This window comes from Zingiber officinale, chromosome 7A (assembly GCF_018446385.1).
Source record: "Zingiber officinale cultivar Zhangliang chromosome 7A, Zo_v1.1, whole genome shotgun sequence".
Lineage (NCBI taxonomy): Eukaryota > Viridiplantae > Streptophyta > Magnoliopsida > Zingiberales > Zingiberaceae > Zingiber > Zingiber officinale.
The window spans coordinates 1,720,696-1,781,643 of NC_055998.1; the positions used below are offsets into that span (position 1 = coordinate 1,720,696).

Genomic DNA, 60,948 nt, shown 5'->3' on the forward strand with positions numbered 1-60,948 from the left:
GGTTGTTTTGGTGTGATCAACAAGTTAAGTTAGGTTCTGTTGGTTTCTAACCTTGTGTCTAAGTGTGCAGGAGGTTAGGAACACAGGTAGTCGAGCGGAAGACGCAGCTAGCGAGAAGGACGGGAGGCGTCCGAGGCGCTGCGGAAGAGTACACGGCGGACGAGAAGGAAGCGGTGGTTCCGAGGGACGAAGCCGAGCGGAAGATTGCTCGGGAGCAAGAGACGTAGCGAGAAGGTCGACGACCGAGGGACGAAGACTGCGGATGAGTACTGTTGGATTGAAAGGAAACACGCGGTAATTCCGAGGGATGAGAAGCGGGAGGAAGCACGCTCGAGAAGGCCGGAAGTTGGGTTGGGTGAGCCCTTTTCCGGATCACCCAAGCGAGCGGATCGGAGCGGAAGAACCGGACCGAGGCGGATCGAACCGGAGCGGTCCCGAGGAAAAAAGTCAACTGTTGACTTTAGTCTGGGCGCCGGGGGCGCCGGAAGGCGCTCGGACTAATGATTTTGACCAGATCGAGAATTATCTCGATCTGAACGTTGGGGGATAAAATTTATCCCCCCCAGGGCGCTCGGAACCCTTCCAGGCGTCCCGACTAAGGCTATAAATATAGTCTTGGTCCAGAAACTTTCAATCAACTCAGTAATTTACATTCCAAACACTTGTGCGCTTTTGTTCTAGTTTAGCTTCTGTCTTTTGTGCTTTCACTGCTGTAAGAGGCTTCTCCGCCTGAAGGAGATTGATAGTTCGATCAACTTTCTTGGATTAACAACCACCCCGGTTGTAACCAAGTCAAATCCGGTGCCTCTTCTTTTTCTTACTTTTTATTGTTTAAGTTAATTTTTATGCAAGTGTTAGTTTAAGAGTTCGAGAAGGGTATTTACATTTTTAATTTTTCAGGGCTATTCAACCCCCCTTCTAGCCGGCCCATCGGTCCAACAATAAGTAATTTTGTCAGTCTTCATTTCTTAGTCTATGTATAGTTGTCTTGATGCATTTTTAATATCACATGCAATGTATTAATATTTCATTTAGAAAAGAGATTGCTAGAATCAATATAAAATTTCTGTTAGCTTAATGTAAAGTTTATTCTTTATATTCAAATTTAATTGCATTATTATTATCCTTTATCTTTTTTTTATCAAATACAATTACTTAAATGAGGATTAGTTTACATTGTTTAAAGTTCAGACATATTTGTATTGTAATGCTTCATAGTAGAATAAAAAACCTAACTAGTTGAGGGGATAATGACCTTGTTTTGGATATTTTTATCTTCTAATATATGTTTATATTTTGCAAGTTCTATTGACAAAATTTCCTAGCATGCCACCAACGTTCCAAGTATAGGGTGGCCTTTTCCCTCAAGATTGGCTTGGCTTGCCTCCTCGTCTCCCTTCTCATTCTCATCCAAGCACCTTATCAAGTCTTTGGCACCAAGTTTATATTGGAAAAGGTTGGTATGAAAAAATAAGCAAGTGAGAAAGAGGAGTCCAATGAAATCCTACAAGTTGAAGATTGTGATGGGACTTGGGTTGATAATAATTAAGTGCAATCCTACATGGCATGAACCACCATTAAAAGTTTCTAGTCTTTTGGCTATTGTTCATTAGTTATAAATAGAGTTTATTTGTTTATTTGTATTGGGATAAATTTTATTTGAATATGACATATGTTTCTTCTTTTGTGATTGTAATTCTTATATAATTAACATTTTGAATGATATTGTTGTGGGGAATATTCTTTCTTGATTATGATTTTTTATTATATATTTAAATTGAAATATGATACATTGGTATTAAAAGATAATAATTTAAAAGACAACAGTTTAAAATCGTTATTGTTGTCTATCACCCTCAAAGATAACGGTTAAAAACCGTTGTCGTAGCCCCAAAAATGATTGTAACTGCAGTGTTACGTTATTAAAAATACTCTAAATAACAACGGTTTAAAACCGTTGCAAAATTGTTGTCTTTTCACTCAAATACAATGGTTTAAAATCGTTGTCGTAATCCCCCACTTTTAACAACACTGCCAATTACAACGGTTTTAAAGAGCCTACGACAACGGTTTTTAACCATTGTCTTTTAATGTTTTTGTTGTAGTGATGTCTATTTTTCCTCAGGCAGCGTTGCTTCTGTTTTCTTCTTTCCGAGTGGAGGGTCTATTTTGCTCGGCCGGGACTTGGGAAGGATTGGCGTTATCCCTTCCTTGGTGCCAATCGTACTACTCAAGCGCTCTTCTTTCATCCTCTCGTCGCTCGACAGACCGTTGTCTCTGTCGCCGATCGGGAGTTGGAGACCGGCGACGGTATCCTCTAGGCGTCGGTCGGCTATCGATCGGTGTCAGATCGTAACAATCGCGCGTGTTGTCCGTCGACGACTGGTGAAAGGAGCAGAACATGGCGTTCATACCTTGCCTCTTGTCGTCTTCGGCCGACCGGAGGCCACATGCTGCACGACAAGCATTCTAGCCTCCTGGTATGGTCGTGTTCCCTCCGCTCTCGACCCTTTGGGCGGTTGGTGGCTGCTTGTAGATTGCTGCTCGGGCGCCGGCGCGGGCTCGACCGACGTTTCCTTCTTCCTTGATGCCTGGGCTTCTTCCACATTTATATATTCGTTGGCCTTCTTGAGCATGTGGTCGAAATCCCTAGGCAGCTTCTTGATGAGTGATCGGAAGAAGTCTCCCTCGACGAGCCCCTGAGTGAAGGCGTTCATCATTGTCTTGGATGAGATCGAGGGGATGTCCATGACTACTTTATTGAAACGTTGTATGTATGCTTAGAGCGCTTCCTTGGGCCCTTGCTTTAGGGTAAAGAGGCTGACGCTCGTCTTCTGATAGCGTCGGCTGTTGGCGAAATGGTGCTGGAATGCGGCTTAGAAATTTTTGAAGCTACGTATTGAGTCATCCGAGAATCTTCGAAACTAGCGCTGCACCAATCCAGTCATCTAGAGAAGGTAGTGAGGAAGACTCGACACTTCACTCCATCTATATATTGGTGTAGCGTGGCTTCGTTATCAAACCTATCCAGATAATCATTTGGATCGGTCGATCCGTTGTATGTCCCGATCGCCAGCGGGGTATAGTGTCTGGGCAGAGGGTCTTGTAAGATCTCGTTGGAGAACTGCCGGTTGATCCGTTCGGGCGACGCACTACTTCGGGGCGCCTTTCCCTTTCGTGCGCCTCGAACGGGAGCATCATCTGAGGACGATCCTTGTTCTTGATTCACCTGGACTATTTCTGAGGGGGTTTGGAACAAGGTGTCGTGGAAGGGGATCGGCGTGGGCGACGCTTCCCCCTGCGTACCGATCAGCCTTCTATTCTGCCCCCATACGGAGATTTTCTCTGCTCGATCTTCTTGCCCAGCTCGTCTCCCTGCCGCCTATGTTGCAAGCTGCGGCACTTGCCGATCTGTTAACGCCTATTGTTGTTGCTGCTTGATCATCTTTGCGGCTCGGGCTTGCACGAGCATGTCGAGCTCTTCTTGGATGAGCGTCACGGTGGTGAGTTGTCTAGAGTCTTCCATCTTCTCGGCTCGGATGCAGGCTACATTCCCATAGACGACGCTAAATATGATCCTGTCCGAAAGTTAAAGAGATGGAAAGTCGAGGCTGTGGCGCTCCCGCTGACCACCTATAGACTCAGCTCGGACCTGCAACACAAATTACGTCAGAGCCGAGCCAGGGAAGAGGTCCCCGGCGTTGGCCCTCCGACTCTCAAGTCAGTCACCGACGATGGAGTATAAGGCAAAGCAACAAGAAGACTATAGTACAAATAGTGAATATCGCATACCTCCGTCAATACTTACACCCCCCTTTATATAAAGTTCCGGTAGCACGCGTGCATGCTTCCCAAGGTGAGCACGCTTCTCAAAGTTTTCCCTGAGAAGACTTGTCAGTAAAGTGTCCCTGACACAGTACCTTAACGGGCCGAGCATATCTCTGAAGTGACAGTGGAAGCTTCTGCCGCACGATATTCTGGCTGTACATACCCGGTGTCAGCGACACCAATTCCCAAAAGGATGTTGTTGGATATCAGAGGGAGTGTACTGCTAGGCCGAGTGGGTTGGCCGCTCGACCGGTGATTCACCGCTCTGGTGCCCCTTTCGATCGGCTAGAACCTCGATACTCCTGTGCATGTCTGCTCGATCGAAGTTCACCTATCACTGTTGTTGGGGCAATTTCCCTTGGTCAAGTTTGACAAGTTGACTAAGCTTGAGTTGAGTCAAGCTTGAGTCGGGATATGAGTTTTGATGTTTGACAATATAAGGAGATTGCTGGAACAATCACTCAGTTATGAAGATGGTCAAAGGGTTGACTAGGTTGATGAGAATATAAGTCAAATAGGTCAAGGTTGACAGGAGACTTGACTGGGAAAGTCCTAACTGGAGGTTAGGCGTATGGAAGTTTTAACTGGAGGTTAGGCGTATGGAAGTCCTAACTGGATGTTAGACGTATAGAAGTCCTAACTAGAGTTTAGGCGGTGGTGGAAGTCCTAACTAGAGGTTAGGCAAATTGGAAGTCCTAACTGGAGGTTAGGAAAATTGGAAAGTCCTGGTGAGGAGCCAAGCAACGGGGAAGTCCTAGTGAGGATCTAGGCAGGAGAAAGTTCTGGTGAGGAGCCAGACAACTGAAAGTCCAAGTGTGATCTTGGCTAAGGAGAAAGTCCTGGTGAGGAGCTAGGCAAGTGGAAAGTCCAAGTGTGATCTTGACAAAGGTTGTAAGTCCAAGCATGTGGTCTTGGCAAGGTAAGTCCTAGTGTGACTTGGTAAGGAGAACTCGATAACTAGGATGAAGCCGAAGGAAGCTCTTGAAGGCAAGGCGTGAAGGATGAGGAGATATCCAAGGGACGCAAGGCTGATGAAGGAGGCTAGAAGGCTAGTTTGAGGTTGGTCGAGTGTGGTAGTATAATCCGACAACTAGGATGAGGTCGAAGGAAGCTCCTGAAGGTAAGACGTGAAGGATGGGAGATATCTGAGGGACGCAAGGCTGATGGAGGAGTTTAGAAGACTAATTCAAGGTTGGTTGGGTGTGGCCAAATGCTAGGCATGGAGACCCAACAGGTCACGGTTGACCAGGAGTTGGGTTGGAGATTTTGGACTTGAGTTTGAGTCAAGTCCAGGCTGGTCAATCGATCGGGCGATCGATTGAACCAGAGTCCAATCGATCCGTGGATCGATTGGAGTGTGCTGCGATTGTAGAAAGTCTCAATCGATCGGTCGATCGATTGAGATGTGAAATCACGAGCACAGAAGCATTCCCAATCGATCGGGCGATCGATTGGGAGCTACCAATCGATCGGTCGATCGATTGGGCAGGGGAGTTCTCGTGCGATCGCTAGAACACAGAAAGCTTCTGAATCGATCCACCGATCGATTCAGATGTTCCCAATCGATTGGTCGATCGATTGGAATTCGACCGTTGGGCAGGATGCATGTGATGGACGGCTACGATGAAGCGGTGCTGACGTGGCAATCGATTGGGGATGGATTGGATCGATTGGGAACACTATTTAAAGTCTTGGCGGAGCATTTTCTCCACAGATCTTTGCGATCTTTTCCTGCGAGCTCACAGTGATTTTTCGACGATCTTCTCCGAGCTTCTCCGCCAGTTCTTGAAGGCTCTTGGGGTGCATCCCCAAGGTTCAAGAGGCAACAACAATCAAAAAGTAAGCAAGAAGAAGGGTGTATTTCAGTTGTATTTTTGTATCTTCTTCTTGTGTGAGTGTTGTAGTGTTGTGTGTGTTTGTACGAGGCTTCTCCGCCTCTGGCTGCGACCGAGAAGGAGTTGTTTACTAGTGAAGAGTGCTCGAGTGTGTGGATCCTTGGATTAGTCACCTCTTCTTGAGGCGGATACCAAGTAAATCCGAGTATTAGCGTTGTAGTTGTTTTTTTTTTCTTTGTATTCCACTACACATCATCAAGACGAAGCAAGCACAAGTCCGCGACGAACCACTATTCACTCCCTCTAGCGGACACAAAGGTCCCAACAACTGCCACTATCGAGACATGTTGCTAGGTCAAGCGGGGTAGCCTCTCGGCCGAAGTTGAACTCTACCCGTGCCGAGCTCTACTGTCTGGCCGAGCAGGGTAGCCGCTCAGTTCGGCTTCTGTACCTCGTCTCCTCCTCCGTTCGGCGTCCAATGATCCTTTGAGCATCGGTCATTTGACTCCTCCCCATGTCGAAGGTGGTGGCGGATCGGGGTCTTCTCCCTGGGTCGGGGCATGCTTTGCCAGACCGACCGATGCTATCCGCACGTTGACCGCCATGACTTTGACCCCCATCGTGGCCACGGGGTGGGGCCCCTCATCATCATCGCATCACCAGGGTTTATAGCCACCGTTCGATTTTAGTTTTCGTCGACTCCCGTGTTTATAGCCGTTGTTCGGCTTTAGTTTTTGTCGACTCTCAACTTTATAGTCGTCGCTTGGTTTTAGTTTTTATCGACTCAAGGGTTTATAGTCGTCGCTCATCTTTTGTACTAATTGTTGGTCCAAGGTTTATAGTCACCGCTCGACTATTGATATTTACTTTACTAGAGTTTATAGCCGTCGCTCGACTGTTGATATTTACTTTACCAAGGTTTATAGCCGTTACTTGGATGTAGATATTTACTTTATCATGATTTATAACTGCCACTCGACTGTTGATATTTACTTTACTCAGGGTTATAGCCGCTGTTCGGCTATTGATATTTATTTTATCAAGGTTTATTGTCGCCGCTCGACTATTGATATTTACTTTACTCGGGTTTATAGCTGTCGTGCAACTATTGATATTTACTTTACCTAGATTTATAGCTGCCACTCGACTGTTGATATTTACTTTATCCGGGTTTATAGTCACCTCTCAGCTATTGATATTTACTTTCTTGGGTTTAAAGCCGTCTCTCAGCTTTAGCTTTCGTCGACTCTCTGATTTATAGCCGCTACTCAGCTTTTACTTTCGTCGACTTCCGGGTTTATAGCCGCCACTTAGCTTTAGCTTTCGTCGACCCCCGAGTTTATAGCTATTGCTTGACTTTAGTTTTTCTCAAATGGTGATGCTAGGTTTATAGTCGTCGCTCGACTGTTACTTTCTACGACTCTTGAATTTATAGCCATCACTTGGCTGGTGTTTTTACATCCATAATTACGCATTAGGAGTTTATAGTCGTGGCTCGACTTTTTAATTTTTGTTTCACAAGAATTTATAGTCGCTGCTTGACTTCTTGATTTTGCAACGAGGGTTTATAGTCACCGCTCGACCTTAATCATCCCTAATTAAGGATTTATAATTGTCGCTCGACTTTTAACTTGGCCGATCGACACAAGAGTCTGAAGCACTTAATTGATTTTTCATTCATTTATTCCCTGCATTACTGAAACAGATACTTTGTCAGTTTACCTCCAATCACTATATCTTCTGAGAGGCAAGAGCCTCGGTCTTGACCATCTCCACGTAACAACATCGAACGACCAATTAGTTGCCCTTGACTTTGCCAACCACGCTATCCACTGGGAACTTAATCTTCTAGTAGAAGGTGGACATTATGGCTCAGAACTCGTTTAGGGACGGTCGACCCAATATTATGTTGTAGGCAGACGACGCATCCACCATGTCTTTGTCCTCTTGGGAGGCTTCTTTCCGAGTGATATGGCTAGCTGAGTCTGGTCGATCGACAATACTTCATTGCATGTGAACCCATACAGCAAAGTCGTCATGGGCTGCAAGTCACTCTGGTTGATTTGCAGCTGATCGAATGCCTTCACCGAGCTACCTGTATCCATAAAAGTTTGGTGAATAGTATAATTAGTTATTACCACTCGGATGATTAAGGCGTCGTCGTGAGGAATTTCTACTCCCTCTAAGTTCGAGGGCCAAAACTGATCTCTAGTCCTTGGCCCTCTCCTTGTTGCATCCCACAGCATGTATCTCCAGTCGTCGAACATTCAACTTCCTCGCTCTATTGGAATCACTATCGGTTGGCTCTCCAACGATCATTCCAATGTCGCCTTACGACATTGCTTCGATTTTCCTCCTCTTGAGTTGAAGATCGGGTCCGCTCGACGGAAATCCTAGCAAGGCTCGCATTATCTCTACATTGAGGCTAGTCTTGACGTTGTTCGGCCGCTAGACTTTCTTCTTCCCGTTGTCCACATGATCTGCATTGATGATGCCGATTAGGAGAAGGTGATTAACGACGATATCCTTGAGGAGTCGGCTGGCCTGAAACTGGCCTCAAGTTGTAGTAGTCCCAGGTGTTATGCGTTGCCGAGTGATGGTATGAGTAGAACATCAGTGTCCAAGGCCTGCCTTTCGTTTTATTCGGCTGCTCTACTTCTACATGTTGCATAGTGTGGGCTTGGGCCTCTTGGTGCGGTTGAGTTACTCCCGCCTGGGGACCCTTTGGGGGTTGATGACTACTGTCGGTTGACATTTCGGGGCGGTAGTATATTCAGCAGGCACTTCCTTCTTTTGTGTAGTTTGTGTCTTTTCCATGTTAATGTATTCGTTGGTGTGCTTGAGCAAATGGTCGAAGTTTTTTTAGTGGCCTCCAGATGAGTGAGCGAAAGAATTCGCTCTCTGTAAGTTCCTGCGTGAATGCATTTACCAATAACTATGGGGGTGACCAATGAAATGTCTATGGCCACTTGGTTGAACCTCTTGATGTAGCCTCTCAATGCCTCCTCGGACCCTTGCTTCACAACGAACAAATTAACATTAGTCTTCTGGTAACAGCGGCTGCTGGCAAAATGGTGTAGAAACGTCGCCCGAAAGTCTTTGAAGCTGTGAATTGATCCGATCGGCAGACGTCTAAACCACCTCTGTTCTGATCCATAAAGAGTGGTGAGAAAGACTTGGCACTTCACTCCATCGGTGTACTGATAGAGCGTGGTTGTATTGTCAAACTTAATCAAACGGTCCTCTGGGTATGTTGTCCTATTGCACTCCTTTATCGTCAATGACGTGTAATGTCGTGGTAGTAGGTCATCCAGGATCCCCTGAGAGAATTGTTTGTTGATTCGATCGAGAGAATCATCGATCCTTGGTGCCTTTCCCTTCCGTCCGTCCCAGATAGGCGCGTCGTCGTTGGAGGATCCTTACTCTCTATCCGCTGGGCCTTGTTCCTCTAAAGGGGTGTGGAACAAAACTTGGTGAAAGGGGATCGACACATTTGGTGCATCCCTATATATGTCGGTCGGCTTGTTGTTTGCCCTCTAGACAGATATATTTTTCGCTCGATCTCTGTGGCCGACCTATTGTCCCGTTGCTAACACCGCAAGTTCATTTGCTTGGCACTCGACCATCGCCTGCTGTTGCTGCTCCACCATCTTGGTCGCCCAAGCTTGTATCAGCATGTCCAATTCTTCCTTCCTTAATGTCACAGTCGTCAGTCATCCAACGTGTTAGTGCAGGGAGCACCAGACGATCAAACCTGTGTTTTGATGATGCCAAATGGTTCAAAGTTAAGTTGTCTTGTTGTTTAACAAGTGCGACTGAGCTTGCAAGAAAGTTTTAAGTTGTCTTAGGCAAAAGTCCTAATAGATTCTAGGCAGAAAGTCCTAGCTACGGTTAGGCGATGAAGTCCTGGTCCGGGGGACTAGGCAAAGCCTTTGCAAGTTGAGGACGTTGGGTGAAATCTTAGTATCGAGGACATTATGTGAAAATCCTAGGAGTCGCAGACACCGGGTGGAAGACTAGATGGATTGAGATCGGACGTTCAGCATGAAGTCATGACGTCTCAGACGGTGAGCAAAAGTCTAGTCGGTCTGGAGGACCGGTTTGACAAAAGGTAATTTCTCCTGAGAGAAGTAGGTGAGGACACGTTCCCCATTGAGGGAACAGTAGACGTCAGTTCGATCTAGGGTTTCTAGGAAATTTGAAAAGTCAGAATCGGATAGTCTGAATACTATCAAATAATTTATTATTCATATTTTATTGTGCTAACTTTGTCTTGCAAGATATACTTTGTATTTAGACTAATATGTCTTGTAGGAAGTGAGATGCGGCAAGAAAAGTTCAGATGAACAGTGTCTGAGGTGCCTCCAGGGCTGTTGGAGGCACCTCAGCTGCTTTAGCCAAAGCTTCGTGCGGAGAGGAGCCAAGGTGCCTTCTAGGCGCCTGAAGGTGCCTTGGAACAGGGATGGAAGTGTTGGTTGCTACTCGGAAAACTTATAGGTTCCACTGTACAAAAATTTTGTACAAAGGTCTGAACCTTTTCCTAGCTACCATGTGTTCTTTTAAATTAAATTTTGGATCGCCTGCGGAACTTAACACGTTTGATCCAAAACTTAATCTATTTGTTCTTTTAGGTTTTGACTTGGATCTCCTGCGGAACTTAACACGTTCGACCCAAGTCTCCTTAAGTTATTAATTCCATTAAATATTAATTTCCATAAAAGGTTCCCAGTACTGACATGGCGAGGCACATGGCCTTCTTGGATATGGGAGCAACCACCACCGACTAGACAAAACCTTTAATAGAAAGCTAATATTTAATTTCCTAAAATAACTTTAGGTTAATCAAAGAGAACAATCAAATCACAAGGAAAAGAAAAACAAAAGAACACAACTTCGAAAAAACATATTCGAAATTCTAGAACGTAAGCCTCTTGTATTTGGTATTATTTCCATAAATAACTAGCATGATGCGGAAATAGAAATTACTAGTTATACCTTGTAGAAAAACCTCTTGATCTTCTACCGTATTCCTCTTCTAACCTCGGACGTTGTGTGGGCAACAATCTACCGAGATGAGAAACCACCAACCACCTTCTTCTCCTCCAAGCAAGGTTCGCCAGGAAGAACTTCACCAAAGAAGAAAATCAAAATACTAACCAAGCTCCAAGAGATGTTAACTTTCTCTCTTCTTCTTCTTCTTCTCCAAGTAGTATCCGCCACCACAAAACTCCAAGAGAGATGAAGTATTCGGCCACCACAAGAGGAAGAGAGGAGAGGGTAATGGCCACAACACCAAGGAAAAGGGAGAGAAAACAATAGAGGTTGTCTCATGAAGGCACCCTACCCCTTCTTTATATTCCTTGGCTAGGCAAATTAGGAAATTTAATTACAATAAAATTTCCTTAATTTTTCTTGACATGAATTAATTGAGAAAAATAAAACAAAATTTCCCAATTAACTTGAGATGGCCGGCCACATCATTGGAAACAAAAGAGGACAAGTTTTAATCAACAATTAAAACTTCCTAATTTGTTTCCGGAAATTTTAAAAATAAAATTTCTCTTTAAAATCTCTTCATGGTTGATAAAAGGAAATTTCTATAATTTTAATTTTATCAACATGTGAATAATTTTAAGAAAAATAAAATATCTCCAATCTATAAATAAAGAGATCTAATCTCTTTCTTTAATCTTTTGTAGATCTTTTACAAGAGAGATATTTTAATTTTAATTCTCTTTAAAATATATCTTCCACATAATAATAAAAATTAAAATTAAATTTCTTTTTAATTTTATTTGGCCGGCCCTACGTGCTGGGGTTCAAGCTAGGCCGGCCACCCAATTTCCGGCCCTAGCTTGGTTCCCAAGCTAGCTTGGTCGGCCCCTAATTGGTGGGTATAGAAGGTGGGTATGAGGTGGGTATAGAACTCTATAAATAAGAGGCTACGATAGGGACCGAGAGGAGGAATTGGTTTTGGTCTCCCGATAAAATTAAGCATCCGTGTCATTGAACACACAACTTAATTTTATCAATGATAATTCATTCCACTAGAGAACTATCATTGAACTACCGCACCAATCCCAATTACATTTTTGGGCTCCTTCTTATTATGAGTGTGTTAGTCTCCACGTGTTTAAGATATCGAATGTCCACTAATTAAGTGAGTTCGATAACTCATTTAATTAATATCTAAGTCAAGAGTAGTACCACTCAACCTTATCGTCATGTCGGACTAAGTCCACTGCAGGGTTTAACATGACAATCTTATGAGCTCCTCTTGGGGACATTATCAACCTAGTATCTCTAGGACACGGTTTCCTTCTATAATCAACAACACACACTATAAGTGATACCATTTCCCAACTTATCGGGTTTATTGATTCATCGAACTAAATCTCACCCATTGATAAATTAAAGAAATAAATATCAAATATATGTGCTTGTTATTATATTAGGATTAAGAGCACACACTTCCATAATAAGCGAGGTCTTTGTTCCTTTATAAAGTCAGTATAAAAGGAACGACCTCAAATGGTCCTACTCAATACACTCAGAGTGTACTAGTGTAATTATATAGTCAAGATAAACTAATACCTAATTACACTACGACCTTCAATGGTTTGTTCCTTTCCATTTTGGTCGTGAGCTACTGTTTATAATTTATAAGGTACTGATAACATCATCTTACGTATGTGACACCACATACTATGTTATCTACAATATAAATTAAATGAACAACTCAAACAAATGTAGACAATTAGACGAATGTGATTCTTTATTCATAATAAATGTTTACAAAGCTTAGGCTTTAAGTATACATTCCAACAATCTCCACTTATACTAATGACTAAGCTACCATATCTTCTACCATACATCGATTCCCATTCCTCCACATGCCGATCGAAAGCTTTCGTCGGAAGGGCCTTAGTGAAAGGATCGCCAGGTTATCGCTGATGCGATCTTGGCGATGACAACTTCTCCTCGCGATATCTCGTATCGGTGGTACTTGCGCTCTATATGTTTACTTGCCTTATGAGCTCGTGGTTCCTTCGAGTTTGCAAACTGCACCACTATTATCACAATAAATTGTGATGATTTTGGGCAAACCAGAATCACATCTAAGTCCATTAGAAGGTTCCTGAGCCATACTGCTTCTTTAGGCGCCTCAGGAGCTACGTATTCAACTTCCATGGTTGAGTCTCAAACGCATTTCGCTAAAACTCCTCCATGAAATGGCTCCACCTCCTAAAGTAAACACGTAGCTGATGTAGACTTACTGTTATCCCTATCCGATTGGAAATCCGATCATGTAACCCACAGGGAGCGGATCGTCTGCTTGGTAAACTAGCGTATAATCTCTAGTCCTTCTCGGGTACTTGATATATGCTTTCATGATCGATGTCCTTGTCCAGGGTTACTCGATATCTGCTGACCATGCCCAGAAAGCGGATATCGGTCTCGTATAAGCATTGCATACATTACGCTTCCTCTGAAGCATAAGGCGCTTTCATGTCCTCTATCTCTTTTGATGTCTTGGAGACATCTCTTTAGATAGAGCTACTCCATGTCTAAAGGTAAGAAACCTTTCTTGGAATCCTGCGTACTAAAGCGAGCAAGGATTGTATCTATATATGAAGCTTGGGATAGACACAACATTCTTTTCTTACGATCCTTATAATTTTGATCCCAAGAATGTGTGCACATTCTCCTAAGTCCTTCATATCAAATTGTTTGGACAACCGTACCCTTACGTCTGATAATACCTTGACATTGTTGCCAATTAACAAAATATCATCTACGTATAGTACAAGAAATACCACCACGTTTCCGTCACTTCTTATATACACAAGACTCATCGGACTTTGAATAAATCTATAGACTGGATTACTTCATTAAACCGGATGTTCCAAGATCTCGAAGCTTACTTCATCCATAAATGGACCGATTGAGCTTGCACACTAGATGCTCTTTGCCTTTTCAATGAACCCTTCCTGGTTGCTTCATATGAATGTTCTCTTGAGACTTCCATTAAGGAATGCTGTCTTGACATCCATTTGCCAAATCTCATAATCCATATGAGCGGATGGATAAGAGTATCCGGATAGACTTAAGCATGGCTCGGTGAAAAGTCTCCTCATAATCGATTCCTCTTTCTGAGTGTACCCTTTTTCAACAAGCCTAGCTTTGAAGGTCTCTACCTTCCTCCATCCCTCTTTTCCTTTTGTAGATCCACTTGCATCCACGGCTTTTATACCATCAGGTGGTTCTCAAGCTCCCGAACTTTATTAGAGTACATAGACTCTATTTTTGAATTCATTGCCTTTTGCCAAGATCTGCATCTATATCTTGGAGTGCTTCGTCATATGTTCGTGGATCGGGTTCATGTTTACCCGGGATCAAGTCGAAGACTCTCCCAAAATATGAATCTTTCAGGGCTTACAACCCTCCCACTACGACGAGGCACTGTCGTGGTTGTGTATCATGTGTGACACGTGTTGCGGTCTCTTGTGGTACTTCATCTTGTACTATTGGTACTAAGTAGACATGTCCTCTCTAAGTTCTTCTAAAACAACTTTCTCGGGCTTGTGATCCATTATATAGTCCTCTTCTAAAAGCGGGCATTGGTACTAACAATGACCTTGGTCTTTAGGACTATAAAATAAACCACCTTTCGTTCCTTTGGGATATCCTCAAACACGAACTTACATGCGGGATTCTAACTTATCGGATCTGGTTTGACACATGTGGACTACCTCAATCGAATATGTCTTAGGCGGGCTTTCGCCCATTCCACAATTCTATGGGAGTAGAAGAAGCTGATTTAGAAGGTACTAAATTCAGAATATCGCTGTTTCAGAGCATATCCCAAAACGAATTTAGTAATTCTGAATAACTCATCATTGATCTAACCATCTCCATAAGAGTCCTATTCCTTCGTTCTGCTACACCATTCTGTGGGGTGTTCGGTGTAGACAATTGGGATTGAATCCGACCTCGATAAGTAATTCCTAAACTCTCTAAGAGGTATTCGCCACCACGATCGGTGGTGTCTTGATACTTTTACCTAGTCGTTTTCCACATCGACCTTGTATTCTTTGAACTTATCAAAGCACTCGGACTTGCGGCGCATCAGGTAAATGTATCCATATCTTGAATAATCATCTATGAAAGAGACAAAATATTCAAAACCTCCTCTTGCCTGGACAGACATAGGACCACACAAATCAGAGTGAACCAACTCTAACACTTCTTTGGCTCTATACCCCTTGGCCTTGAACGACCTCTTGGTCATTTTACCTTCCAAGCAGGATTCACAAGTTGAAAAATTTTCCAACTCTAATGAACCCAAAAGTCCATCGGCTATAAGCCTCTGAATCCTACTTAAGTTAATATGACCAAGCCTTAGATGCCAAAGATATGCTTGGTTCATTTCCGAAGGTTCTTTTCTCTTATTAGAATTAGAGGATGAGTTATAAATTTCCATAATTTGCTTTGTGGAAGAAATTGGATTTAAAGTATACAAATTGCCAACTAATGCACCAGAACAGATAATCACTTTATTTCTTTTAATAACTACATCGTTACTAAAGGAAACTGAATATCCATCTAAAAACAGTTTAGAAACTGAAATTAAATTCTTTCTAAAACTGGGTACATAAAGACAATTTCTTAAAACCAAATTTCTATTTCTACTAAAAGATAAGTAGGCGTCTCCCACTAGTTGCCACCTTAGTAGCATTGCCCGTATGAGCGATAATTTCTCCTTCGAGATAGTCGTGGGTTTCGAACCCTGCGAGGTGCGGACATGATCGATGGCTCCGTGATCTACACACGGTCTTTGGTAGATAACCGCTAAACATGTTTCAACAACTAGAGTATGAGATATACCTTTGTTTTGGTTCCTCGAGGACGATCAGCCTTCGATGTCCACGCTTCGGATGAAGCACTTGCCCTTGACTTCTTCATTCCGACTTTAAATCCGATACTGAGATTTATTCACTTTCTTTCTTGAACCGACTTGTTTCTTCTTCTTCTTTCCTTTCGGTTTAGAAGTAGAACCATTTTCGATAGTGAATTTGAGCATTGTGACGAAATAATCCTTCTCTTGAAGTTCGTCAAGAGTTCCGCTAATGAATAAACTCTCTTATTCATATTATAGATCAGGCGTGCTCAAAACTTCTAGGTAGCGTTGGAGGATCATATCGATCTGGGTTTCCCATCAATTTCTCCTCCAAGGATCATCTCGTTCGGATAAGCCATCATCTTTAGGATATGATCCCTTACGGAGTACCCTCTTGCATGGTGGTGTCATTATCTTTCTCATGGCTTCTTGCCTAGAATGATGACGAAGAGTTCCTTGAGATTGTTCGTAATATCATAGGGTTGTTGGTAAATCTTGATCTTGATGTTGCAATACATTTGACATTGAAGCGAAAATGTAACACCGCCATCTCATCCGCTTTTACCCATTTCCTATGATATTCAATCTCCTCTTGGGTAGATTCACCATGGGTGCATCAGGACATTGCTCGATCAGTACATATTGCTTTCAGCAGTAAGAACAATGTCCGGGTTTCTTTTCCAATCTATGTAGTTTGGTCCGATAAGTCTATTCTGTTGAAGTATGATGGACGGTGGGTTGAAAGACATCCTAAGAATCACAAATAACTTTTGGTCAGAACTCTAAATTTAGAATAATATTGATTCCTCAAACAATACTATTTTAAATTAACCAACACCTCATAACACCGTGAATTTTGTATGCCACGTTAGTGTGAACGTATACAAATTCAACATTTGTAAAAGGAGGGTTTTAACCCATTAATTTTATTATCTTGTCAACCTAACTTTTTGACAAATAAAAATAATAGTTGGTATCATTTGGTCACAAAAATAATAGCAGTGACTCCGTTGGGGAGGATACTATTAGATGTGTCTAAGTGTATACCATTACTTGACACTAAGTCCATTAATAAGATTATGCCCCTTCCGTTGGGGAAGATCACACGCTCTTAATTAACTTCCTATAGTCATCCAAAAATAGAAGTCTGTTCTAGTGATCCGCAAACAAGCTCATCCGTTATGGAGGAAGGCACTCAGAGCCAACGCGCAAGCTTGTTTGCATCACTTACAAACCAATAATGGAGACCATGAGATTTATTTAAAAATCCCTCTCCCACTTAGTTATTTATAAATGAGAAATTTTAACTATGCTAGCCTACTAAACTTGTAAACTAACATTCACACACAGCACAATATAAAAGCAATAAATAGAAAAATTTAATTTTCAACTATTATGGCTTTTATCTCTAAATTGTCCTCCGTGTGTTGTCATCCCAAGCTGCTGCCATATTTGGCCACCGCCTAGGGTCTAGCTGTCGCATCCATCTTGCTCCTAGTTCCGCTGCGCCTCTGGTCCTTAGAAGGTTCCACGCTTTGCAAGATTCGATCCGCGACATAAATAGAATTTTACATTTTGATCCTATATTCCATAAAAGGAATGTACATGTATCTAGATCAAAAATAAAATCCTAATAAAACTAAATACAGCTCCTGCTGTATTTTAATACAATCATGCACACACATATAAATTGCCCTTGACATGTCCAAGGGTCCAATCACACACATAATTAACTAAAAGTCATAATAGTTGGATCCTGCATCCACAAAGTTAGCACATCCTACTATTATCCTGCCTAAATTATGTATGACATGTGCATAATTAAACTAAATACCAAATACACAGAGGCAAAACCCTAGCTCTGATACCAATTGTTGGTTGCTACTCGGAAAACCTATAGGTTCCACTGTACAAAATTTTTTTACAAAGGTCTGAACCTTTTCCTAGCTACCATGTGTTCTTTTAAATTAAATTTTGGATCGCCTGCGGAACTTAACACGTTTGATCCAAAACTTAATCTATTTGTTCTTTTAGGTTTTGACTTGGATCTCCTGCGGAACTTAACACGTTCGACCCAAGTCTCCTTAAGTTATTAATTCCATTAAATATTAATTTCCATAAAAGGTTCGACGTGGCGAGGCACATGGCCTTCTTGGATATGGGAGCAACCACCACCGACTAGACAAAACCTTTAATAGAAAGCTAATATTTAATTTCCTAAAATAACTTTAGGTTAACCAAAGAGAATAATCAAATCACAAGGAAAAGAAAAACAAAGAACACAACTCGAAAAACATATTCGAAATTCTAGAGCGTAAGCCTCTTGTATTTGGTATTATTTCCATAAATAACTAGCATGATGCGGAAATAGAAATTACTAGTTATACCTTGTAGAAAACCTCTTGATCTTCTACGTATTCCTCTTCTAACCTCGGACGTTGTGTGGGCAACGATCTCACCGAGATGAGAAACCACCAACCACCTTCTTCTCCTCGAGCAAGGTTCGGCCACAAAGGAAGAACTTCACCAAAGAAGAAAATCAAAATACTAACCAAGCTCAAGAGATGCTAACTTTCTCTCCTTCTTCTTCTTCTTCTCCAAGTAGTATCCGCCACCACAAAACTCCAAGAGAGATGAAGTATTCGCCACCACAAGAGGAAGAGAGGGAGAGGTAATGCGGGCCACAACACCAAGGAAAAGGGAGAAAACAATAGAGGTTGTGTCTTGAAGGCACCCCTACCCTTCTTTTATATTCCTTGGCCTAGGCAAATTAGGAAATTTAATTACAATAAAATTTCCTTAATTTTTCTTGACATGAATTAATTGAGAAAAATAAAACAAAATTTCCCAATTAACTTGAGATGGCCGGCCACATCATTGGAAACAAAGAGGACAAGTTTTAATCAACAATTAAAACTTCCTAATTTGTTTCCGGAAATTTAAAAATAAAATTTCTCTTTAAAATCTCTTCATGGTTGATAAAGGAAATTTCTATAATTTTAATTTTATCAACATGTGAATAATTTTAAAGAAAAATAAAACATATCTCCAATCTACAAATAAGGAAAGAGATCTAATCTCTTTCTTTAATCTTTTAGATCTTTTACAAGAGAGATATTTTAATTTTAATTCTCTTTAAAATATATCTTCCACATAATAATAAAAATTAAAATTAAATTTCTTTTTAATTTTATTTGGCCGGCCCTACTTGCTTGGGTTCAAGCTAGGGCGGCCACCCACCTAGGCCGGCCCTAGCTTGGTTCCCAAGCTAGCTTGGCCGGCCCCAATTTGGGTGGGTATAGAAGGTGGGTATAGGTGGGTATAGAACTCTATAAATAAGAGGCTACGATAGGGACCGAGAGGAGGAATTGATTTTGGTCTCCCGATAAAATTAAGCATCCCGTGTTGCGAACACACAACTTAATTTTATCAATGATAATTCATTCCACTAGAGAACTATCATTGAACTACCGCACCAATCCCAAATTACATTTTTGGGCTCCTTCTTATTATGAGTGTGTTAGTCTCCCTGTGTTTAAGATATCGAATGTCCACTAATTAAGTGAGTTACTGATAACTCATTTAATTAATATCTAAGTCCAAGAGTAGTACCACTCAACCTTATCGTCATGTCGGACTAAGTCCACCTGCAGGGTTTAACATGACAATCCTTATGAGCTCCTCTTGGGGACATTATCAACCTAGTATCTCTAGGACACAGTTTCCTTCTATAATCAACAACACACACTATAAGTGATACCATTTCCCAACTTATCGGGTTTATTGATTCATCGAACTAAATCTCACCCATTGATAAATTAAAGAAATAAATATCAAATATATGTGCTTGTTATTATATTAGGATTAAGAGCACACACTTCCATAATAACTGAGGTCTTTGTTCCTTTATAAAGTCAGTATAAAAGGAACGACCTCAAATGGTCCTACTCAATACACTCTGAGTGTACTAGTGTAATTATATAGTCAAGATAAACTAATACCTAATTACACTACGACCTTCTAATGGTTTGTTCCTTTTCCATTTTGGTCGTGAGCTACTGTTTATAATTTATAAGGTACTGATAACATCATCTTCTGTATGTGACACCACATACTATGTTATCTACAATATAAATTAAATGAACAACTACAAACAAATGTAGACAATTAGACCAAATGTGATTCTTTATTCATAATAAATGTTTACAAAGCTTAGGCTTTAAGTATACATTCCAACAGGAAGGTGCCTTTCTTGCACTTGAAGGCACCTTCAAAGGGATAACTTTCGCAGATTACGGAAGTTATCGTCTCCGATGCTACGAGGATAAGTTGCTGTAGGACCGTTAGATTCGATAGAGGGGGGGGGTGAATATCGATTCGCAAAACAAGAGTTTAAGCGCAGCGGAAAAAGATAAAGTAGACACAAATATTTTTACTTCGTTCGGAGCCTGTGACGACTCCTACTCGAAGGCCCGTGGTCCTTGACCACTTTCGTTGGGCAATCACTAGCAAGTCGAAATATGATTACAGAAAAAGTACAGGAGATGCTAGTAATAATAAAGCAATACCGACAAAAAGAAAATTAAACAAAAACCGGAAGAGCACTTTTGTCGGAGCGTTGTTGGCGTCGCACTTGAACGTCGAGTAGCAAGATCAGCAGAAGAGTTCTCAGTCAAAGTTGATTCTGAAGCTCCTGGGGCTTCTTTTATATCTTTGTTCCGGCGCTGGATCCCTTGCGCACGGAGTGTGACGTCTGCTCAAATCAAGATGCTCCACGTGGCGACGACGTGTCCGGATAAAATTCGCCTTAGGCGCTCGGATCCTTCCGGGCCGGACCTCGGCGCCGGATCCTCTCGCCGGACCACCTGTTCCGAAAGACTCCTTTTCCTGCAAAATAAGGTTAGTCCGAGGCAAATATATATCCCTGAAAAATAAATGGTTAGCACAGTTTATAATTAGATAAAGAGTATGACTTAGATTCCGTCTTTCCGGAATCTAGTCACGATCTCGACTTAGACATCCGAAATGGATCTAAGCCGGATCGACGCCTAATGTCCCCTTCCCGAACGCGTCCTCACGGTCACTCCCCTCCAGACTTACCTCACTTACCTGCCAGACGTCCGGTCAGCCCGTCTGGACTTCTCGCCAAGCGTCCGGTCAGGCCCGTCGACCTGGACTTCTCGCCACTATCCGGTCGACCCATCGACCTAGTTGACTTCCAAGTGTCCGGTCGACCCGTCGACCGTTGGACTTTCCGCCACTATCCGGTCGGACCGTCGACCTAGCTGGACTTTTCCTGCACACTTGATCAAAGTGTCAGACAACAACACAACTAACTTAACCTATTTGTCATTCATCAAAACCTGGGTTAGACCGTTAGTGCTACCCGCACCAACAATCTCCCCCTTTTTGATGGAATGACAACCTGGTTAAGTTAGTGAAAGCATATGTACGAAACAACATGCATTTGTGTGGTTTTAAAGTCAGTTTGTGTTTTCAAATTGGTTTAGCTAACTTAACCACCTAACCCTCCTCCCCCTTTGGCATTCATCATAAAAAAAAACAAGGGTAAACAATCATAGTGTAGAGTTACTGAATAACACTTAAACAATCATAGTTCAGAATTTAAGGACAAAAGTACAATTTTTCAATCCAAGAAAAGATCAAGTTGACTTGGGGGAGTATAAAGTTTTGAAAACTTGTATAAAGCAGTAGTTTTTAGCTTTTAGAAAAATTTCAAGATTTAAATTTACAAACATAAGTGTATAAGGTCTAAATTTCAAGATTTAAATATTCAAAACAAGTTTCAATTTGAAACGCGTTTTCAAACATAAGTTTTCAAAACCAAAAATTCCAAAACTAAGTTTGAAAAACCTATTTTTCCAAAACTGATTTATTTTTCACCACTAAATTTGTAAACGATTTAATTTAAAACTTAAGTTTTGACAATGATTTAAGTTTGAAAAATCTAACTTTCATAATTTTCAACACTGAGTTTTGCAAATCAAATTTCAGTTTGCAAATATTGATTTTGAATTTTACTTTTAGTTTTCAAAGGAGTTTGGGAGAACTAACTTTGATAAAAAAAAATCAAACTTTTAAAGTTCAAAAGTACTAGTTTCAAAACCATGGTTTAAAATACTTGAAAAGTTGAGTTTTCAAAAACGTTTGTGATTTAAAACAAACAATTTTGAGTTTAAAATATTTCACAATTTTAAGCAAGTTGATTTTGAAGATTGATTATTGAACTTTGATTTTCAAAATTAAGGAAAAAGATTTTGAGAAGTTTAGTTTGTAAACTTAAGTTTTGGAAAATCTAATTTCCACAATTTTCAAAACTAAGTTAAATCTAATTTTCAAAATCAATTTTCAATAAGAAGATAGTTAAATCAGTTTTATAAGAGTTAGTTTTCAAAAGTAGGTTTAAGAAATTTTTAAGAAAACATTTTTCAACCAAAATTTAAAATATTTTATATAAAGGAAAAAATTTTAATTAATTCCTCCCCCTGAACCTGACATAACTTTAACCAACTGTCTAACCAATTAGGTACTAACTAACTATCAGAAGATAGTAGCTTTCACTTGGTTAGTCAGATTAAGTTAATTACAACCAGTCAGTGTTTGACTTGACTGATGAACTTTAATCTGATTAATATCTGAATTGTATTTAACGTCCAGACTTATGTTGATGCACTGAAATTAGCATCTTAAGTCCAGACAGTTGGCCTATGCATCTCACCCCTTTCTATGTTTATCAAACACAAGCAAGGTAAACCTAAGGTGTTGGTGAGATGCTCAAGAACTAGACCTATGGGCACATGCTTTCTAAGGATTCAAAACTAGTCTAAGGCCAAAACTGTTTTCGAAAGTCTAAAAATGGAAAGTTTGAAAACAAACAAGTTTAACCTATAAGTTGGTAAAATCATTTTTGAGAGTGTTTTTGAAAGATCCTAGTCTATTAAGCACATCCCTAATTTTCGTCGTAAGTTGCTAAATTCACTTTCAGGGAGAGATTTTGTAAAAATGTCAGCTAAATTTGATTTGGACTCAATGTACTTGAGTTCAATGTCGCCTTTAGTAACATGATCCATGATGAAGTGGTGTCTAATTTCAATATGTTTGGTTCTTGAATGATGCACAGGATTCTTGGTTAAGTTAATTGAACTTATATTGTCAATTAATACTTTTACATTTGTGATATTTAAGTTGAAATCTTTTAGAGTATGCATCATCCATAATATTTGTGCAAAGCTATGTATTCTGACTCAGTTGTAGACAGAGCAACACAATGTTGCTTTCTACTAAACCAGCTAACAAGTGATGAACCTAATAATTGGCATCCACCACTTGTGCTTTTGCGGTCTAATTTGCATCCAGCATAATCTGAGTCAGAATACCCTATTAGTTCAAAATTACTTGTCCTAGGATACCAGATTCCTACATTTGTTGTTCCTTTAAGATATCTAAAAATTCTTTTAACCTGTGTCAAATGGGATTCCTTAGCACAAGTTTGGTATCTAGCACACATACTAACTGCAAATAAAATATCAGGTCGGCTTGCAGTTAGGTACAGTAGGCTACCTATTGCACTTCTATAATATTTTAAGTCAACTGGTTTTCCATTTGGGTCACTATCTAAGATTGTGTTTACAGCCATCGGTGTTTTTATTTCTTTTGTATTTTCCATTCCGAATTTTTTAAGTAATTCTTTGGTGTATTTATGTTGAGAGATATAGTTTCCTTCATTTGTCTGTTTGATTTGTAATCCTAAGAAATAGGTTAGTTTTCCCACTAAGCTCATTTCAAACTCTTTTTCCATTAGATTAATAAATTCTTCTAGAAATTCTGAATTTGTTGAGCCAAATATTATGTCATCCACGTATATTTGTGCAATAAATATGTTTGTATTTAATGATTTGACAAACAAGGTTGGGTCAATTTGACCTTGTTTGAATCCTTTAGATGTTAGGTAAGATGTTAGCCTCTCATACCACGCCCTGGGTGCTTGTTTAAGTCCATATAGGGCTTTCTTTAATTTAAAAACATAATCAGGGTGTTCTAAGCTTTCAAAACCAGGAGGCTGACCTACATAAACTTCTTCTCTGATTAGTCCATTAAGAAAGGCAGACTTAACATCCATTTGGTATAGTTTAAATCCCTTATGGGCTGCATAACTTAGTAACATTCTAATGGATTCTAATCTGGCTACTGGGGCATATGTTTCGTCATAGTCAAGTCCTTCAACTTGACTAAATCCTTTGGCAACTAGTCTAGCCTTATTTCTAGTAATTTCCCCTGTTTCACTTAGTTTGTTTCTGAATACCCATTTTGTTTCTATTATTTTCTTATTCTTAGGTGGTGGGACTAGGTCCCAGACCTCATTACGCTCAAATTGGGCTAGTTCTTCTTGCATAGCTATAATCCAATCTGGGTCTAGTAGGGATTCATCCACAGTTTTAGGTTCAATTTTTGAAATTAATGAGATTTGACTTAGGTTTCTAAAGGATGATCTGGTTTGAACTCTTAAGTCTGGGTCACCAATTATTTGATCAGTTGGATGATTTGGGTTTACCCTTATTGTTTTAGGAGGTTGATTCTCTTGATGTTGTTCCTCGTCTTCATGATTTAGAGTTTGGTTGGTTTTTGGAACAAACTCTGGGGGTTGTGTAGGTTCTATGTCTTGTTTAGTTTCTTTAAATTTTACATTAGTAGTTTCTTCAATTTTTAAGGTAACTTTATTATAGATTCTGTAGCCTCTACTGTTTAGGGAATATCCTACAAAAATTTCATTTTCAATTTTAGAGGTGAATTTTCCTAAGTGTTCTCTTGTATTTAAGATAAAAACTGGGCACCCAAATACCTTAAAGTATTTTATGTTTGGTTGTTTATTATAAAATATTTCGAAGAAAGTTTTGTTATGAGTACATAGCAGGCTGTACTAACGGCTTCTGCCCAAAAGTATTTAGGTAGGTTATACTCATTTAACATTGTTCTAGAAGCTTCAAGTAAGGTTCTATTTTTTCTTTCTACAATTCCATTTTGTTGGGGGGTTTTAGGGCATGAGAACTCATGATAGTAACCGTTTTCTAGACAAAAACTGTTAAAGTTATGATTTTTAAATTCTCCCCCATTGTCACTCCTAATTCTTTTAATTTTAATATCTTTTTCGTTTTCAATCTGTTTGCAAAAATTTGTAAGAATTTCAAAAGTTTCATCTTTATGTTTTAAGAATTTTACCCAAGTAAACCTAGAGTAATCGTCTATAATTACTAAACAGTATAAGTTTCCATTAATGGATTTGACTCCATGGGAGTCAAAAAGATCTAAATGTAGAAGTTCTAAGATTGAGTTAGTTTGTGGTTGATTTGTTTGTTTGTGGCTCGACTTAGTTTGTTTTCCTTGTTGACAAACATTACATATAGTTGAATCTAAGTTAGGTAACTTCGGTAAGCCTTTTACAAGTCCATTTAGTTTACTTATATTTCTAAAGTTGGTGTGAGACATTCTCCTATGCCATAACCAAGTTTCTTCTTTTTGTGTTAAATAACACTTAATGGAAGAAATGGTTAAGTTGATGACATAGATGTTGTCTTTTCTAAAACCTTTTAGGCTTATGGTAGGATTATCTAGATGTTTGATTGAGCATTCTGTAGATAGAAACTTGACCTTATACCTAGTATCACACAATTGACTTACACTTAGAAGATTATATTTAAAGTTTTCAACAAGTAAGACATTTGTAATTATAAAGTCTGATTTTAATTCAATATTACCTATACCAATTACCTTGAGCTTGCCGTTGTTTCCAAAGGCAACTGTTCCTAGGCTTTTGTAAGTGAGTTGAGTGAACTTGGTGTGATCTCCAGTCATATGTTTGGAGCAACCACTATCCAAAATCCACTTGGTTTCCTACAGTAAGTAGGATTTTGAAGTTAGTCTTTCGAGCATGCATTAATTTAAGTTTAAAATTAAGATTTTGAAATTAATTAAAATTAAGTTTTAAAATTAATTTAAGTTTTTAAAATTAAAATTTTGAAATTAATTTAAGTTTTTTTTTTAAATTGAAATTTTGAAATTAATTTTTAAGATTAAAATTAAAATTTTGAAATTTAATTTTTAAGTTTAGATTTAAAATTTTGAAATTTATTTTTAAGTTTAAAATTAAAATTTTAAAATTTTTTTTTGAGTTTAAAATTAAAATTTTGAAATTAATTTTTTAAGTTTAGAATTAAAATTTTTGAATTTTATTTTTAAGTTAAAAATTCAAATTTTAAGCCTTATTCATCTCACCCGATCTATATTATCAATCAGGGAATCCTATGATTTTGTGAGATGAAATTAGTTTGATTACAGAGTTTTGTTTTAACTTGTGTTAGATTCAAACTTAGCTTTGGTTTCCACAAATAGGCATTCTTCGGATAAACTTCTAAGCTTGGTGAGTCACAAGGACATCATTAGAAGTAACCAACCTTTCGAGGTTTTCCGAATAGTCCTATCCACGGAACTTAGTACTAAATCTTGGTCTAACTGGTTAGGATTCGTTTAAGGGTAGCTTCGGTCAGTTCCACTTGGCCAAATGCACCAGATCGAAACCATATCTTTCTAGACATGCGATGCCCAAGTTTCCCTAACGTACTATCATCCAAAAATTTCACCAGTACCATGATTCAAGTTAAACTTGGTCTCTAATTCTAATTGCCCTGCCGGGTTTGTTAGTTTTGGGTTACCATGTCGGGTAAGTTAGTTATGGAGGTGCCAGCTATTCTGGAGCCTCCCCCTGAATTATTGGCCATTAATTTAAGTTTTGATTTTAGGCTTGTGTCGATTCTTTTTATAGTTATAGTTAACTTGGTGATAATTTTGTTGTTTTTTAACTGGTTAGGTTTTGGATTTGATTTAGGTTTGTATTTTGGATTTTGGTTTGGTTTATTTATATAATGTATTTTTTCTTTAGGTATATAATATTGATTAAGTCCTACTTGCGTGGTTAGACACGCTTTCGGAACCCAAGCTAGATTGGTTGACTTGTATTGGGTTATTAATGATTTGAAGGTTTTATTTGAATTCGACTTATATCCTAGTCCGGTTTTATTATAACATGCTTTTTGATTATTTAGGATTAAGTCTAAATTTTTTGATCTTGTTGTGAATTTTTCTAACATCTCCTTTAAATTGTTTATTTCATTTTTTAATGATAAATTCTCCTCCTCAAGTATTAGATCTTGAGTTGGATTTGAATTTTTTAATTGTTCCTTGAGGTTTTGATTTTCCTCAAGAAGTAAGTTGTTTTCATTTTCTAATTTAGTTAATTTGCTATTTAAACAGGAAATAATTCTAAAAAAAATTTTGTTTAAATTAAAGTATACCTCATTCGGGCCTTCGGAAACGAGTACGGACTCGTGGCTTGTTTCGGGTTCAGACCCGTCTTCATCTTCCGACTCGTTATCTGTTTCGGCTTCGCGGGCCATCAGTGCGAGGTGGCTCTGATGTTTCTGCTCTTCTTCCTCCGATTCGTCCGAGGAGTCGTCCCACGTTGCTTTGAGTGCCTTCTTTTTGGTTGGTTTTGGTTTGTCGAACTTTAGTTTTGGACATTCGTTCTTGTAATGTCCCTTTTTGTTGCAGCCGTAGCAAGTCACGTTCTTTTGTTCTGAGGGAGAGCTGATCTTTTGAAGATCCTTTTTGCTGAAGCTCCTCTTTCTCCTGGTGAACATTTTTCTTACCAAGTTCACCAGGTGTTCTTCGTCTTCAGAATCTTGATCGGAGTCTTCTTCAAGTTCAGGCTTGCTTTTCTTTGAGGAACCTGCAAATAAGGCTACACCTTTCTCGGCTCCAGCATTAGTTTGTTCGTGCAATTCTAATTCACAGAAGAGCTCATCCAATTTTAATTTAGAAAGATTCTTAGAAATTTTGTAAGCATCCACTATTGATGCCCACAAACTATTACGTGGAAAGGCGTTTAATGCATACCTTATCAAGTCTCTGTTCTCCATCTGGTGGCCTATCGCATGGAGCCCGTTGAGGATGTCCTTGATCCTCGCGTGGAGTTAATTCGCTGTTTCTCCTTCCTGCATTTTTATATTAAAAATTTTATTTAAAAACAGGTCTCGTTTTGTTACCTTAGCGTCGCTTGTTCCTTCGTGCAGCTCGATCAGTTTGTCCCACAATTCTTTAGCGTTTTTGTGTGGACCGACTCTGTTTAGCTCTTCTCTTGTTAGTCCGCACTGTAGAGTGTTGATCGCTTTGTTTTCTGTTGATGCTTTTTTCTTGAGATCTGCTGTCCAGTCTTCAGGATCCACTAGATTCCCGGCGTTGTCCACTGGAATTTTGTAAGGTTTCGTAATGCTCATCCACTGGTCGAAGTCTGTCTTGAGGTAGACCTCCATGCGCCGTTGAAGAGTGGAGGTCGCACTGTGCTGAATCCTTCTTGTTGGGACATTCTGTGCACAGATAAATAACCAAGAAAAAATATCCCAAGACTTGGTCTTGGATTAGTAGTGCGGGAAGAGAAAGATAAAAAAAAACTAGATTCGTGTTGCACTAATTTAAATTGATTAGTTAAATATTAAGTTATCGAAACACCAGTTTTAAAATTAAAAAAAATTCACCCCTGTCTGATTGGTGGTTGCACCAAATCAGAGCGGTACCTGCTCTGATACCACTTGTAGGACCGTTAGATTCGATAGAGGGGGGGTGAATATCGATTCGAAAAAACAAGAGTTTAAGCGCAGCGGAAAAAGATAAAGTAGACACAAATATTTTTACTTCGTTCGGAGTCTGTGATGACTCCTACTCGAAGGCCCGTGGTCATTGACCACTTTCGTTTGGCAATCACTAGCAAGTCGAAATATGATTACAGAAAAGGTACAGGAGATGCTAGTAATAATAAAGCAATACCGACAAAAAGAAAATTAAACAAAAACCGGAAGAGCACTTTTGTCGGAGCGTTGTTGGCGTCGCACTTGAACGCCGAGCAGCAAGATCAGCAGAAGAGTTCTCAGTCAAAGTTGATCCTGAAGCTCCTGTCTGGGGCTTCTTTTATATGCTGTTCCGGGCGCCTGGATCCCTTTCGGGCGCCTGGAGTGTGACGTAACTGCTCAAATCAAGATGCTCCACGTAGCGATGAGGTGTCTGGATAAAATTCGCTTTCCGGGCGCCCGGATCCCCTCCGGGCGCCCGGACCACCTTGTTCCAGAAAGACTCCTTTTTCCTGCAAAACAAGGTTAGTCCGAGGCAAATATATATCCTGTAAAACAAATGGTTAGCACAGTTAAAGTTCAACAGATAGATAAAGAGAGTATGACTTAGATTCCGTCTTTCCGAGACCGGAATCTAGTCACGATCTCGACTTAGACATCCGAAATGGATCTAAGCCGGATCGACGCCTAATGTCCCCTTCCCGGGAACGCGTCCTCACAGTCACTCCCCTCCAGTGACTTACCTCACTTACCTGCCAGACGTCCGGTCAGCCCGTCGACCCGTCTGGACTTCTCGCCAAGCGTCCGGTCAGCCCGTCGACCCGCTTGGACTTCTCGCCAGCTATCCGGTCAGCCCGTCGACCTAGCTGGACTTTTCCTGCACACTTGATCAAAGTGTCAGACAACAACACAACTAACTTAACCTATTTGTCATTCATCAAAACCTGGGTTAGACCGTTAGTGCTACCCGCACCAACAGTTGCACCGCTGGATGAGCCTTCAAGGGGGTTGAAGGCATCTTCAATAGCCGATAAAAGGCTAGTTCGAGCAGAGGGTTGAGGACAACTCATTCTCGCAATTCTTCACTTGTGCACTGCTTTAAGGACAATCCTACGACTCTACGACGCGACTCTGACGATCGAAAGCGTGACTTTCCAGATCCTTAAGTTGTCGATATATTTTACTTAATGCATCAATATACTTGTAATTTTCGAACTAATAGTGGATTGTCCAACGAAAGCGATTGACGATCCTGGGCCTTGGAGTAGGAGTCGTCAAATGCTCCAAACCAAGTAAACCAAAAGTGTCAACATTTGTTTACTTTTTTCCTTTCTTTCTTTTCCTCTGATTTATTCTCTATTTTCCGAAAAGTGTGTAAAAGTCGCGAGTGCTATTCACTCCCTCCCCCTCTAACATGTCTCGATCCTACACAACGCCCTCCATTTTCATGTCTCGGATACATGTTATGTTCCCATAGACGGTGCCAATATGATCCTGTCAGAAAGCAGTGAAGACGGTTGGTTGGGGATGTGGCTCCACGATTGATCGTGTGAAGACTCATCTCTGCTCTGCAAAACCAAGAACGTCAGTGCCGGGCTAGGGAAGGGGTCCCCGGCGTTAACTCTCCAATGCTCAAGTTAGTCATCAGAATAGTAGAAAGACGACAAAGAACTATAACAGCAACAAGAGCGTGAATACAAATAACGCATATCTCTGTTGATGTATGGACCCCCCTTTATATAGTGCTCTTGTAGCGGACATACACGCTTCTCAATGTGGGTGCATATTTTTCTAACTGTCCTATGAAAGGACAAGTCAGAAAAGGGTCCCTAACACTTTTCCTTAACAGAGCGTGCAAATTTTTAACATGACAGTGAAAGCTTCCGCCGTACGATTTATCGGCGGATCATTTCCTGTTGTCAGCGACACTAATTCCTAGAATTATATGATGAACTAAGCAAGGGGTCCCACTATTTGGCCAAGCGGGGGAGTCGCTTGGTCAGAATTCCCCACCTGGTCGCTCAAGGTTGTTCTTCTCCATGGTCGCTCGGCTCAGTAGGTCGTTCCTCACCCGATCGGGCAGGCGATCCGATCGAACTATCCTTCATTTGGTCGTCACAGTTACGCACATCTATTCTCCTCCCTTTATTCGTCCGACTGATTGGGTGTTGTCTCTCCTCAGGCCGGATGAGTGAGCCGGTCGGACGAGACTCCGAGCGGTACCTTGTGTTGGTGCAGGAAGCATCCGACGATCGAACCTTAGTTTTGATAATGGCAAAGGATTCAAAGTTAAGTTAGTGTGTGATCTAACATGTTTGAATGAGTGTTTCAGGAAAGTCCTAGCTGCGGTTAGGCAGGTGAAAAACCCTAAGGGGTGGTGACCTTAGGTCCTAGGGGGCGGTAACCCTAGGTGGAGGAAAACCCTAAGGGGCGGTAACCTTAGGTCCTAGGGGGCGGTAACCTTAGGTGGAGAGAAACCCTAGGGGGCGGTAACCCTAGGTCCTAGGGGGGGTAACCCTAGGCGAAAAGTCCAGTCGGTCTGGAGGACCAGACTGACATCAGGTAAATCTCCTGAGTGGAGTAGGTGAGGACGCGTTCCCCGTAGAGGGAACAGTAGGCGTCGGGTCGACCTAGGATTTTCGGTTGGAAATCCGAAGTCAGACTCGGACAGTCCGAAGACTGTCAGCTCTTTTTCACTTATGAATTATCAGATTCTAACATTGTCTTGCAGGGTATGCAATTGCTCGGACTAACCTTGTTTTGCAGGAAAAGCGGCTCCTGGAAAAAGGAGGTCCAGGTGCCCGGGACCAACTTTTATCCCCTACGCGACTTCGCGACGTGGAGCAACCTGGTTGGCTGGCCACGTCACACTACAGGCGTCCGGAAAGGTCCCAGGCGCCCGGAACCTCATATAAAAGGAGGGTTGAGGTGCAGCTTTAAAAAATACACAATCTTCTAAGCATTCTCCGTGCGACAAGCTACTAACGTCTCGACTCAGAAGTGCTGCAACGACAACCCGGAGCTTCAGTTTTAGTTTTTTTTATTGTCGGTACAATATTTTTTTCTGCTTAAATTGTACTTAGCTTGTAATAGCTTTTACGAATTATAGTTGTTGCCCATCGGAAGCGATCAAGGATCGCGGGCCTTCGAGTAGGAGTCGTCATAGGCTTCGAACGAAGTAAATCCTTCGTATCCACTTTATTTACTTTCCGCTGCGTTATTTCTGAACAAGCTTTTACGATTTCGAAAAACGAAATAGCCACGAGCGCTATTCACCCCCACCCCCCCTCTAGCGCTTTTGATCCATCAATTGGTATCAGAGCGGGGTCATTTTGAATCGGTGCAACCACCATTCAAAATATTTTTTCGTGGTATTTTTTAGATTTTCGGAGTCGATTAGAATTTAGCCTCATAGCTATATTCTAATTCTTTTTCCCTCGAATCGGTTTTTCTCGGAATTGGTGCAACACCACCCGAGTTCGTGATCCATTTTTTTCTTCCGCACTACTAAGCTAGGACCAAGTCCTGGGACATTTTGTTGGTTGTTTTTCGTTTTAGGTTAATCTAAAATGGCCCTTCAAGAAGGCTACAGTACAGCCCGCCCTCCGCTATTCATCGGAGACGACTTCGGGTACTGGAAGGGTCGGATGGAGGCATATCTCCAGACTCACTTTGAAGTCTGGATGATTGTCAAAACCGGATTCCAACTACCATCTGATAGCGCCGGCAAACCACTACCATACGAGGACTGGGATGCATCTTTGATCAAGAAGGTGGAAGCTAATGCCAAGGCAATCTGCACCCTCCAGTGTGGCCTATCAAAAGAAGAACTCAACCGCGTCGGCCCCTTCAACAGTGCCAAAGAGTTGTGGGAGAAGATAATTGAACTTCACGAAGGGACATCCGACACCAAAGTAAGTAAAAGAGACCTAATTTTTAATAAATTATTTAACATCAAATTGCAGGAAGGTGAAACAGCTGCCCAACTCCATGCCCGGATTCAAGATCTGCTCAATGGTCTTCATGCAATTGGACAGAAGGTAGACAACCGGGACATCATAAGGTATTCTCTAAACGCCTTTCCAAGGAACACCTTGTGGGCATCCATGGTAGATGCCTACAAGGTCTCCAAGGACTTATCTACCATTAAACTAGATGAACTTTTTGCAGAATTCGAACTTCACGAACAGACTAATGCACGCCCGACCGAAAAAGGGTTGGCTTTGGTTGCAGGAACAGGGAGATCGTGTGAGTCAAAAATCAAGCGGAGAACCGAACCTGAGTCAGAAGAAGAACCAGATTCGGAAGACGACGATGAACTTACAACCGAGATAGTCAGCTTGGTAAAGAAGCTCTGCAAAAAGAAGGGCTTCAACAAAAAGGATGTCAGAAAGGCCATCCAGTCTAAAGAAGCCCAACCAAGCTCGAAGGTTAAATTCGAAGTGACCTGCTACAGGTGCAATCAGAAAGGTCACATCAAGGCAAACTGCCCGAACCAGAAGGATCCAAAGAAACCAAAGAGAAAGAAGGCATTGAATGCAACATGGGACGAGTCTTCCTCCGAGGAATTCGACGATGAAGAACTAGAGCAGACGAATTTTCTCGCATTGACAGCCCGGGACTACACCAACGAATCCGGAAGCAAGGATGAATCGGAAGCCGAGTCCGAGAGAAGTCACGGATCCGCATCCGTTTCCGAAGGGCCAAACCCCTCTGTAAGTCAAAATAGGTTATATTGCATAATTAATTATTTAATGCATAAAGTAGCTAAGTCCAAAATTTGAATCAAGTCGCTTCTAAAGGAGGTAACACTCCTTAAAGAGATGACTAATAACGAATCCTTGACTGATCCAGTTCAGACTGGAACCTCAACTCAAGTTCAAAAACTTGAGGAAGAGAATTCCAACATGAAAAGTCAAGTCAAGGATTTGAAGACAACCTTAGAACGATTTTCCTTGGGATCCAAGAATCTTGACATGATTCTTGGAACACAAAGGGCAATCTACAATCGAACTGGACTAGGATACAAAACAAAAAACAAATATAGGTCATACCTATCTCTCATACAAAGAACAAATAGAAAAATGGTCCAAGCATGGGTTGCCAAGTCCAACCTGATCAATCAAGTTGGACTTGGACAGTATTAGGTCCCTAAGGATCAAATATATTACCTCAATAGACCTTATCGAGGCTATGATCCATGGGGAGCTAAAACAATAAAAATTCGAAATTAATCTAAAACTCAACATTCAAAATTCGAAATTAATCTAAAAATCAAAATTAAAAATTCAAAATTAATCTAAAACTCAAAATAAAAAATTCGAAATTAATCTAAAATTCAAAATTAAAAATTCGGAATTAATCTAAAACTCAAAATTAAAAATTCGAAATTAATCAAAAACTCAAAATAAAAAATTCGAAATTAATTTAAAACTCAAAATTCAAAATTCGAAATTAATCTAAAACTCAAAATTAAAAATTCGAAATTAATTTAAAATTCAAAACTCAAAATTAAAAATTTGAAATTAATTTAAAATTTAAAATTCAAAATTCGAAATTAATTTAAAACTCAAAATTCAAAATAAATTATTAAAACTCAAAATTCAAAATTCAAAATCAATTATTCAAAATTAATTCAAAATAGAAGGAGGGTCCAGAATAGCTGGTAACTCCGAAACCTATCTACTCGAAATGGGTAAACAAGAGTAAATTACCCGACATGGGAAGTAAGGATAGATTAAAAGGGTGAGGTTTAACTTGACCTACAGTACTGGTGAAGTTTTTGGATGATAGTACGTTAGGGAAGCTTGGGCATCGCATGTCTAGGAAGATATGGCTTCAACCTGGTGCATTTGGCCAAGTGGAACTGACCGAAGCTACCCTTAAATGGATCTTAACTAGTTAGACCAAGGTTTAGTATTAAGCTCAATGGGTAGGACTATTTGGGAAACCTCGAAGGCATGGTTACTTTAATGAGCTCCTTGTGACTCACCATACCCAGAAGTTTATCCAAAGAACGCTTACTTGTTGAACCCAAAGCTAAACCCGAATCTAACATAAAGTTAAACAAAACTCTATAAATTGAACTAATTCATCTCACAAAATGATAGGATCTCCTGATTGAAAACATACATCGGGTGAGATGACTAAGCAAATTAAAATTTAAATATTCTTCCAAATTAATTAACTTAATTATTTTTCAAAATTAAGTAACTTAGAAATTTATTCTTAAAATTAAACTCTTAAAAAAAAAAAACCCGCCCAAAACAAGGGTCAAAAACTAGGGGCAGGCGCCCCCGGTATACGAACCCAGGCACCCGTAGAGGACCTGGGCGCCCCACCTAACATGACCCCGGGCGCCTAGAACAGGCCCGGGCGCCCGGACTCCCTTATAAATAGGGGGCAAGGGGCGCCCCCTACCCTTGCACCTCCAAGCCTTCCGTAAGCTTTTTAGCTTCACTGCGAAGACTTTCAAAATTAAAATTTTCCACGGTTGATACGGAGTCGCGACTCAACCGAGGTCATCAGTTCTAAAATTTCTTACAATGGCTCCTCGGTAAAATTTCTATCCCTTCTTAAATCTTATTCCAAAACTTATAATGCTTGTTTATTTTTAGTATAATATTCGTTTGAAATTTAGGAAGCGTTCTAATCTGGTGCTGGGCCCTCTACACCTAGCATTGACTCTAGGTTTCCCACCGACGAACTTAGGCTTAAGTTTGAGTCAACGATTTACATGGCCATTAGAACCAAATGTATAGATAGAGCGTTCTTTCTACGCTCTTGTGTTCCAGCCGTCGAGGCTATAAACCACTATAGGTTGCGGAACCTTGTTGAGTGTACCAGCTCGATAAACATAAGTTTGTGTGCCAAATTCTACAACAATCTAGTAAAAATAGACGACTTTACCTATACCACTAGGGCAGTTGGGACGGATATCTCACTATCCCCCACTACCATTCGTGAGTTTCTAGGTTTACGAGAGTCACCCTGCACCTTTTTGTGCTATCCTCCCAGGGAGCTACCTTTTGAAAATCCCTACTCACATATTACCCTTGATACAATCTATTCATATTTTTTTGAGGACCAGCATGATCCCACTGTGATCCAGTTTAGGGGCGTTACCCTTAGGGTGCGTTTGGTTTAAGTTATCATGTATAACCTTGGTTATGTGATTATCAGGTAATCACATAACCAAGGTTATGGGGAATAAAACATAACCAAATGTTGTTTGGTTCAACCTAGGTAATGCAACAAAAACTTGTTTGTTTGAAGGTTTTAATGAATACCCTAGTTTAATATTTTACCTTATTACCCTCAGTTATAAAACCAACTATACATAATAATAATAATAATAATAATATTATTATTATTATTATTATTATTATTATTATTATTTATTTTTTATGTTTTTTTACTTTTCTTTTTTCTGTATATTTTTTTACGTTTTTATGTTTTTTTATTTTTTTAATGTTTTTATATTTTTTAAATTATTTATATTTATATTTTTTAATTTTTAATTTTTTACATTTTTAAATTTTTAATTTTTTTTATTTATTTTATTTTTAAAATTTTAAAATTTTTATATATTTTTTTTATTTTTAATTTTTTTTTTTAAAATTTTTTTATTTAATTTTAAATTTTTTTATTTTTTTAAATTTTTAAAATTGTTTTTAAAAATTTTCAAAATTTTAAAATTTTTAATTTTTTTTAAAATTTTTATTTTTTTTAATTTTTAATTTTTTTAAATTTTTATTTTTTTAAATTTTAAATTTTTTATTTTTTTAAAAAAAATATTTTTTAAAAAATTTTAAATTTTAAAATTTTTTAAACATTTTTTTATTTTTTTATATTTTTAAATATTTTTTTACAGTTTTTCTCTTTTTTCACGTTTTTTCTTATCGGAGGGTATTTTTGGTAAAAAAAATTCGTTAACCCCGAAATCAAGAAAAATCTTGGATGGATAACCAAGGTTATCAAGAATAACCCCGAACCAAACGCACCCTTAGAGTCCAGGACTACGCCCTTTATAGAGTCCTAGTGTGTTGCATTCTACCGCTAACCACCCGCGATGTTACGGTAATGCGTCCATTCCACTCCTTTCTTCTTTATGCCCTGTATCATAGGTTAGACATAGACTTCAGCCTACACATCTTTTCCACTATTATCTACGCGGCTGGATACGAGACCAGTGGACGGATACATATGCCCTACTGTCACATTCTGACAGCTTACATGTCCTCCTTGCACATTGATGTCACCAGAGGTGACACCCGCTACATGACCGAATTTGACATTATAGGAGCTAGGAACTTCTCCCTAGCTAGTATCCATATAGACGATGAGGGTACCATGTCCTGGCAGAGGAGGACACAGCACCAGCAGGAGGAGGAGGCAGAGCAGGATGAGTTCATGTTGGCACTATTTCCTGAGGACGCCGCCCCTGCCCCACCACCAGCTCGAGCACCACGCCCAGCTCCCCGCACTCTAGCCGATCGAGTATCTGGACTAGAGAGGGCTATGTCGAGCCTCTAGCATGAGAGCTCCGAGTTTCATCGAGAAATACGACGAGAGGTCTCCGATCTACGACGAGAGGTACGACAGGAGGTCTCCGACTTACGACGTGACGTACGACAGGAGATCTCCGACCTGCGCCGAGATCTACGAGAGGATGATCAGGCTCGTCACACTGAGCTCCTGACACTACTCCGGTCGCTGGGTTCCGGACCACCACCCTTATCATCTCAGTAGCTCGACTGTAGCTCCATTATGACAGCATGTAGCAGCACCTTTATCTATGTTGACATTATGACAGCATGTAGCAGCACCTTTATCTATGTTGATATTATGACAGCATATAGCAACACCCTTATCTATGTTGACTATTACTTCAGACTTGATTGATTCTGCCGTAATTTAATAGACCAAGGTGTTTCAAAAACTTTTTAAAAATTACATTTCAAAAATTCTAGGCAAAATTTTTTTTTAAAAAAAAATCCCCATTTTACTAGACTTTCTAAATTTGGACTTAGCCTAGGCTTTTCCCCTAGAAATCATGTTCCCCCAGGACTCAGCCAGAGTATCTCACAAACACCTAGGTCTATCTTGATTGTGTTTGTAAAACATAGAATTGTGTGAGATGCATAGGGTACAGCCTGGACTCAATAATGCTTATTTCTGTGCATCAATATGAGTCTGGGCGTTAAATACGTGATTAACAGTAATCAAATCAAGTCTTCCAGCCTTAGTCAAATCTAACTGGATCAATTGACTTGACTTGACTAACCAAGTGAACACTGTTGCCCTCTAAGCAATCAACAAGTAGCTAAACGGTTAGACAGTTGGTGAAGGAAATAATAAGTTTAAGCATGTCTGTACTTAAGGGATCTGATACCTGATTAAAACAAATCTTGACTCATGCTTGGTCTTTAGGGCTCTGATACTTTAAGGTTATCGCTTCTCCTTTGCCTTAAGTATTCTTGAAATTCATTTCAAAAACATGCCTTAAACAACTTTTCAAAAACTTCTCCAAATTTAAAACTTTCAAGTGTCCTCTATTTTGAATTTTTTTTTGGAATTTTGTTAGAAAATTATTTAAGCTGAAACTTTTTCGAAAATTTGTTAAGTTAAAATTTTTTTCTTAAGTTAGAAAATTCTTTAAAGTTTGAAAAATTTTGTTAAGCTGCAATTAACTTCTTTAAGTTGAAAATTTTCCTTGGAAATTTTCTTTAAAAAACCTGAATATTTTTTTTCCAGAAAATTTCTGAAGTTGAAAATTGTGTTTTGAAAATTTTTCTGTGAAAATTTTTGGAAACTCCTCAAAATACACTAAGTTAAAAAGAGCTCCTTTTTGCTATATCTCTTCAAGCAAAATCAATTCTAAGGTGTTGTCTTTCACTTGCTCCTTGCCTAAGTTAAAATGTTTTCTGCTAAATTCTGTCTTGAAAAGTTAAGTTTTTCAAAACTAGCTCATTTTTGATATATGGCAAAGGGGGAGAGTAGAGAAATTCAAAGAAAATATTTTAAAGGAAGCTTATATTAAGGGGGAGCTATGACTATTAGTAAAAAATTCAAAGAGAATAACTTATATTAAGGGGGAGCTATGGTTATGCGTATCTTGCTATCACGCTTATCTTGTTTCTTGTGCTTATACATAACTGCATATTTTTTACTTAACATTGAATTTCGGTTGCCATTATCAAAAAGGGGGAGATTGTTGGTGCGGGAAGCATCCGATGATCGAACCTTAGTTTTGATAATGGCAAAGGATTCAAAGTTAAGTTAGTGTGTGATCTAACATGTTTGAATGAGTGTTTCAGGAAAGTCCTAGCTGCGGTTAGACAAGTGAAAAACCCTAAGGGGTGGTAACCTTAGGTCCTAGGGGGCGGTAACCCTAGGTGGAGGAAAACCCTAAGGGGCGGTAATCTTAGGTCCTAGGAGGCGGTAATCCTAGGTGGAGAAAAACCCTAGGGGGTGGTAACCCTAGGTCCTAGGGGGGGTAACCCTAGGCGAAAAGTCCAGTCGGTCTGGAGGACCGGACTGGCATCAGGTAAATCTCCTGAGTGGAGTAGGTGAGGACGCGTCGGGTCGACCTAGGGGTTTCGGTTGGAAATCCGAAGTCAGACTCGGACAGTCCGAAGACTGTCAGCTCTTTTTCACTTATGAATTATCAGATTCTAACATTGTCTTGCAGGGTATGCAATTGCTCGGACTAACCTTGTTTTGCAGGAGAAGCGGCTCCTGGAAAAAGGAGGTCTGAGCGCCCGGAGCTCCAGGCGCCCGGAACAGGTCCGAGCGCCCAGGACCAACTTTTATCCCCTGCGCGACTTCACGATGTGGAGCAACCTGGTTGGCTGGCCACGTCACACTCCAGGCCCTCGGAAAGGTCCCAGGCGCCCGGAACCTCATATAAAAGGAGGGTTGAGGTGCAGCTTTAAAAAATACACAATCCTCTAAGCATTCTCCGTGCGACAAGCTACTAACATCTTGACTTAGAAGTGCTGCAACGACAACCCGGAGCTTCAGTTTTAGTCTTTTTATTGTCGGTACAATATTCTTTTCTGCTTAAATTGTACTTAGCTTGTAATAGCTTTTACGAATTATAGTTGTTGCCCATCGGAATCGATCAAGGATCGCGGGCCTTCGAGTAGGAGTCGTCACAGGCTCCGAACGAAGTAAATCCTTCGTGTCCACTTTATTTACTTTCCGCTGCGTTATTTCTGAACAAGCTTTTACGATTTCGAAAAACGAAATAGCCACGAGCGCTATTCAGCCCCCCCCCCCTCCTCCCCTCTAGCGCTTTCGATCCATCACCTTGATCCTAGGCTCTCCTGTTATTGAGTGGGTACTAATTTCATATCCGATCGGCCCATTGCCATCTGCTCGGCCAACTTTGGTGGCCTGGTGATTCCTTTAGCTGCCTTGACTTTGGCCATTCTGTTGACAACTTTTCCTACTTTTGACTCATCCTCAGTGTGCTCTTTTTAGCATCGCATCAGGACTCATGTCATAATATATCATATTTCAATCAATAAATAGTTACTTCGAGGTTAACCCAGAGATGAATCCTTCGAGATAGTACTTTGAGATCACAAAATGTATTGCTTCAAACCAAATTATAAACTTTATTTACATTGTAATTGTAAGATAAGTCATTGTAAGTCTGAATGATGGAAAGAAGCTGAAAGGGTATTTAATGCCGTGAATAGGGTAGAGCAAGTCAAGTCAAAGTCAAAGTCAAGAAGATCGATTGATATGATAATCAAAGTCAAGGAGTGTCAGTATTTGGGATCAGCGTATACAATTGTCTCAACCGAGTGGTCATCTGACCGGACCTTTCATTTGACCAGACCATTTGGGCAGTCAGATCATGGTTGGAGTTCTGAACCGAGTTAGTACCCGCCAGAGCAAAGTCCTCTTTATCACTCGAGTTGTCATGATCAACTATTTTGGTCGATTCATTCAGTCGACTGGACCTATAGTTCAATCGGAAAAACTAAATAATTGACTTGATCAAACTCAGTGGCCAACCTAAAAGGCCGAGCGGAGGAGTCCTCGAGAATATCCCCTAAATCCGCCCCTGTGTCTCTTGCAAGCAATAGCTGGTTGAGCTTTATGAAGGATTCGATTGACTTATTAGGTGAGCATACTGTGGGTTACTCAATCCAACAACCTTATATTTATTTTTGACATTTTGTATCATGGAAGACAGAGGATATTCAACATGTAAATTGTATATTAGAAGCTTCCAACCTGCCAAACATAGGGATTACGATTACATTTTGAAAAATATATCAGAGCATCTTTATGGTCTGTCCTTTGAGATTCATATATAAATAAATATTAACATTAAAAAAAGAAGTCTTTATTTACAAGTACAGGTACGCGGTGCGATACTACACAACTTTAGGTACTATTTATTTACTGTTCATCATCTTCAATCAAATCATTAACTTGAGTGTCGGAGAATCTATGTTGAGATCCTCTCCCTAACATAATTGCTAACACTCCTTTTAACATATAAAATCACTCGAAATCACTTTTAAGTTATTTTTTACTGAATTAAAGTCTTCAAGAAGTATCAAAATCACCTTTTCCAACCAGCTATTTTCTTAACTTTCATACATGAACAATGTTCAAGGGAAAAGAAATCATTGGAAAGACAAAAGAATGGAACAAATAAGAAAAGAAAACAGGGCCTAAAAGTCTGCAAATTAATAGTAAATAAATAATTTTGCATTCAATAGAAAATTTTCAAGACACGAGAAAAACACTTTACATTTTTATGAAGTACTTGTCGTAGGTTTTCCCGTTGAATTTTGTCCCAGAAAATTGGTACGTCTGCGGCAGTTCTGGCTCGGTCCCAAATGTCTTCCTCTTATTATCAATCTTCTCCAAGTCAGATCTCATCGATAGGACGACGGGCGGCTGAGTGTCGCTCTCCACAAACTCAGCATCGATTCGATTACCTTAATTAAAAGGGCATTACTCGTATTCCCCCCACGAGCAACATGTTCACCCCTCTAAATCATTAAACCAAAAAAGTTAATCAGGCGTGGTTGGTCACCAAACGACTCCATGCTCACCGAAAACAGCACAATCTTTTAGATTCTAGAAATCCACAAAGAAGTGGATGCGGTGGATGGATAGATTTTGGGGACGGCACTGTTGTTGGTTAGTGCAAAACGTGGAGAGCGGAGTAATGTAAAGGCCGAGCCGCCACCTACCGTATCATTGCAACCACCGGTCCCTGCTAGCGATTCCTGCGAGAGGAGTGGACAGACCAACTGATCGAGGAGTGAAACCAACCAATAGGACTAAAAAGGGTGGGCCAAAAAGACAGATGACAGCGACAGAGACTGGTAGCTTCAGCTTCATCTCCTATTCCTCTAATATAAAGAGAGGCCTTCCTCTCTCGCTCTCAATTTCGCATTAATCATGGGCAGATCTCCTTGCTGCGAGAAGGCGCACACCAACAAAGGAGCATGGACCAAGGAGGAAGACCAGTTGCTCGTTGCCTACATCAAAGTCCATGGCGAAGGCTGCTGGAGATCTCTCCCTAAAGCTGCAGGTCTCCGTCCTTAATATCAATATCAGTGTTCTTTGCTTCTTCTTTACTGTCGCGCGATCGCTGAGTTTTTTGTTTTACATTCGAAGGTCTTCAAAGGTGCGGCAAGAGTTGTCGGCTCCGGTGGATAAACTACCTCCGGCCGGACCTCAAGCGCGGCAACTTCACCGAGGAAGAGGACGAGCTCATCATCAAACTCCACGGCGTGCTCGGTAACAAGTAGGCTGCAGTCCCTCTCCTCTGTTTAATTTGTCGGAACAGAGTGTATAAATTTACAGTTGGTTTTGTGTCCTCATGAATGAAGATGGTCAGTGATAGCCGGCCGATTACCCGGGAGAACCGACAACGAGATCAAGAACTACTGGAACACCCACGTCAAGCGCAAGCTCATCGCTCGAGGGCTGGACCCCCGAACACACCTTCCGATCAACGGCGGTTCCGAACCCTCCTCCCTTTCGTCCGACCGGCGAACGGCCTTAGCGTTGTCCAAAGACGAGTCGTCCGCAGAAGACAGGCAGAGCAGCGACCTCAACCTCAACCTCGCCATTAGCCTTCCTCGCGCCTCTCCCAAGTCCTCCTCCGCTTCGTCGGAGGATTTGCTTTCGGAAGCAGAGGCCGCTCCGGCGTCTGTTCACGCCCGAACTATTTGCTTCTGCTACCATCTCGGTTACCGAGCGAGCGAGGCCTGTAGCTGCCACACGAGTTACGGCGACAATTTTGGTTGCCTTTATCGGCCTCTCAGAGAAAGGCAGCAGCCTACTTGAGTACTTCTTGTGCTCAGATCAGATTTCTCAACTTCGTTTGTTTCTATAGTAAAATTAAATGTTTTTCATCAATACTTTCGTGTACATTTATCTGTATCAGTTGTACCAATTAAGGTCTCGACGTGCATCGTCTGCAAAGGAGAAGCTCCCTGAGCAATTTCCCCTGCTCGGCAAGGACAGATTATTTAATTAATTCATTCACACTTAATCTATCTCGCAGTCATCATATTTCATGGAGATGTAACCTAGCAGTTTAAATTAAAATTTCTTTCATCGAAAAAAGCAATGACAATTTTTAAATCATTAATTAATAACATAGATTAGCTTAAAGTTGTTGTCAAAGAACATCGTGACGTACAAGTACCAACTACATTCTCATTGGGAATGTGTTAGATTACTATGGCCTGACTTGACTGTAAACTGCAACTTATAAATTATCAATTATGCAGCGTTTGATTCTTCCAAGCAAATGACATTGATCTGTCAACCTGAAATAATGATTTATAAACGTTTCGCTCTTTTTACGTTGCAAAAGTTGCCGGCTAGATCTGACTTCTCCTCGATTACTATTTTGCTTAGTTTGGGATAAACGTAACGTACTGTCATGGTGTAAACTATAAAAACAACTTAATTACGATTTGTTGTATTGATTTGTCTTCTTTGATGATAATGGCAGCCTGCAGTTGTTAAATAAAACCAAAATATATTGTCCCAATTAATGGACCCTTCGATCAACAATAGTATATATGCGCCATACATACAGAGTTGTAATAAATAATCATGTGCATTCTTGATTCCCTTGTTATCATTTCCCACCTACTGGCTTTGTCCTCTGAATGATAAGGGAAGGGAGGATGGGGACGCATGTGGAATTGTTGAGAAGTAGTAAATCTATGTGTCCGATACAAAAGTTAGGTGCAGCAGAAGTGGGGCTGTAAATGAGTCGAGTAGAATTGAATTTTGAGGTGTTCAAGTTTGTTTACTAAGATAACCGAGCTGAGCTGAATCGAGTCGAGCTTAAAATGAATCAAGTTTTTGAAATGATTATTCAAGCTTGGCTTGATTTATTTTTTATAAGCTTGAGCTTATTTGAAATTTAACTTGAGCTTAATTCATTTAGATATTATTGAACTCTTAATTAAAACTTGATTTGAGGTTGGTTCGATCTTGGTTTGTTTAGATATTATTGAACTCTTAATTCAAGCTTATTGTGTTTAAAACTTTTAGTTGTTTGATTGGTTATTGAATTTGATAATTCAAATTTATTTATTTATTTTATTTTATTATTTATTTAGCATATTGAAAAGAGTTTTATTAATGAATATGGTTCATAACATTGTTCACGAATATTGTTCACGAATGTTAACGAGCTGAACATATATGTCTTCAAACTTATTTACTTAGTTTAACGAGCTGTTTAAGTTTATTTGTTTAATTAATCTTGTGTATATTGAACGAACATAAACAATCTCTTACTAAGCCGAACACCAAACTTAACTTATTCATCAATGCTTGGTTCATTTATAGTCCTAAGCAAAAGGAGAAGGAAAATAAAAAGGAAAAGGAAACATATCACTTCGATATTTCTGAGACATGAATAGATTTTCATGATCCAATCAGAAGATTATCAGAGGGTGTTTGTTGACCGCTAGCATTAAATGGTGCAGCTAATCAGTAAGGACATCTTCAATAGTTAGAGTTCTAAATGAGTTTTGTTTTTCAAAATTTCAATATGTTACATCAATAATATAAAAAAATATTGAAATGCCTCTAATGGTGAAAGCTCTAATTAAATAAGCTTTTTTACGATCCAATTCATAGCATGAGTTGCATGACTTCATGCATATTACATCAAATTCGAGATAAAAGAATAGATTTATATTTTCACTACTACTCTTAATTTACAAATCTCAAATCTCACTTCTATAATGATTCAAAAAAATTTATTCAACTTTTATAATTTTAAAAATCTCTCATAAATTTTGTATTGAAGATGCCTAAGACGTGGCTTCAGCATGACCGTCAGTTACTGGTTAATTAAGGAAAGATAAATTAAGCAGTTGACCAAGGAGAGTTACCCCTAAGCTCTGACTTCTGTTGATCAAACTAACTGGAAAGTCAAAGAATGGTTATTAAAATGCAAGCATTTTGATTTGAATCTAAATGCGTTAGTAGGTACGCCACTCAAAACATGGCTTGTGCCGTCCACCTCTCTCCTAATGACTCCTTTAAAAGGGTGACCTCATCCGTTTGGACTAATTAAGGAGAGATGAAGAACACATTTATCCAATTTTATAATAAATATTAGCTCATTCTGTTTAAGTCAACCAATCGGGTTAAGGTTATTAAAACACTTTTGCTTTGGAGGTTGGTCAAAATCAAAATCAAAATCAAATCATATAATTCTAAATTAAGCGAGAAAACCTCCCACGACACCTGGACACATGATGAAGTTATGCCTAATATGAACCTAATTCCCTGGCGTTGTTACCAAAAATCCTAATGTTCTTATTCTTATCCCCAGTTCGTTTGAAGTGCTGACCGAGAAAGCATGAATTGCAGCCGCCGATTACTACTGGCAAACCTTCATCAGTTCACACTAATAATGACTGGGCTCGTAGCCAAATCATCATGAAGCATTGGCTACGAATAGTTCGGATTTACTAGTCCATAATCTCTGATTCCCTCCTCCAGATCTCTACATACTTCGAATCCCATTTTTTTTTTTATTGAATTTATCCATAAAAATAAAAATAAAAATAAAAATCTAAAATACCTCAATTCCTTACATAAATTATGATTTTTTAATATTTTTTTACCTTATAAATATTTAATGAGATTTTTTCCCAACTTTAATCCCTGAAAAAGAAAAAAAAAACCTCACTAAATACATTTATAAGATAAAAAAATACTAAAAATCATAATTTATACACACGGAATTGAAGTATTTTTTCTTGGATGAATTCAATAAAAAAAAATTGGCATTCGAAGTGTGTAGGGACAAGAAGAGACCAGGAATTGTGGATGAGGAAATACAAACTAGGCTATGAGATAGTGATGCTCATTTCTTTCCTTTATTGTTAAATTCATTCTAAAAATAAAAATTTCATCTCACATCACTAAAAGAAACATCTAATAGCGACGGAATTAGCGACAAATATTAAAATTCCATTGCTACTTCATATACATTTAGTCATTGGAATGTTAAATCCTAATTTTTTAAGTCGGATTAGCGACGGATGGACGACTGTCGCTATAGCGATGGATTATTTATTTATCCGTCGCTATTAATGGCAGGTTATTTATTTATCCGTCGCTAATAGAGATGAATTATTTAATTATCTATCGCTAATAAAGACAATAATCCATCGCTATCGTTTTTATGTAGCTTGGGCATCTATAATTTTTGGATGTAAACCGTAGCGACGAATAATTAAATAATTTATCGTTATTAGCGATGAATAATTAAATAATTTGTCGCTAGTCCTTGGCATGTTGCCAACGGGAAACTCACAATTTGTATCAGATTTAATTAGCGATGGATTTTATTCCATTGCTATATTTGGGATATTAGGATCCTTTGTCCAATCTCTTCACTACACGAACTGTCCTTGTGCTTGCTCTGGTGATTTCCTCCCTACTCTGGTGATCGGCTTCTCCTCCTCCGATGTTCAAGACTTTCTTCTCCTCCTCCTTGTTCTCCTCCTCCAGCCTGCTCTGCCCTAGCAGTGTCGCTACTGTGGCGAGCAGTGTTGCAACCGTGGTCGACACTGCTCGCCACAACCGATAGTGCCCGGCCATGGCCGACACTGATCGGCCGCTGTCGACACTGCTCAACTTCCTCTAGCACAAGAATATGATTATGCTTGCATAGTTCGAAAATATAATTATCAGATTTAGACTATTAACAATATTTGTCCATATTGATATTACTTGCATGATTAATCATGTTTGAAAATATAATTATGCTTAGTTTGACATGATTAATCATGTTAGAAATTTTATTCCTATTAGGATGCAATATATATATAAACAAAGCTTGGATGTACAATATGTGAGACAACAGATTTATCAGTCAAGAATTTTTTACTAGGGTTGGAGAGTTTGTGAATTTCGCTAAGTCTGATCCAAAATGTTTGAATGATGTCGAGTTAAAGTATCTATGTAATTAGTACAGATGTAGAAATATAGATTTTCATGATGAGGATACAGTGAAAACTCATATATGTAGGTATGGATTTGTTCCAAATTATTACAACTTGTATTATCATGGAGAGCCATATGTATTCGAACAAATTAGACCTTCCGTTGCTTCGTCATCCAGCCCGATTGCTCTAAAGGAATCATCAAGGTATGTGAAAACAATGCAATCAATGATTTATGACGTAATGAATGCATATGATCAATCGAATATAGAGGAAACACTTACGCCTAAAGTTCAAAAAATGTATGACATGTTAAAGGCTAGTGAGAAAGGATTGTGAGAAGACATTTTTCTGGTTATTCTCAACTATCAGGTACTACAACATTACTGAATATGAAGGTAAAACATCATTTCTCTGAACGATGTTACGATGAAATATGTCAATTGATGTCAGAGTTGCTCCCCGTTGATAACTGCATGATTGATAGCTTCTACAATACAAAGAAATTGATTAGAGATTTGAGTTTGCTAGTAGAGAAGATTTATTGTTGTATCAATAATTGCATGATCTTTTGGAATAAAGATAGTGAACTAATGGAATGCAGAATGTATAACCACCCTCGTTATAGGTAGAGTAGTCGCATGTCTAGGAAGAAGAAAATATTTTCTTGAAAGTCGTGTATTACTTTCCATTAACTACTATGCTCCAACGCTTGTATGCATTTGCCGCAACAACAAGACGCATGAGGTGACATCAAAACCATGCACACAAAGAAGATATAATGTGTTGTCCTTGTGACTCACCAGTGTAGAAACATTTTGATATAATATTTTCCTCCTTTACATTGGAACTGCGTAATGTGAGACTTAGACTTTCTATAGATGGATTTCATCTATTTGGAAGTTATGGACAACAATATTCTTCTTGGCCAATTATATTAACACCATATAAGTTACATCTATGGATGTGCATGAAAGACAAATTCATGTTTCTTATTGTACTTAATCCAAGTCCTCAGAATTCAGAATTCAAAAGGACAAATAGATATTTTATTACCACCTTTGATTGCTGAGTTAAACTATTTATGGAATGTAAGGTTTGAGACTTATGACATTGCGAGTAAATCAAACTTTACAATGCATGTTGCTTTGTTATGGACGATTAGTGATTTTCCAACATACTCAATGTTGTCAGGATGGAACATAGCTAGTAAGTTAGCATATCTGCATTGCATGAGTGAGTCTGATGCATTTTCATTGCCTTACAGTGACAAGATATCCTGATTTGATAATCATCAAAAAATTTTACGAGTTGATCACCCATTCAGAAAAAATAAAAAAATCAAAAGGAATGAAATGGTTAGGAAACTTCCTCCAGTATTGAAATCAAGTGAAGAAAGTCTTGATGAAATTGATAGTTATGAATTTCTACCAGTATATTAAGATGGTTCTGTTGATATAAATAAGTATATTGTTAGAGTGAATAAGTATGGTTGGAGAAAGAGAAGCATATTTTGGGAGATGTCATATTGAAAGTATTTACTCATTCAACATAATTTTGATGTGATGCATATTGAAAAAATTTTCTTTAATAACATCTTAATACTGTAATGAATATTCATGGGAAAACTAAAGATACAGTAAAATCATATGAGGAATTAAGACAATTACTAAATAAACCTGAGTTGCATTAGAATGAAACAACTAATAAATATCTGAAAACATGTTATACAATAGACAAAGAAGATAAGCAAGTATTATGTATTTGGTTGAAAGTAATCAAATTTCCTGATAGATATACCTCGAATGTATCTCGCTGTATTGATATAAACATGTTAAAAATGTTTGGCATAAAGAGTCATGATTGACGCTTGTTTATGAAAAGACTAATTCCAATAACATTCCATGACCTACTTTCTAACAATGTTTCACAATTGCTTATAGAATTGAGTCTCCTTTCCATAGATTTGACTTTAAAGGTTATTATGACACCAGATATGCTCCGGCTTCAGACAAACATTCCAATGATACTCTGTAAGCTTGAATGAATATTTTCACCTAATTTTTTTGATTCTATGGAACATCTACCTGCTTATTTACCTTATGAGGCACAACTATATGGTCATGTGCAATACAAATGAATATACCCATTTGAAAGATTTCTGAGGAAAGTAAAGAATAATGTTTGTAATAAAGCAAGAGTTAAAAGATCAACATGTAATGCATATTTGGTTGAAGAAGCAATTTCCTTCTGCTTTTATTATTTTGTTGATAATGTGAAAATCAAACATCATAAGTGTCCTCGAAATTCTTATGGTACTCAACTAACAGACCCAAATATGCTTTTTATTTTCAAGTTTCATGGTAAGACAATAGGTGCAACTGTTTCTAGATGGTTAAATGAACAAGAATATTATGTTGCTAGGATATACATACTCTTGAACCGTGAAGAGGTCAAATCATACATAAGGTAATAGTTTAGGTATAAATATAATACAGTATTGAAGAATATTTGACATGTTATCTAATATATTCTCAAATTACCTTCTTTGACAGCTTGTATGAACAACAACTATATCTACAAAATTTATCAATAAGTACAAGTAAGGTATAAACCAAGTTATAGGATGAATTTGGATATTGGTTTCAAATTTATGTAAGTTAGCGATTAAATTATTTATTACAATACAACTGTATTATATATGCATCTAATTTATATATATAATTATTACAATTATAGGCAAACGATTGTAGAATATCAAATGTGCAAGATGAAAGACTAAAAAAATCTTGTATCAGGACCTCTCCATAATATAACAATCTACTCAGGTTATTATGTTAATGGATTCAGATTTCACATGACCCAACGCGATTCACAAAGACTTATGTATAATTTTGATGTTTATGTAAGAGGATCCATAAACAACAATAATACTAAATTTGATTATTATGGTAGACTTGAGGAAATCATTGAGATTAAGTATTCATCTTTACCTTTAAAAAGGTATGTATTGTTTATCTGCTCATGGTATGATCCAACTCAAGAAAAGGTACCAGAATACATCATTTCTACAAATTTAGTTGAGGTTAACACAAACAAAAGATTCAACAAGTTCGAGCCTTTCATCTTTGCGATATAAGCTAGTCAGATATTCTATCTTGAGTACCCAACAAAAGGAAGAAGACCTAGTGGATGGTTAGCAATGTGTCAAATAAAGCTTCGGTTAACCATAGAAATGTCGAACATCATAACTGCCTAAAACCATGATGCATATCAAAATGAAGTAGTCTAGATATACTCAGTTAATTTAGAAATATAATCCATATCACAATTACTTGTAGATGTTAATGTCACTTACGAGTAAATAAATGATGAAGAGATGTCTAATAGTGAGGAAGTTGATGTACCAATGGAGTCTAGTCATGATAACTTATAAAATACTAATTTAGTTTATTCAAAATGACATCAAATGATTAAAAATTATTAATAATGTCATAGTATATTGTATGAATTTTCTTTTTATTTTTTCATCTCCTTAACTAGAAGACAATATTATATCAAATGTGGATATTTTATATTATGATTTTGCATATATAGTCATGCAGCCAACACAGAGATCACGTGGTGACTAGATTGTTTTACGAGTCATTGATGACTGGTAAGTAATTATGTATTTAGTAATTATTTTAGTACTTTAACTTCATTTTAATTATCACACATATCTAATACATGATATTTTTCCATACAATTTTATCTCAGATGGTCACCAGGTAGCATCATATATATAAAAAAAAGTTTAAAAACGATTGTCCCCTAGTGGTACTACATGGCGGCTCATAAACCATGACATGAAAATGTTTTATTATGGTAAATTTTTAGTAAATATTTTAAATATAAAATATGATATTAATTGTCAAAATATATTATTACAGAAGAAATATATTTAAGAGGAGGTACAGGAGAAAATGTTCAAAAAAATTTAGAATGCCTACTGCCAAGGTTTAAAATCTCAATCCGTGTTGAGATTTCGGTCCCGGACCGGAACGATACAGTTTCGGTATCGTATCGTGTCGTGCTGATACTGTTTTGATTTTTTTTAATTTATATATAGTAATTATTAGATAATTATGTTTATTGTGTATAATTTAAAAATAAATTATATATTAATTTATATAAATTCTCAATTATTGAATAACTTAATATGGTTAGAAAAAATAATTAAATATAGTTTTCTTTAAAAAAAAGTTGATCTATGAATAACTTGAATTAAAATTGATACATCATAATATGTGATCTCATCCGGAAGCTGAGTCGGACGGACCGCCGAGTGAGGTGGATGGAATGTTGACGAAGTCGCGACGTCCCAGAGGGGGGTGTGCTGAGATGGCTCCCGTGTTGACCGAGTCTTCAAAAGTCCTCTGGTCAACGCTACCTGCAGCCAGTGACCGGGTTGGCCCGGCCCCTGGTACCCCGAGTCTCGAGGCGGATCCAACGAATATATGAGTAACCGGCTAATGATATAATAGTGAAATAAATAAGGGGTGAGTACAGAAAACGTACCCTGGCCCAGGGGGTGCCCTTGGATGGGACGCGGATAGAATTATCGCGACCCGGAAGAGTAGCTGACTCTGATCAAGCTGAAGAGCTGGATCTGACGACGAGAAGCTGAACGAAGCACGGACCCGGAGGACGAGCTGCAGGTCTGGATATAATACCGGTACGCATACCAGGATAAGACACCAGCACGTAGACCGAGACACAACACCAGCACGCAGGTCGGGATATGAGGTCGGCACGCAGGCCGAGATACTAGGTCGGCACGTAGGCCGGGATATGAAGTCGGCACGCAGGCCGAGACACTAGGTCGGCATGCATGCCGGGACACTAGATCGGCACACAGCCCGGGACAACAACAAAAGCAGAATACAATCAAATCAGTGATGCCAAACCATAACAATGACACGAAGGCCGGGAATGCCATAGTGGCCCGCAAGTCGGTAGAACACGATGACGAGAAATCCGATCCTAAACAACGTCGGACTCTCAAAGGCAGCAGCTGCGACACGAAGGCGTCGACAGTGTCGGCACGACAAAGAGTATCTGGTCGGGTCTGCCTAGCGCCGGCTGCGGCACAAATCCAGCGGCGTTGGCTGAGGGGAGGAGAGAAGTTTGCTGGTGCACCGAGAGTGAGAAAGGGGGACTGTTAGGGGGCGGCTCCGGCGAGAGTACGGAGGATATCTTGCGGCAGCTCCGACGAGAATAAGGGGAGAGAGAGAGAGACGGCTCTGAGCCAGCTCCGGCGAGAAGCACTTGGAGGCAGCGAGAACAGTCCAGTGGGGGCAGCTCTTTCCGGCATGTGATGGTGGCGTGGAGAGATAAAGGGGGCGGCTGCCGGCGACGGCAGCGATTTCGCTGCGAGGACGGTAGCGACGTCCCGCAAGAGAGCATGAGAGAGGGAGAATAGGAGGAAGCTGTCGGCGTTGTGTGGAGGAGGAAGAAGGAGGTGGCCGGAGGTCGGCGTCGGCGAGGAGAGTGAGAGAGAAGGAGCGCTGGCCTTTCCGGCGGTGGCGACGTGAGGAGCAGAGGGAGGGAGGAGAAGGTGACGGCGCATGTAAGCAGGGAGAGGAGGAGAGGAGGTGTGGCGGTCGGCGATGGCGTCGTCTCCGGCGAGAAGCATGAGGAGGAAGGAGGAGTCGGCAGCTTGGTGGCGGCGCACGAACGAAGAAACAGCAGACAACCAAAACGCCGCCCCCCTCCTATGCTACAGTGCTCCCCCTTTTCTCCTCATGCCCTCACCAGCCTAAAAGTCAAAAATGCCCTCCCATCTCCACTTAATTACTCCCTTGCCATATATCCGTATCACAAGCCTCCCCCTCAAGTCTAGTCAAAGGAGGCGCAAGTCCGACTGACTAGACCCAGCCGAACAAAAAACAGAATCGCTATTAAATATAGAGTCATATCGTGGGACCACGTCGAACGAGTAGATGTGGCGATGCCGAGCAAGTGACTCAAATAGAATTTGAACGAGTGACGATAAATAACGCGAAGCGCATGCCAAGCAAGCGATCGATCAAATATCGAGGGGGATCGAGTGATGTCGGGAAGACGCTTGAGCGATACGGAACTGAATGATCGAGCGAGCAGAGCTGTGAGCGTGACCGAGAAAAATAACGACCAAGCGTCAATAAGTCGTGATCGGGCAATAAAGAGAATGATGGACGCGCGAAGTCGTGAGCTAGACCGAGCGAGTGCCAACCGAGCGACAGTAATGACGACCTGACAATCAAAAAATGTCGCTCCGGAAATAGAGAATGCCTACCGAGAAGAATAAGAACAGGTGCGCGATGCCGAGTGCACAACCAAGAAAGCCTGTAAACGATAGGCCGGTCGGCGTAAAGCGAGTAGCCGAGTGATATCATCGAGTGATCAACCAAACGGCCAAGCAACATCGATGGATGAAACGTGAATGGCGAGCGTCGGGCAGCGCGACAAGTGAAGCAGTGAGCGCCGACCGGGCAACAGCGATGAGCGACGCGAATAATGAGTGCTGACCAGAGCGGCGAGTGGGCGATGAATGCCGATCGAGCAACAGTGGTGAGCGGAACGTGGGAGCTGAGTGTCATGCCGAGCGGCGAAGCGTGCACGATGAGTGCTAAGCAGAGCGGCGAAACGGGCACGATGAGTGTCGAGCAGAGCAGCGAGTGAAGCGATGAATGCCGACCGAGCAACAGCAGTGAGCGAAACGTGGGAGCTGAGTGCCGGGCAGAGCAGCGAGTAAAGCGAGTATGACGAGTGTCATGCAGAGCTGCGAGTGAGTGATGAGCGCTGACCGAAAGGTCGTTGGACGTGAGAGCAGAACTCACTTATAACTCGCACTGGGGCGAGAGCCTAGAGGCGTGAGAGCATAGTTCACTTATAACTCGCACCGGGGCGAGAGTTAGGGACCCCGACCGGGAGGTGCTCTGGAGGCCTGACCAGTACTCGATCTGGAGACTTGACCCAGAAACAATCTGAGGGCCTGACGAAGAAGCAGTTTGGAGGCCTGACCAGGAATTGATCTGAAGGTCTGACCAGGACTTGGTCTAGAAGCTCGACCGGGAATTTGTCTGATAGCCCGATCGGGAATTTGTCTGAAAGACTGACTAGGAATTGGTCTGACCGCCTGACCGAGAGATCGTTAATGATACTCTGGTCCGAGACCGGTGGTAATAGCTCAACCCCGAACGGGTGAGGATAAGCCTTGAAGCCCATAGAAACGAAACCTGTAGCAATATAAGGGGATAGAACCTTTATCATACCTGACTACAAAGTGATGTTAACCGACTGAGGATCCGTTTCGGTCCCTCAACTCCCAAATACCCGGGGAGCAAGGGGAGAAGAGCATAATCTGAGCCATGACCGTTAGAAGTCTGGGACTACCGACCTGAAAGGTCGTTGGGCGTGAGAACAGAGCTCACTTTTAATTCTCGCATGGGAGCCGACTTGAAAGGTCGTTGGGTGTGAGAGCAGAGCTCACTTATAACTCGCACTGAGGCGAGAGTCTGGGACAACCGACCTAAAAGGTCGTTGGGCATGAGCACAGGGCTCACTTTTGATTCTCGCATGGGAGCCGACCTGAAAGGTCGTTGGGCGTGAGCACAGGGCTCACTTATAACTCGCACTGAGGCGAGAGTCTGGGACAACCGACCTAAAAGGTCGTTGGGTGTGAGCACAGGGCTTACTTTTGATTCTCGCATGGGAGCCGACCGAAGGTCATGGCGTGAGCAGTGGCTCACTTATAACCTCGTGATCGAGGCGAGTTCGGGACAACCGACCTAAAGGTCGCTACGGAGCACAGGACTCACTTTGATTCTCGTGATGGGAGCCGACCGAAGAGTCATGGGCGGAGCAGGCTCACTTATAACTCGTGACCGAGGCGAGAGTTCGACACCCGTCCGAGACCGGTGGCGACGCTGGTCCGAGACCGAATGATACTCCAACCGAGACCGTGGCGGCGCCGGTCCGAGACCGAATGAGACTCCGATCCGAGACCGGTGGCGATGGCGCTGGTCCGAGACCAATAATACTCCGTCCGAGACCGTGGCGGCGGCGCCGTCCGAGACCAAGACGATACTCCGTCCGAGACCGTGGCGGCGACGCCGTCCGAGACCAAGACGATACTCCGTCCGAGACCGGTGGCGGCGGTGCCGTCCGAGACCAGACAATACTCCGTCCGAGACCGGTGGCGGCGCTCGTCCGAGACCGCATAATACCGTCCGAGACCGGTGGCGGCGCCGTCCGAGACCAAGATGATACTCCGTCCGAGACCGGCTGGCGGCGCCGTCCGAGAGCAATAATACTCGTCCGAGACCGTGGCGATAACTCGACTTCAACGGGAGATAAGAAATCAATAAGTCGGTTCGAGACCAGTGACTATCGCTCAACCCCGAACGGGGGAAATATGAAATCCAATAAGCTGGTCTGAGACCAGTGAAAACCACTCAACCCCGAACGGGGAAGGATAAGCTTTGAAGCTAGTAAAAGCGAAGCATGTAGCAGCATGAGTAAATAAAGCTTATGTCATACCTGACAGCGGTGTGGTGCCGACCCCGAACGGGGGATAAGAAATCCAATAAGCTGGTCTGAGACCAGTGACAATCGCTCGACCCCGAACGAGGGAGATATGAAATCCGATAAGTTGGTCCAAGACCAGTGAAAACCGTTCAACCCCGAACGGGGGAGGATAAGCCCTGAAGCCCATAGAAGCGCAGCCTGTAGCAATATAAGGGAATAAAGCATTTATCATACTTGATCACGGAGTGTTGTCACCTGACTGAGGATCTATCTCGGTCCCTCAACTCCCGAATACCCATGGAGCGAGGGGAGAGGATGAAGAGCGTGAAGCTGATATAAGAGAGCAAAGTCCATAGTCGTAGAAGGAAGCAGAGCACTGTAGGTGAAGAGAGCAACACCTGTAGATGTAAGAGGCTGCACAACAAGTGAAGGATGCAGAACATATAATAATAGTAAAGTGAAGTGCATATGGTAGTAAGAGAATGTTGAGCCCATGATGAAAGATGCAGAGCTTGTAGCAATAAGAGGATGCAGAGCCTCATGGTGAAGGGTGCAGAGCCTGTAGCAGTAAGAGGATGCAGAGCCTCATGGTGAAGGGTGCAGAGCTTGTAGCACACATGATGGAGGAACTGGCCCCCTGGTCCCTTATCAGAGAGTAAGGTCCCTAGCCTGTAATCAAAGAGCGAGACCCCTAGATCCTGATCGGGAAGTGGTACTGCAAGTCTATGATCGGGGAGCTGTGTCACAAGTGTATGAGCGGGGAGTTGTGCCCCTAGATTATGAGCGGGGAGCTGTGTCCCAAGTGTATGAGCGGGGAGCTGGGCCCCTAGTGTCCGATCAGAAATTGAAGGCTCTAGTCTTTGATCAAGGAACTAGGCTCTTACTCTTTTATCAGGGAAATATGGCAGTTCCTATAATCGTAAAAAGATAGCAGAACTAGTAATCATACTTGATCGGGAAGTCATGCCAACCGGCTAAAGGTTGGTCTCGGTCCTTAACTCCCGAATACCCATGGAGTCAGGGAAAAAACATAACGGAAAAACTAACCTGTCAGTCAGCTGAAGCTCCACTCGATCCCTCGACTCCCGAATACCGGTGGAGTGAGGATAGAAAACAATATGTGCATCGAGATCCTCCGAGATTATGATAATAGCAGAGAACCGCCCGACGCCGTCCATCTTCACGTTCCAGAACAGGCTGTTGTGTTCCCACAGACGGCGCCAAATTTGATCCCGTCCGGAAGCTGAGTCGGACGAACCGCCGGGTGAGGTGGATGGAATGTTGACGAAGTCGCGACGTCCCAGAGGGGGGTGTGCTGAGATGGCTCCCGTGTTGACCGAGTCTTCAAAAGTCCTTTGGTCAACGCTACCTGCAGCCAGTGACCGAGTTGGCCCGGCCCCTGGTACCCCGAGTCTTGAGGCGGATCCAACGAATATATGAGTAACCGGCTAATGATATAATAATGAAATAAATAAGGGGTGAGTACGGAAAACGTACCCTGGCCCAGGGGGCGCCCTCGGATGGGACGCGAATAGAATTATCGTGACCCGGAAGAGTAGCTAACTCTGATCAGGCTGAAGAGCTGGATCTGACGACGAGAAGCTGAACGAAGCACGGACCCGGAGGATGAGCTGCAGGTCTGGATATAATACCGGCACGCAGACCAGGATAAGACACCAGCACGCAGACCGAGACACGACACCAGCACGCAGGTCGGGATATGAGGTCGGCACGCAGGCCGAGATACTAGGTCGGCACGTAGGCCGGGATATGAAGTCGGCACGCAGGCCGAGACATTAGGTCGGCACGCAGGCCGGGACACTAGATCGGCACACAGCCCGGGACAACAACAAAAGCATAATACAATCAAATCAGTGATGCCAAACCATAACAACGACACGAAGGCCGGGAATGCCATAGTGGCCCGCAAGTCGATAGAACACGATGACGAGAAATCCGATCCTAAACAACGTCGGACTCTCAAAGGCAGCAGCTGCGACATGAAGGCGTCGACAGTGTCGGCACGACAAAGAGTATCTGGTCGGGTCTGCCTAGCGCCGGCTGCGGCACAAATCCAGCGGCGTTGGCTGAGGGGAGGAGAGAAGTTTGCTGGTGCACCGAGAGGGAGAAAGGGGGACTGCTAGGGGGCGGCTCCGGCGAGAGTACGGAGGATATCTTGCGGCAGCCAGCTCCGGCGAGAAGCGCTTGGAGGTAGCGAGAACAGTCCAGTGGGGGCAGCTCTTTCCGACGTGTGATGGTGGCGTGGAGAGATAAAGGGGGCGGTTGCCGGCGACGACAGCGATTTCGCTGCGAGGACGGTAGCGACGTCCCGCAAGAGAGCATGAGAGAGGGAGAATAGGAGGAAGCTGTCGGCGTTGTGTGGAGGAGGAAGAAGGAGGTGGCCGGAGGTCGGCGTCGGCGAGGAGAGTGAGAGAGAAGGAGCGCTGGCCTTTCCGGCGGTGGCGACGTGAGGAGCAGAGGGAGGGAGGAGAAGGTGACGGCGCATGTAAGCAGGGAGAGGAGGAGAGGAGGTGTGGCGGTTGGCAATGGCGTCTTCTCCGGCGAGAAGCATGAGGAGGAAGGAGGAGTCGGCAGCTTGGTGGCGGCGCACAAACGAAGAAACAGCAGACAACCAAAACGCCGCCCCCCCCCCCCCCCTCCTATGCTACAGTGCTCCCCCCTTTTCTCCTCATGCCCTCACCAGCCTAAAAGTCAAAAATGCCCTCCCATCTCCACTTAATTACCCCCTTGCCATATATCCGTATCAATATATTACCTTATTAATACTAAAAGGAGTGACGTGAATCAGATGGAAGCATTGGTTCTTGCGACATTCTGCTTAGGTCAACTCCATAATTCTCCAATGACCAGATTAAATAAGCATACCATGACATGCAATATTGATATTGATTTCTCCACATGTTCATCAGTGTGTCTCGATTCATCACTGGATGTTGGATTTGAACTGGCACCACTGAAATCGGAACGGGTACAGATACAGGCACAAGTTAAGGATAAGCATACGTCCCCGAGCTCTGGTATGACGGATCACCATATGATGCATCAGAGTTATAATAAGAAGGTTGCGAGTATGATTAACTTCAACTAGAATCAATCTCAGCTAAACTCTCCCGCATATCTTGATAATTATGAGCTTTCTTTTGTTTGTCACCCTTATATCGACGTTGATATTGAATAGCACTACCTCTAGCTCCATGATCATAATTTTAAGTTGCATGTGTGTAATCTATCTCACATGTTCATGTCTCTGGTGCTAGAGTAGGGGGAACATAATTTTTACCACTAGATGCACCACCATTGTCATCACTTCCATGAGTACTTGCACTGCTATCAACATCACTATCCTCATTTTGAACTTCTCGTCGGACTACAGTGTCAGAAGGTGATGATGTTTCATCACTGTCATCATGTTCTTACTCATCAATTCCATCGAGTGGATTTTCTCTAATTCTAAATTGGCCCCTTCCCATAAAAGCAGGAGGTTTGCCTTTTTCTTTCTTTTTAGTAAAAATTGCAGGTGTTTTGCCTTTGCCTTTATCTATGGACTTTGGTTGGGTTTGTGATGTTTGAGAATGCCTAGACCGAAATCCAGAAAATCGAAATTCTTGATCAAAAGCTTCATCATCTTCTTCCTCGCAGATATCTCCTCTAGCTTGTATTTTTTCAATCTGTTGAGTAAGAAATTGAGATGGTCGTGGTGGGTCACTTGCTTCATCAAGTAATGGATTCTTAGCCTCAACAGCGCTCCACCAATCTATCATTGGATCATTCTCAGTTTGGACAAATCCAATATCAAATGAGTCTACATCACCAGACTCCTGTTCTTCATTCTCTTCTGATATTGCTCTTAGTTGAAGACGCATATTATAATGAACGTAGACCATCTTCTCCAAGCGACGATAAGAAAGACAATTTTGTACTTTTGTATAAATGAGGAAGAAAGTTGACCAATTTCGTTCACAACCGCTTGAAGACGTTGTCTACGAGAGAATTCGTACTGCAATCTTTTTCAAATTTGGAGCTGATCCTCCATATTGTAACCACCACTCAGTTATAAGATAAATAAGAACAAAATTAAAATAATTATTTATATTTGTTGACAATAATTAGTAATAATTTTTACTATATTTACTTTCATCCATTTTATATCTGCATGAAACTGCAATAGGATCGCTAAAAGAACCATATACCTCTCGAAATAATCGAGTTTCATTAATAGTCTCAACAATTGATTCTGTGTTTGTATGCAGCCTTGATATTACATGTCTGAGGGTCACTAATAAATCATCATTTGTGCCAAGATTATAACGATATTGATATACCAGATTGAGATAATAGCCTATAATAATTAAACATATATAATTATTAATAACAATATTAAAAATTCATTATCATTAAAAAATATATATCGGCCAAATGAATAGGTTTTCCCATTTGATCATCCCATCTTGTAGTGATTATATCAATGTAATGTTGATACTTGGTCGGTGATTGTAGATGCCTCTTAATTTCCTCTTTTACTTCATGAATTAGGCGGTAAACGTTGCCCATTTGTGGCTTCTTGTCCATATCAACTTTACGTAGAACAACGTACAATGGTTCTACTATTATAAGAAAATCTACGATATAGTCTCAAAATCTGACAGACATAATAATTTTTTTGCACCTCCTTACCTTCAGTCGTGTTAGAATCTCAAGAGGCTTCCCAATCCTCAGAAGAGAACATGGCCTTTAATCCGACTTTTTTCTGATTCAACGATTTTAACAGTAGAAAGTGAGTGGCAAATCTAGTCACTCCTGGTCATAGAATCTCCCCCATCAATAAATTTTCTCATTAATCCATGAACCAAATGATGATTATAGATGAATTTTGTTAAAGATTGACCTTTTTTTACTACCTTCTTCATTATATCGAGCTTACCGATATCTGCCATCATCAAATCGATACAGTGTGCTGCGCATGGTGTCCAAAATAATGTTTGATATCTTTGCTCCAATATCTCTCCAGCCCTTTTAAAGTTGGCACCATTATCTGTAATCACCTGTACTATATGTTCTGCACATATCTTGTGAATTACACTATCCATCAAACGAAATATGTAGGGTGCATCATGATAGTCTGTAGTTGCATCAATAGATTTATAAAATATCACCTTTCTATTGCAGTATAGTAGAAAGTTGATGATGCTCATCCGTGTAGGTCATGTCCAGCCATCACACATCAACGTAACCCCATATAAGCTCCATTGTTTCTTGCATGATAGGATCCAAGTCTTGATCTCCTCCACTTGTTCATCTAAATATGGACCGACAATTTCATATGCAGTCGGAGGTTGAATACCAGGACCAGATTTTTGAATGTTGGACACCATGCTACTGTAGTATGTGTTGTTTGCTGCATTAGGGGGAATATGATTAAAATGGAAAAATTTAGCAATACTTATACCGATTGATTTCTTCTTCTCTTTTGAATATGCATCATCAATCCTAGTCTGTTTGCTAGCTTGATCTAGAAATGCTTGTGGATCAATATCAACTGCACGTCTTTGTCCCATAGAAGAAAAAAAATGACCAATACCACCTTGTGTTGAAGTAATACAAACACTTGCACTCTTTCCTAATGTTTATGCAGTAGTTGA

At 40.7% G+C, this 60,948-nt stretch overlaps 1 protein-coding gene across 1 annotated transcript; it reads left to right on the forward strand.

Annotated features, from left to right (window-relative positions):
* The first annotated feature begins 41,669 nt into the window (after positions 1-41,669).
* LOC122000719 (myb-related protein 308-like) lies at positions 41,670-42,788 on the forward strand. Its single transcript, XM_042555154.1, has 3 exons — positions 41,670-41,829; positions 41,916-42,045; positions 42,131-42,788. Exons 1-3 carry the CDS (start codon positions 41,697-41,699, stop codon positions 42,588-42,590), a joined length of 723 nt encoding a protein of 240 aa, XP_042411088.1. The 5' UTR covers positions 41,670-41,696; the 3' UTR covers positions 42,591-42,788.
* Positions 42,789-60,948: the final 18,160 nt, after the last annotated feature.

Coding starts and splice junctions, on each gene's coding strand:
- LOC122000719 (XM_042555154.1), top strand. CDS start 41,697: ATGGGCAGATCTCCTTGCTGCGAGAAGGCGCACACCAACAAAGGAGCA. Junction 41,830..41,915: donor ATCTCTCCCTAAAGCTGCAG/GTCTCCGTCCTT, acceptor TTACATTCGAAG/GTCTTCAAAGGTGCGGCAAG. Junction 42,046..42,130: donor CACGGCGTGCTCGGTAACAA/GTAGGCTGCAGT, acceptor TCATGAATGAAG/ATGGTCAGTGATAGCCGGCC.